Source organism: Mauremys mutica, chromosome 8 (assembly GCF_020497125.1).
Source record: "Mauremys mutica isolate MM-2020 ecotype Southern chromosome 8, ASM2049712v1, whole genome shotgun sequence".
NCBI classification, from domain to species: domain Eukaryota; kingdom Metazoa; phylum Chordata; order Testudines; family Geoemydidae; genus Mauremys; species Mauremys mutica.
The window spans coordinates 109,290,902-109,362,449 of NC_059079.1; the positions used below are offsets into that span (position 1 = coordinate 109,290,902).

General features: G+C 48.2%; 1 protein-coding gene and 1 long non-coding RNA gene across 2 annotated transcripts; one reads left to right on the forward strand and one right to left on the reverse strand.

Annotated features, from left to right (window-relative positions):
* Positions 1–11,641: 11,641 nt before the first annotated feature.
* LOC123376336 (serine protease inhibitor Kazal-type 5-like) lies at positions 11,642–39,645 on the reverse strand. The gene is made up of 11 exons (XM_045028256.1): positions 39,586–39,645; positions 26,889–27,019; positions 25,669–25,756; positions 23,587–23,678; positions 21,831–21,930; positions 18,489–18,616; positions 18,074–18,137; positions 17,068–17,189; positions 14,895–14,943; positions 13,129–13,180; positions 11,642–12,401 (listed from the first exon to the last, which is right to left on the reverse strand). Exons 1-10 carry the CDS (start codon positions 39,643–39,645, stop codon positions 13,175–13,177), a joined length of 840 nt encoding a protein of 279 aa, XP_044884191.1. The 3' UTR covers positions 11,642–12,401; positions 13,129–13,174.
* An 18,875-nt stretch (positions 39,646–58,520) lies between these two features.
* On the forward strand, positions 58,521–63,504 carry LOC123376527. Its single transcript, XR_006581823.1, has 3 exons — positions 58,521–58,746; positions 59,305–59,470; positions 63,362–63,504. It is a non-coding gene; the product is annotated as an uncharacterized LOC123376527 (long non-coding RNA).
* The last annotated feature ends 8,044 nt before the right edge of the window (positions 63,505–71,548 follow it).

A 71,548-nucleotide genomic window follows, 5' to 3' on the forward strand; every position in this document is an offset into this window, starting at 1 on the left:
GCTCGACAGCGTGTCTCTCTCACCAGCACAAGTGGGTCCAGTAAGATATTACCTGCCCCACTTTGTACTCAGCTGCTCAGCGGTTGGCTTTGGAGAGCCAATGTACAAACTGAGACTCTAATGGCATGGAGTGCAGGTAGAATCACAGAGTTTAGGCTGGAAGGGACACCAGCTCGCTTGTCTGACTCCTGTACAGCACAGGCCACCGAGCCCCCGCACACTAAACCCAACAGCCGACATGAGCCCAAGGCATTATGGCCAACAGGAGACTCGACTGCTGCAGAGAACAGGAGGGACGGAGGTGCCCCAGTGCCCGAGGCCCCGCAAAGGCCAGGCAATGATGAAGCGAGAAGGGAGAAATAGCAGTGGTGGGTGGCAGTGGAGGGGCTTAGGTTGGGCCCACACGGGCAGGCAGCTTGGGCTGGCCCTGTGTAGGCGGGTGGCAGGAGTGGCTCAGGCTGGTCCCGCATGGGTGGGCAGCAGGGGGTCTCGGGCTGCCCCTGTGTGGGTTAATTAAGATTAATTCTAGGTCAGGTAGGAATTTACTGAAATGCTCAGATTATTTAAAGACATTTTTCCACTGCATAATTCCCTCCACTTTCTTTGCAATGAGAAGGCTGCTGGAAAAGTCCAACATGCAGCAGTTTGGGAGTGAAGGGTCCCAGCTCCTCCAGCCCCTCAAAGCAGAAAAAGACAGAAAGCAAAGCTGAGAGGAAGGGGAAATTTGCAGAATAAAGACCAGGGAAGGGACCAGAAAATAGGGATTAGGTCAGCTGGATTTTTTTTTTTTTTGGTCCCATGACAAATGGCTTTTTGAGCAAAATGAAACATTTTCAGACATCGGTTTCATTGTAACTTTCCAGTTTTTCAGCAAAGACCAAAAATCTGGAACTGAACATTTTTACTAAAAACTAAAATATTTGACCAGCAATGGGTTTCAGCTTTGGTTTTACATCGAAAAACTGAGAAAAATGCAGGAAATATTTTTTTAAAGAATTGGCATTTTTCAATCAACTCGAGTAGAGCTCAGCCCTTGCTCTCTTATCTTTGGCAACGCCGATAAATGCGCACAATTCCTCTCCTTCAGAAGGGAGGTTCTCTATCATTTCACCCTCCCCTGCTTTCCTTTCTCCATCCTGTTCCTTCTTCTCTCAGTCTCTCCTCCTTGTTCTCTTTCACATTCTGTCCCTTTCCTCCCCCACCTGACCAGGCCATAGTTTGTCCCCTCTGCATGCTCTAGCTTGCACCTTGCTGTTAAGCACATGGGCAGGAGGCCGGCAGTAGGATGTGTGGAGGCTCTGGCTGCGCTGGTGCTCCCGTGAGAGTGCACAGACCATGCCAGCGAGTATCAGGAAAGCTGTCTCTTACTGTGATTGTCTGGCGAGCTGCATTTTCCTGGGCTGTTGGGTTGTAGAGTGACGGGACATTTTCATGCTGGTCCTGCTTTCATGCATATGGCTCTGATTATAAAGTGGATGTGTGAGAGGAAAGCAGGATAAAAGAGCAGGGGTGCCTTTAAAGGGATGGTTTTCCAGGGGTTTCAGCTGTGTAGGGTGAAATGTGCCTAGCACAACGGGATCCTGGCATATGTCATGGGCTGCTAGGGACTATGGTAGAAGAAATAATCATAATTCCTTGCCAAGCCAAAGGGTGCTCTGTACTGCACAGGGAATGCTCGGTCCCTAGCAGGATCAGGCCCTCAGCACTATTAAAACTTGATGCAAACTTGTTCCTGGGGCATGGAGCCCCAAACGGAGCAATCCGGCTGTCACAGCAAAGTCCAAGAGGAGGAGTCAGCACAATGTCAGGGTCCTCATTCGAGAGACGGCCCTTTGTGCGTCTCCTGCCGCACAAGCTCTTGTCATTGTGAAAGCAAACGTCCCAATTCAGCGCAGCGGGGCATTTCGGGGGCTCCCTCTGTGGCTTGCGTCTATGGGCTATGAGTCGCAAAGGAGCTACAAGCCAAGCTCCCATTTCATAAGAAGAACATAAGAACATAAGAAAGGCCGTACCGGGTCATACCAAAGGTCCATCTAGCCCAGTATCTGTCTACCGACAGTGGCCAGTGCCAGGTGCCCCAGATGGACTGAACCTAACAGGCAATGATCAAGTGATCTCTCTCCTGCCATCCATCTCCACCCTCTGATGAACAGAGGCTAGGGACACCATTCTTACCCATCCTGGCTAATAGCCATTTATGGACTTAGCCACCATGAATTGATCCAGTCCCCTTTTAAACATTATTATAGTCCAGCCTTCACAACCTCCTCAGGTAAGGAGTTCCACAAGTTGACTGTGCGCTGCGTGAAGAAGAACTTCCTTTTATTTGTTTTAAACCTGCTGCCTATTAATTTCATTTGGTGACCCCTAGTTCTTGTATTATGGGAATAAGTAAATAACTTTTCCTTATCCACTTTCTCGACATCACTCATGATTTTATAGACCTCTATCATGTCCCCCCTTAGTCTCCTCTTTTCCAAGCTGAAGAGTCCTAGCCTCTTTAATCTCTCCTCGTATGGGACCCTCTCCATTTCAATGGTACGCAGGGGTCTAACATAACCCAGCCATAGGGATTCCTCCTGTAGCCCCAACACGCCCAAAGGGGTTCTCTAAACATGTTCAATAGTCAAAGCAATGACCTCCATGGTGTAAGAGGTTTGGTAGGGGAGGTCATTTCTTTTATACCCTACCTTGTCCCTCTCATACCCTGCGACCAGCATGGTTAGACCGACGCTGCAAACACCGATAGCGTACACAGCGTGAGTAGGGATGGAAAGTAGTGCACGGCACATACCCAAGCTTCAGCCCAGGATGTAGTTCTGTGGCTGGGGAAATAACCTCTGAAAAATAAGTGCTGCTTACAGAATTCAATGGTTCATCCTCTGGCTGCCCCTCACCTTTAACATGGAGACGCAGCCCACAGAGACTACAAGTCCCAGCATGCAATATTATATCTTGATCCAAGCCGTCAAGCCACTCAACTCCGGCTGGATCTCTTCATGCTGGGACACGTGGTCTCAGTAGGCTGCGCCCTCCATATTTAAAGATGAGGTGGCTACAACTCATTCCATCTGTTTAATGCAAATTAATAGAAGCTCTCCAACTCCTGGCCAGTGGACACTCAGGCTGTCCGTTGGGCATGGAATAACGGGAGGAGGTCACAGACCCACTGCTTGAGTCAATGAAGCTTGAATTGGACAAAGTACAGGCTCGTGCACCACAGGGATAAATCCTGCATTGGTCGGGGATGGGAAATGAGGTCTGACACCGTAGATGTTTTCTTTCTCTCTGATCTTTGTAAAATCATGTAGTGACTTGATATAACCTTAGCTAAGCCACGGTGAAAGTGATGCTGTCAGAGGGGAACACAGTCTGTTTATCTGCACACACTGGAGACTGTCTGCCCCTAGAAATATCAGCCTTCAGCGAGATTGCAGAGACGTCACTGAGGATGTAGGATTAGACCCTGGTCTCCGAGTGAATTCTTTGAAAACAGAGCCGTGTTATTAGAATTAGGTGTATTGCAGTAGCCCCCGTGAGCCCCATTCATGGAGCAGGACCCTGTACAAACAGAGAACAAAACGCCAGTCCCTGTAATGTCTGGAACACCAGGGGGCTAGAGACTGACTGATGGGGAAGCACAAGGAAACAATGAATCAGCTCTGGTCAGCGTCATTGGCAGTGGTCACTGTGTACTAGCAGCCTACCCGATGCCAAGATTTTCATAAGGGATTTGAAGGTGGATAGTGAGGTTGCTTTGCAGATAGTTACCGGGAGCTCCTCTCAAGTAGGAGAACCAAGGAACTTGGTTGAAAATGTAACACCCTACATGGAGCCTGGGTTGCATCCAGGAAGTTTGCACACTAGAGGCTAAGGTCTGCCCTCGTCGATGTTCTGACTTAGTCTGTTTCCTGCCATATGCCTACCTAGGTCATTCGGATTCTAGGCTCATGGGTCTCTAGGAGGGGGCAGCTGGCACCGCAGTGTAGCCCTTCCTGATCGTGTTAGGATATATGACAGTGTGTCAGAGAGTGACTCAGGCTCCTGTGCTAGTTTAACTTGGTGTGTCTTAAAGGCCCCAGGCCTACTGGCAGTCACCTTGGGAACTCCACCCTGTGCGCCTCTCTGGACAGTCTGTAGGGGGCGCCCACCCACTGTGCTTTCCCTGATAGTGGTGTCCTAAAGCTAATATCCCCCTTTGTTTATAGAACTTCATTGCAATTCATCTCCAGAACACCTGGCAGAGCACCACTGGACACGGTGTGACTGTGCCTGGTGAATAACCTCTCCCCTCTGATAAGGTTCACGTGACGTCGCTGTAGACCTTGACTGAATTTCACAATTTTCATAGAATCATAGAATCATAGAATCTCAGGGTTGGAAGGGACCTCAGGAGGTCATCTAGTCCAACCCCCTGCTCAAAGCAGGACCAAACCCAACTAAGTCATCCCAGCCAGGGCTTTGTCAAGCCTGACCTTAAAAACCTCTAAGGAAGGAGATTCCATTACCTCCCTAGGTAACCCATTCCAGTTCTTCACCACCCTACTAGTGAAAAAGTTTTTCCTAATATCCACCTAAACCTCCCCCTCTGCAACTTGAGACCATTACTCCTTGTTCTGTCATCTTCTACCACTGAGAACAGTCTAGATCCATCCTCTTTGGAACCCCCTTTCAGGTAGTTGAAAGCAGCTATCAAATCCCCCCTCATTCTTCTCTTCTGCAGACTAAACAATCCCAGTTCCCTCAGCCTCTCCTCATAAGTCATGTGCTCCAGCCACCTAATCATTTTTGTTGCCCTCCGCTGGACTCTCTCCAATTTATCCACATCCTTCTTGTAGTGTGGGGCCCAAAACTGGACACAGTACTCCAAATGAGGCCTCACCAGTGCTGAGTAGAGGGGAATGATCACATCCCTTGATCTGCTGGAAATGCCCCTACTTATACAACCCAAAATGCCATTAGCCTTCTTGGCAACAAGGGCACACTGTTGACTCATATTCAGCTTTTCGTCCACCGTAACCCCTAGGTCCTTTTCTGCAGAACTGCTGCCCAGCCATTCGGTCCCTAGTCTGTAGCAGTGCATGGGATTCTTCCGTCCTAAGTGCAGGACTCTGCACTTGTCCTTGTTGAACCTCATCATATTTCTTTTGGCCCAATCCTCTAATTTGTCTAGGTCCCTCTGTATCCTATCTCTACCCTCCAGCGTATCAACCACTCCTCCCAGTTTAGTGTCATCTGCAAACTTGCTAAGGGTGCAGTCCACACCATCCTCCAGATCGTTAATGAAGATATTTAATAAAACCGGCCCCAGCACCGACCCTTGGGGCACTCCACTTGATACCGGCTGCCAACTAGACATGGAACCATTGATCACTACCCGTTGAGCCCGACCATCTAGCCAGTTTTCTATCCACCTTACCGTCCATTCATCCAGCCCATACTTCTTTAACTTGCTGGCAAGAATACTGTGGGAGACTGTATCAAAAGCTTTGCTAAAGTCCAGAAATAGCACATCCACTGCTTTCCCCTCTTCCACAGAGCCGGTTATCTCGTCATAGAAGGCAATTAGGTTAGTCAGGCATGACTTGCCCTTGGTGAATCCATGCTGACTGTTCCTGATCACTTTCCCCTCCTTTAAGTGGTTCAGGATTGATTCCTTGAGGACCTGTTCCATGATTTTTCCAGGGACTGAGGTGAGGCTGACTGGCCTGTAGTTCCCTGGATCTTCCTTCTTCCCTTTTTTAAAGATGGGCACTACATTAGCTTTTTTCCAGTCATCCGGGACCTCCCCCGATCGCCATGATTTTTCAAAGATAAAGGCCAATGGCTCTGCAATCTCATTGGCCAACTCCTTTAGCACCCTCGGATGCAGCGCATCCGGCCCCATGGACTTGTGCTCGTCCAGCTTTCCTAAATAGCCCCGAACTACTTCTTTCCCCACAGAGAGCTGGTCACCTCCTCCCCATACCGTGCTGCAGAGTGCAGCTGTCTGGGAGCTGACCTTGTCTGTGAAGACAGAGGCAAAAAAAAGCATTGAGTACACTAGCTTTCTCCACATCCTCTGTCACTAGGTTCCCTCCCTCATTCAGCAAGGGGCCCACACTTTCCTTGACTTTCTTCCTGTTGCTAACATACCTAAAGAAACCCTTCTTGTTACTCCTAACATCTCCGGCTAGTTGCAACTCCAAGTGTGATTTGGCCTTCCTGATTTCACTCCTGCATGCCTGAGCAATACTTTTATACTCCTCCCTGGTTATTTGTCCAATCTTCCACTTCTTGTAAGCTGTTCTTTTGTGTTTAAGACGAGCAAGGATTTCACTGTTAAGCCAAGCTGGTCGCCTGCCATATTTACTTTTCTTCCTACACATCGGGATGGTTTGTTCCTGCAACCTCAATAAGGTTTCTTTGAAATACAGCCAGCTTTCCTCGACTCCTTTCCCTGTCATGTTATTCTCCCAGGGGACCTTGCCCATCAGTTCCCTGAGGGAGTCTGACCCCAATTCCTTTAGGTGGCTCCATTGCTCTTTACAGACCTTAGCAATCAAGTTTCAGGAGCCTCTTTCTTCTAGTATATCTGCACTAAATGCCAGTGGAGTCTGGGTTGGGCCATTGGGCCTGGCACAAAGTAATTGCTAGCACTGCATCCTGCTACTTGTGAAGGGAGCAAAGACTCCCACTTCTGACTTAAAAATTCACGATCTTGATTGCCCCCGATGGTCATACAGGGTGAAAGCCACCCAGCTCAGAGGGGCAGCAGAAGGACTCTGTGTCTATCCTACTTCGCTCTTTCACCTGGGATGCATACACAAAAGGAGGCAGGTATGGCTGGAGCAGATTCATTTATGTATTTGAGCTAATACAAGAGGAAGATGCTCATTATCATAGTGAGTGTGGAAAACCAGTCTTTGCACTCATTTTCCACTAGCAATTTCCTGTGTAGATCCTCATGTTGGTACACATTCTCCTCTCTTCTTGTGCTCCAAAGGCCCTTTATTGCTTTGGTAACTCTTTGCTTTGACAATACAGTAAATTCAACAGAATTCTTTATCTTGGATTATAGCTCCAAGGAAGAGAGAACAATCTGGGCTCTTTGCAGTTCATTGAGAAGAATGATGGCACCTTGGTTCCAGAGAACAGAGCGTGTAATACCAGTGTCATGCATGGGATGGTTGTAGTTATTATAATTCTGCTCGATTAAATAAATTCAAGGGATTCTGTGTCTTAATTCCATGTGGTTCCTGGGGATTGCAGGTAGAGAGACATGCAAAGAACATATGCAGCCGCTTGAAAGGTGAGATGACTTTAATCTATGCAAGGTGAATGAGTTGTATTATTTTTGTAACTTATTGTACCATCTATTTTCCATAGAAGATACTTGAGCAAACAAAACACCCACATAGCAGCGATAACAGCCCAAGAAATACTGAATGATTAACACCAATCGCAGTATCTCTGGCAAACGTATCTCTCCCTTACTCTAGGCTGCAAGTTCCTTCAGGCAGGGATTCCGTTTTCTTCTGAAATCAGTACAGTGTTGATTGTGCCTAATAAAAAATGCCGACCCTCAAGCCCTTTGGCCTTTAGAGCAAAGGGAATAACCCACTTCTACTTCCATCAACCCTCCCCCAGGCCCTGCTCTCTGGAGAGAAAGAGAGATGAACACATATTGCTAGGTGCATACTTCATGCATCTGGGAGATGCTCAGATCCCACAGGGACTGGGGACATGCAGGAACCACGGATGAGAGAAAGAAGTAAGAGGAGCTGGACTGTAACCTTACAATATCACAGTTCTGCTGAGTCCTTTCCTTTCAACTATAATGATACTGGAGTTACTGCATCACATGCCACCGATCTCCTATCGGCTGCTGGCCTGTCTCCCAGCCCAGGAGGGATTGGTACCATGCCCAGAGTCTGGTACAGGCCCTGTTTCTCAGGGCTTCAGCTTTATTTCCTCCAAATAATACAAATTCAGCACAACAATCGTCCCTTCCCATAAGCCAGGGTCTTCTGCAGGGGCCAACCTTTCCCTGAAGGTTTCCTCTGTACAGGCTTCTTGCCTAAGAGTCAGCTCTTTGCCCATGGTGGTATATGGGGCTGTGCCTTTAAGGGCTGAGCTTCCCCGGCACAGCATCTGGGCGGGGCTCTGTGGCTCACAGTGGTGTTATCACCATCAGCAGGAAGTGGACACAGAGTGAAGTGCAGCCCTTGCGGGCACCTTAAGCACTGAGGGATCACTGATCCCCACACACCTGCTGACCCAGGGCCTTCCTGGCAGCTCTTCTCCCAGGCCTGGGAGTTGGCCTGCCACAGGAGCCAGCCCTCCCCACCCCATCCGGGCCACTTGCTGGATTTTATCACCCCTGATCCCTCGCTGCTCAGTCTCAGCTGGGAGGTCGCTAAGCCCAGCTCCCCTTAATGAGCCAGCCACCCTGTGACACCCTGAAGCTCTCGGCATGGCAGTAACCATTGTGTGGGGGTATGGCCTGCGGGGAGGATGGAGGAGGGAGCCCATCCATCAATCCACTGGAAGAGAAGCGCTACCTCTTCTCAACAAGCTCTAGGGTGCAACTGACCTGTTTAGGGATGAAGGGATTTCTCCGAGACCCTTCCCTTCTGCTCTCCACAGTGAGTTTACCAGAGAGTGACCCAAATCACTCGGGGTAGTTTAGCACGGTGACTGTTCCAACTTCTCAGGCTCCTTTGGCACGGGGTGTGTTACATGGGCCAGGCCTCTAGGCATGGTGGGGATCAAGGAATAAGACCTTGATAACTCACGTCTATTGCTGGTGAGCCATGTTCTGAGTTATCTGTACTGGCCAGGTGCCCGCTGGACTTTCCCATATAGCTGCCTCCTAATGCAAATATTCCCTTTGTTTATACAACTTCATTGCAATTCACTCTCGAGCTATCTTGGCAGAATGTGCTGACTTGCTATATTTTAACTCTGCCTTGGTCTGTAAATAATCTCACCTGACTGATACGGAGCACGGGACATTTCTGTAGCCTTTGGCTGACTTTCACTAGAGCACAGCGTCTCTAGTTGGTTTCTACAGACCTCAGCAATAAAGTTTTCAAGACCCCCTTTCTTCTAGCAGATCAACAATCCAAAAACGATTTGAAATTTGCAACCCAGGCAAGGGGGAAAAAACATGCAGGGAAAGGCTCCAGACCCAGCTGGATGAATCACTGCCTCAAAAAGGTTACTGGGGTAAGCAGAGAGCGTAGAGGGAATGGAGCTTAGCAAGCATAGGAATAAAGGGAGAATTGCTAAAAGTCAAGCTGGATTAGCTCTTGCCAGGGAAATTACAATAAATAATAAGGGGTTTTTTTAGTTATATAAATAAAAAGAGAATAATGAAGGTTGAGGTTGGGCTGCTCTGCAGTGTGGATGGGAAGGAGATTGAAGATAATCTGGGTCTGGCCCCAAAGCTAAATGAATATTTTGCCTTGGTTTTCAATGAGGATGATAATCTGGAACCTGTGCATGGAGGCAGGACGGCTGATGGAAATGAGTGTCTGGAAATGGAAATTACCACATCTGAGGTAGAAGGAAAACGTAAAGAGCTTAATGCGCTCAGATCACAGGAACCAGATAACGTCCGTCCCAGAATGCTGAAAGAACTGGCACATAGATTTGTAATAAATCTGCCTATTCAGGGCTAATACCATATGACGGGAGAATCACTAACATTGTTCCTATATTTAAGAAAAAGGAAAAAATGATCCAGGCAATTACAGACAGGTTACTCTGACCTCAGTCATATGCAAAGTCAAAGAGCAAATTGTAGAGGAAAGAATAATGAAGCGTGTAGAGGCAGATGGTAAAAGAGATGTAATACAACATGGGTTTACCAAAGCTCATGCCAGACTAACCTGATTTCCTTCTTTGAGAAGGAAACTGATTTTTTTTAGATAAGGGAAATGCAGTATTTCTAATGTACTTGGACTTCAGTAAACCATTTTACATGGTACAACATGGGAAATTATTAGTTCAGTTAAGGAAAATGGAGATTAGTACAAGCAATATAAAGTGGATAAGGAACTGGCTAAAGGCCAGAAGACAACGGGTTGTGCTGAAAGGTGAATTATCAGACTGAAGGGAGGTTACTAGTAGAGTTCCTCAAGGATCAGTTTGGGACCAATCTTATTCAATATTTTTATTAATGACCGTGGCGCACACAGTAGGTGTGTGCTAATGAAACTGGCTGATGATACAAAGTTGGCAGGCATTGTCAATACAGAGAGGTATCAGAACATTACACAGGAAGATCTGGATGACCTTGAAGACTGGAGTAACAGAAATGGGATGGAATTCAATAGTACAAAGTGCAAGATCATACACTTAGGATCTAACGGTAAGAATTTCTGTTTCAAGCTGGGGATTTATCAGTTGGAAACAACAGAGGAGGAGAAAGACCTGGGTGTACTGGCCAATCACAGGATGACTATACACCACCAATGTAATGTGGCTGGGAAAAAGGAAAATGTGATCCTAGTATGTATCAGGCAAGACATTTCCAAAAGAGCCAGTGAAGTATGAATGCCATTGTACAAGACATAGGTGAGACCTCATCTGTAATACTGTGTGCAGTTCTGGTCACCCATATTTAAGATGAATTTAAACAGGAACAGGTGCAGAGAAGAGCTACTAGGGTGATCAGGGAACTCGAGGGCCTGTCTTCTGAGAGGAGACTGGAAGAGCTTGGCTTGTTTGGTCTAGCAAAGAGAAGGCTGAGAGGGGATCTGATTGCTCCCGATAAATACAGCAGGCGTGTAAACACCAGGGAGGGTGAAGCGCGATGTAAGCTAAAGGACAATGCTGGCACCAGAACAAATGGACATGAACTGGCCCTGAACAAATTCAGGTTGGAAATTAGAAGAAGGTTTGTAATCATCAGAGAGGTGAGGTTCTGGAGCAGCTGAGAGCTGTGGGGACAAACAAGCTAATTAGTTTTAAGAGAACTGGACAAATTGATGAGTGCATATGTATGCCTGGGTTGCTTGTAAACATGGGGGGCAGAGCTCGACAGGCCCAGGGCTCACTTCCGCTTTATAGCTTATGTTCTTAAAAGCTCACGCGTCACAGCTTCAGCCAGCCCAGCTACCGGGTCAGGAAGGGATTTCCCAAAGGGAAAACAGGACACCGTACTGGGCCAGCCTGAGGGGTCGTCCCGCCCCTCTTCAAACGTCATTTCAAGCCTCCCCTTCCCTGGCCTGCACCTCTTCATTTCTCTGTTACTGGTCTTAGGATGAAGTGCTTGAAATCATTCCCCATGTGCCTTCGCATCACTTCTTCCCTTTACACCTTCACCACAGCCAGAAACGTCGGCTGGTTGCAATGGCCCTACCTAGTGCAACACATTTCAGCCTGGCTGCCCCAGAAGAGGAGAGCCAAAGGCACCCTGGGCCAGCCTGCAACACTGCAGCGAAGCCAGCAGCTGTCCGCTCGCTAGTGCTCTTCATGCTTCTGAATTCCATCCAAAATCAGGGCCTCTCAAACCCTGGATGAGAATGGAAGCTCCCACAATGGCCGGAGGACAGACTGCAGGGAGGAGTCGGGGAGCAGTCCGGACTGAGTCAGACAAAAGATTGCTACGGCAAAAATAAAAGAATCATCCTCACCCTAAGATTAACACAGGCAGATCTCAAAGTGTTTTATAGTGGCCAGTCACCGGCAGATCTCAAAGTGCTTTACAAACACAAGCCAGGGAAGCCTCACAACAGCCCTGTGAGGTAGGGAACTATTTTATTAATCTCCTTTTTGCAGATGTTGGAAACAGGGTCACAGAGGAGCAAAGTCACTTACCAAAGGCTGCGCAACGAATCTGTGCAGAGCCCGGAGCCCCTGACTCCCAGGGCCACGCTGTAACCACTAGAGCTGCTTCCTCCCTTTTGGCGTGGCATCATCATAGGTGACTTACAGGAACTGGGAGTCCCAGGTGCGTATTTATTCTCACCTGGACTCTTCATGTGAACCACCAGAGTAACATCTAGGGGCAAAGCTAGGGCCAGCTACCCATCCCGAGAGGGGTCTATCCACTAACCTAATCTGCTACTTCTGCGGAGGGTGCGGCTCAAGTGCTGATTAAACAAGTCCCTCAGAGGAGGCCTGGTGGAGAAAAGTAACAGGTTTCTGCTGAGTTTACTTTATTGAAGCAGCACAGTGAGATATAGTGACGTGAGGAGAGCGGAGAATGGGACTCCCCGGAGGGACCACAGAATCATAGGAGCTAGAGCTGGGAAAAGACTGACTGGGCCATCTAATGCCATCTCCCTACACCTGAGCCAGTGCAGGACTGTCCCCTCGAGAGTGTAGGAGAAGGACGAAGGCAGGCTTGGCAGCACTGAGGATTAGAGCAACTTCCTTCATGCTTAACATCGATTCTTCCATGACTTGCCCTGGAGAGAGAGGGAGACAGAGCGCTTAGTGTCATTGTTCAGGAGGACAAAACCTCTCTAAAGAGACCTCGGAAAACCAAACAGTGCCCAACTCGCTGCACTCCTCGGGGAATCTAGCCCCAAAGGCACGGCCCTGCCTTGCGAGGGGCCAGGGAGCAGCACACGCTCCACAAAGCAGGCAGCCTGTGGCTCCCTTCCCCAGGGCAGCTGGCCTGAGAAGACTTGCACTGTGGCTGCAGGTGCTGGGATGGTTCGCTTGGGGGGGTTCACTTCTCCCCAGTACCCATGCACACCTGGGCACTCTCACAGGCCCAGCCTCAAGCTGCCCTGGTTACCTGTACTGGGGAGGGATTCCCTCCGTCCCCATTTAAATCCCATCACCACCCCCAAAGAAACATCACAGGGCCCCTCTCTTTGGGTGCAGAGGGGAGGGCAAGGCTCCCTGCAGAGTCTATCAGCCAAGCTCCAGAGACCATGCAGGATTTGGACTGCAAACCCTTGTTCTGGTGCTGTGCTCTGACCATAATGAACAAAGCAAAGATCTGGGCTTTCTGCAGAATCCCTGGGTGAAATGCGGTGGTTTGTGTTCTGCAGGAGGCCAGCCTAGATCATTGCCAAGGTCCCTTCTGGCTTAAAAATGTACGAGTCTATGAATCTGGACATATCTATCTAGGTGCTTTTATGGCTCCTCGTCACAGCAGCAGGAGATGAGCATCTTTGTCTGTACCTTTGTCACGCTTCTGCTTTGATACTTGCTGGTGGTCTGAACTCCTTTACTTCTGGGAAGAGAGACACAGAGCAAGAGGTGAGTCTAACTGACCATCTGAACGCATGAGCCCTGTTATGTTAGCCATGTAGGCTTATGATTTATGCATTCGTTTGTGGTGTGTTAACAATGTGCACTCGGTGTTGTACATTGAAACAACATTGTGGGTTACAAAAACAGGGTCAAGAAAAGTGGGAACCTGCCAGCTAGAGGAAGTACCCACAACTTCAGCCTGAAGCTAACAATCATTGTTACTCACTTACAACTGGAGCACCTAGTCTTCTTTTCACTTCTGTCTTCCCGTTTTTCCTACACTGTCTGTCTGTCTTTGGTTGGGAAAATTGACTCGACAAAGCTAACAGCTTTGTACGAGAGCTGAGAATATCTGGGTGCTGCCCTGTAAACACTTCCATCATGTAAGAAAAGGGTTAAAAAAGAAAACCTGGGAATGTGGAGCATCATGAGTGTGGTTTTTAAGCAGTGAATGCCTTACGACAAGAGAAAGAATCCTGGAGTTTTCAGTAGTAGGAGTGAGATGCGCTGTAACAATTTATTAATCCATGTGGGATTACAGCACCATTGACTCCAAGAACCCAGAGATGTGCTCGTCTGGGACAAGGCAGAGCACAAAACCCAGCGTGAAGCATGTGAGAGCTAGGCACAAAGCAGTCTCCATTTGGCGTATCTGGCTGTGCAACAATCTTCAGAAGAGATCAGGTGAATCCAGGGTCTGGCCATTTAGAAATGTTGCAAAGCCTTGCTCTCTCAGAAAGCCTTTCCACAATAAGTGACACTCACAATCTGAACCCCCTTTTATTCCCAAATCCCTGCCACCCCCTTCCCTTCAAAACACCCTAATCCAAGCAGAGTTTTGACATCGAAAAGGGAGATGTTCCAGAGACTCCTTGAAGTCCACTAGGGTCTTCTCCATCGCTATTGATTTTACGTGGAAAACACCCAGATACTATGGTGATGAGTGGTAGTATAAAACCCTAAAACAGTCTGAACCCCAGCCTAAATTTAATCCAGATCTAAACCCCATTTCTTTGCTCTGTCTCTAATTCTTTCCTGTCTCTCTCCCCGTAGTTTTAGGGCTGTAGCAGCAGATAGACACCACATTTGCCAACTTTCACGTGGTAAATTAATACACTGCTGTCAATCCCAATGACCCGAATCATTCTTATTTGTTGGCTCCCAGTTAGGAAATAAGAGAGGCCATCAGAGGGTTTCACAATAAGCCAAAAATCCAGCTAATCCCCTTTCAAAACAAGCCAGTCCCTAAGAACCCCAACTCTCTATGTGACTAGATCCCCCGGCGTGCAGTCTGGGACTGTGGTGGGCCCGCCGTGCACCCCTGACTCTCTCCCCCACTTACCCCTGTTGCCCCTGCTTGCCCGGAGCTGATCAAAAAAAAGAAGCAACAAGCTACAAGCTAAAACCTAGCCAACAAGCAACTCACAAGCCACTTACGCCAAAAACAAGCTCAATTTCTGCATTTTTTCCGCAGGTTTGGCATGTCTGGCAGACACGCGCCTTATCATTGGTACGTTGCCAATGTGAATTATCTGCACAGCGATAGTGCCTACGGGCCCTAGTCATGCACTAGGTTGGAATCGTGCCAGGTGCTGTACAAACACAGAACAAAACGATGGCCCTTGACCCAGAGAACCTGCACTGTTCTTGCATCTGGCCTCACTTTAATTAATAAGTAAAAGAGCTGGACAAACCTGAGCGCACGCTCCTATGTGCTTTATACCAATCTCAGATCTCGTTTTCCTGGGGAAATAAAAGTCAGAGGAAGAGATTAGACAAGATGAATGCTCACTTTCCTCTAGGGAGTCACATCTCTCCACCACATTAGCTAATTTCAGACTACAGCAGATGGGATTTATTACAATTTCCTTGGGACAATGTCTGATCTCTCCCCAACCTGAGGAGGATTCATTCTCTCTATCTGTATGTCTCTGTACTTCCATTGGGCCCTTCACCGTGGCTTCTGACACCTTCTCTGATACTGGAAGGTACCATTAGCAACTTTCCCCTACATTTTAGTAGCAAATGTTAAATCCCTATTTTTGCTTCCGAAGAAGGAAGGGTTCCTTACGCTGCAATTGCAGTAGCTGTCATGCACTGCTGTCAATCCCAATGACCCGAATCATTCTTATTTGTTGGCTCCCAGTTAGGAAATAAGAGAGGCCATCAGAGGGTTTCCAAGAAGCTGAGGTTATATAAAGGCGCTAGTCATGTGCCACAGAGCACAGTGAATAGCACCAAGGTGAGCAAAGAGAACCAAGCGCTCACTGTGCCAACTTTTCCTGTGGTTGCAAAAGCTAATGTACTTTTCCCATGGGTTCATTTTAACTCTCCGAGGTACGTTTGTAGCAAGACAAGGTCATAGGAGGCTGATCTGATTTTCAATACACGGGAGATTCCTCTATTTGGGGACATTTGTTTGCTGTGAGGAGTCAGTTAAAATAAACTAAGCCAGCCACAACGCGCCATGATTCACCGAAGGGCTCTGCTCTCTTCCCTTCAGCTGCTCCTGGTCAATCTAATCTCACTTCTGGTCTCTCCTGCCCTGGAGACTCTGCGCATACGACTGAGAGGAGATTTTAAGATGTCCCCCTTTTCCTACAGGTGTTGCGCCCCTTGGCATAACATGCTCCTGACTCTGCTGAGTCCACAGCTCTTTGCTCCTGAGGAGCGCTTGTCGGAACGTTCCACTTTCAAGGAGTTAAAAAGAAAGGGAACCCAGTCGTGTGATTAAAACACAAGACTGGTGCCTGGATCCTCAAAGGCATTTAGGTGCCTAACTCCCATTAACATGTGGACGTGGGAGTCTGTTCCCTGCTCAGCTGCAGCCCCCGGAATGACCGTGGCCACGGTGCTGCTCTGTCTGTGCAAACAGAGGAATAATCACAGGGGCGTGTTGTGCAGTGTAACTCATTCCCATTTGGGGATCTGGCACTGGAGGGGTGAGGGAAAAGGAGAGCCAGGGTATTTGTATTGTCAGTAAATCCGGCACAGGTCCCTAGGAGAGGCGCTCTCAGACTGAGCGGTCAGGACAGTGCCTATGTAGGGCCTGCAGCATGGCCTGCCCAAGCATTCAAAGAGTGCCGTTCCCACTGGAAACGTCCCAGAATTTCTCATTTGGGGAACTGTTTCAATAGCTGCTCCGAGTCAGAGCAGAAACTAAAACATCAGCATGTCCCATGGGATGAAAAATCCACTTTCCATAGGGTTCAAGACCATACACGTGCCAAGGTCTCCAGTGGGGAAAGCGCTCAAGCCAACCAACTTCTACTCAGGGCAGCTGCCACTGGATGGCATCAATCCCACATGCTTCGCTGGTGCATCACCGAATACAGAAGTAGCGAGTTTGGCAGTGAGGGAAAACGGAGATCACCTGCACTGAACCAATCTACGAAACAAGTCGGGAAAATTAACTCTTCTCCTGCCACCAGGCAGCTTGAGGGATTACCTGACTCATTAGAGCTCCCTTTCTAGAGCAGCTCTGAAGAACATTTGATGAGTCGCTTATTCAACAATCTTCACATGAATTACCCAAGGAATCGTTTTTTCATTATTTACCCAGCTGGCTTCCTCTCAACTCAAATGCCTCTACTAAAGTCACAAGGGAGGTACGGGTCATCCAGCTGTCCAGGAGTCAGGGGAGCAGGATTCTATTCCTGGATCTGCCACTTATCTCCTGTGTGACCTTGGAGAAGTCATTTAGCCTCACTGTTCCTCATTTTACCAATCTGTGAAATGGGGAGACTATCACTTTGAGATCCACCTATGAGAAGAGCACTATATAAGAGCTATATTATTATAAAAAGGCAGGGAGAGCAGCCTTGCCCAGAGGAGTAAATGCTTCAAAGAGGATATTCGTGTACTCACAGGATTCGGTCGCACAGCATACACTCGCTGCTGTGTGTCACACCATCTGTTCCACACACCATCTGGGAGGTCCGGGTGCACAGTACTCTCCCTTTGGTTTGGGGGTACTGACTGCAGTTGGCCTGTTGATATGACACAACAGGATACTGGGGTGAGCGGCCACCCTGGGAGAACGCCCCTGCCCTGCTATCTTTGTGGGTTTGAGAATGGAAGGAAAGTCAGCAGGTGTCAGGTCTGGGAGATGTCCATGTAAATATTCAGCTTGAAGAAGAATATGTCTGGTTTTCTCTCTTGGGGTGGAAGACTGGGCTTCTCTACACTTACCGGGGCATTGATGCGCGGAGATCGGTGCATCGGCGGAGACCCGCTAAATCGACTGCAGATCACTCTCCCATCGACTCCTGTACCCCACTGGATCGAGAAGAGTCAGGGGAGTCGACGGGAGAGCGACACTGTGTAGTGTGGACCCCGCAGTAAGTAGCTCTAAGCTACGTCGACTTGAGTTACACTATTCACGTAACTCAAATTGCGTAGCTTAGATCGAATTTCCCCTGTAGTGTAGACCAGGCCTTAGACAGTATAGGAAGGAGGGGTCTGCAGTCCAGTTCTAAACGTGAGTCACAACTGGGCCCTTTGTGGATAAAACGGCCTGAAGGGAATCCAGCTAGTCAAAGCCATTCTGGGCCTGTTGGACGAAGAGTCAGCAGCCGCGGGACAAGTTCTGAGCTACCCAGGATGGGGCAGAGATGGAGATTGTGTTTGCAGTCTCAGTGGGGCAGCGGTGACTACCCGTTACCGTCCACACACTGTTGTTTTATGTTACCTCTCCTTTCAGGGGCAGGGACAACCCTCCGTCTTCATGTCTGAACAGCCCCTCGTACAGCTGGGCCCTGATCCCTGCTTGGGGCCGTGAGGCTCCACCGCAACCCAAATAATACTACCTTCTGTCAGTGACAACGAGAAGCACTGAGCAGTCCCTGGCGTTGTATATGAACTGCAGCCTCACCTTTGCTGGAGCAGCGTTGGCACATTCCCCCTCAGACCGTACTGTAATGCCGTTTCCAGTTCTCCTGCAGAAGGGAAAAAGGGTATGCAATGACATGCAGTTACAGTGCCACCGCCCTCTCCCGGGAGCATAGCCGGGGTGAGTCCTTGGCACGTTCACCGCACTGGGCTGGGGCCTCCAAGTCTACGAGGACTTTTAAAATCACAATTTGCTGGGGCAGGAGGGGCCATGAACCCTTGTTGCATCTTAATTGACTGTCATTGTTTTAATCTTCCGCTCTTGCCTCTTCTGCTCTGTTTGTTTCATGGCAAGGCACCAAGGACCACGCACCACTAGCCAGGAGAGAAATAGGACAACTCCGTTACACTTGTAACAGGAGAAAGGCAAGGTATTGGAAGCCATTGCTCATACTCACGTCATCTCCGAACACAAGACACATCTGTTGCTGTATGTTTTTCCGTCAGTGCCACAAACGGGTTCCCAGGAATTTCTGCAGATAATTGCTTCACCCTTTACTCCATGCAGAATTCGCCTGCAGTCCATCTAAAAAGAGGGTGAAATAATATCTGATGTTTCTTGCACCCTTATCCAGTTAGATGTTTTTTGCAATTTAACAGAACTTGAGACCTATCCTCCCAGAAGGATTAAAAACATAGCATCTTCATTTACAACTACACTCCTCAGTAGCATAGAACAACTAGGGTACAATGTTGCATACAACAAAAACACACTCCACAGCTTCTCTGATCTTTATTGAGACCACGTTTCAGCGTGTTAGCTCTCTCTCAGGGTCCAATTCACATAAGAACATAACAGCCTACTTCTGCTACCTGCTAACAAAGTTATTCCCTTATTAGAGTAGCAAAAGCCTGTACAATTACTGCTGAATGTATCAGGTTTCATCTTTGCTGACATCCCATGTCGGGATTGTTTTGCATATCATTTACTGTAGAAGAAACTGCTGGGTGTTTTCAATACTGACCTCTGATGATGATTGCTGGCCTCTACCTACAAGGGATCAGGACTTTGATATCTGTCTCATCTGAGACAGCACCCACCAGATGGCAAAAAAGAAAAACTGATGAGAGCTTGTCAAATAACACTAAAAACGATTGAAAAATAGGTATTGTGAGTTCACATTGCCGTTATTCGTGGGGCCATATTGGCCATTGTGTGTGAGTATTCAAATCAATGCTGGTTAATTTGTAAAAACATCCAGGAATCCTGAAAGTTTCAGGGACTGTAGCCTGAATATTGACTGGTCAGGAATTCGCTGAGAGTCATTCTTATTTTGTTATTCTCCTATTTAAAAAATGTCAGACATCCATTCAGAGAGCAGGAACAAGGTCATGTGACCAGGCAACCAAACAAAATAAAGACTATTAAGTGGACCAACTTGGCTTGCAAACAAGGCTGAAATTTGTTCAGATCAGCTGCTTACAACTCAAATATACTTTGGTTTAATTTCGTTTTGTGAATGATTTGTGAGCACTAAGATGGGCCAAGCTCATCACATCTTTTATTCCAAGAGCTCTAAAACTGGCACAACGTGAGCTGATTCTAAGCCGCAGGCAGCAATGTTGCAGGCAGATACCCACACAGCCTTTGACCCTTACCAAGCTGAGCTTGTGAACATGCACTAGTAATTGTGAGTGATTAACAGGAGCAGTTACGGGTGTCCCTCTTCTTTCCTTGCATCCACAAAACCAGGAGCATTTAGGTAAAGTTAACCCTGCCATCAGGTTACCATGTACATTCATCATGCTGAGGGGAAACACTCATGGCAAAACAAAACAAAAAAAGCCATTTCTCAAAAGTCTTTTCACATCCTTAGGCCCCAATCCTGCAAACACATTTCGGCCAGGAGAGGGCACTGGGGCTCATTGTCTCTCTCCTAACAAAGGGGTGGGAGAAAGAATAGAGTCTCTCTCCCAATAGCTCACTTCAAAGCCAGAGGTGTGCGAAGAGGCAGCAACTGCACATGGTGCAACCTGGCCAGGCTTGCAATGAGCAGGAGAGTTACATCCGGAAGAGAGGGGATTTTTAGCCTCTACGCTATAATAACTGTGCAGAGCTCCACATATTTTAAACCCTCTGCAACTTGCCGCTATTAATACGGTTGCTGGGAAAGGGATTCTCATTTTCTGATTTTATCGTTGACTGCTCTGGGGAACACAAAGAACCAGGGATGTTGCTCTGAAGAATGTTATTACAAGACTTCCCCGTTCAGCATCATCTGCTAATTCCATTAATGGGCTGTTTGCTCCCGCTTCCATGCAAATAATGAAGTTAAACCAGACAATTGTGACCTTTGCAGGTCCCCGCTAGACTCCTTCCTGCACTCAACACATTGTGTAGATCATCTGCCTTATGTGACAGTGTTCATATCCAAGGCAATTTGAGTCCTATCAAAGAAGATCCCTTGGAGTCTCAAATTTCCCTCTAGTGGCTGGACCTCATAAGTGCATATTAGCCTGCTACTGCTGCCCCCAATGGAATTTGCTCCTTTTGCTCATGAGGCAGGGCCCATGCTTCTGGATCTGGACTTCCTGGGTTCTAACCCTGCTGATGACCCATGAAAAACTAGGTGGTTGCTTTTACTCTCCAAACCAATTCCAGTTATTCAATAAAGTCCTGTTTTATCACAAGCCACTCCATGTCCTTCACACTTCCATTCTGTAATTCTGTTAGAAAATATAACCAAGCTGTCGCTAACATGGTTTGTTCGTCATAACCCAGAGCTTGTCATAGAACATAGGAGCATAGGAACTGCCAGATTTGAACAGACTCCAGGTCCATATACTCCAGTATTCGGTCTCTGACAGTGGCTAGCACCAGATGCTTCAGAGGAAGATCTATGAATCCAACAGCAGGCAGATAGGGGCAGTCTGTCCCCCACATTAGCCCTCATCCTAGTCCCTCATAGCTAAAGATTAGTGTAACCATGAAGTTTTACATCTCTTCCAAAATTTTTGTTAGAATTAGTGATAACGCTGGATAGTCGTATAATCCACCTAAAGGACCAAGCTCTTTGAATCTTGCTAGATTCTTGGCCTCAATGACTTCCTGTGGCAATGAGTTCCACTGTCTAATTATGCATTGTGTGAAAAAGTGTTTCCTTTTTGAATTTGCCACCTTTTCATTTCAATGAATGTGTCTTTGTTCCAGGACCGGTTCTACAGTTTTCGCCGCCCCAAGCAGCGCGCTGAATTGCCGCCGCAGACGGCGGGGGCAGTCCGTGTGCCCTTAGGGCGGCAGGCGCGTTTCCGCGGCAGCGGCCATTTCTGCGGCAGCTTCTATTTTAGCTGAAGCCACCGCGGACAGCTAAATATAGAAGCTGCTGCCGAATTGCCGCCACCGCGGAAATGCATGTGCCGCCCTAAGGGCACACGGACTGCACCCACCGTCCGCGGCGGCAATTCGGTGCGCTGCTGGGGGCAAAACAACAGGGACTGCCGCCCCTTGAAAATTGCCGCCCCAAGCACCAGCTTAGAATGCTGGTGCCTGGAGCCGGCCCTGCTTTGTTCTTGTGTGGAGGACAGGGAAAACAGAAGCTCTAATCTACCTTCTCTAAACCATTCATTAGTTTAGAGACTTTTCTCATGTCCCCTGTTCTCCATCTCCATTCTAAGGTAACAATCCCAATCCTTTCAATCCCAGGCCCCTCATCAGCCCGGCAGCCCAGCTCCGAACCAGGGTTGATGGCTCGCGACTCCAGCGCTAGCTAGACACGTAGAGATTGTCCAGTTAGATTTACCGGAACGATAATGCCGTTGCCAACACTTTGGTTCTCCCTTTCGTTGCTGCCAGACTGTGTTCCACAGTTTCCACCGTTCTGAGCTGTGCCTTGCTGCGTGCTGGAAGGAAGGGAGAGGCAGAGCGTGAGCTTCTTGTAGTGTAGCCCTGGCACGTAAAGCCGCTAACAAGGGTGAACGCACACACGTCAGCTTCCTGCCTGTTCTTATTACATGAGATTTCTCTCAGACACCTTCAGGATTCAATTTCCAGGTCACCTACCCGCTTGGCACTAAAACGAAGCTTTCTCTGGAGCTGCTCCCATCCATTCTCACTGTGTTTTCCTCCCTCTGTCTGGTCTGTTTAAGGGGTAGGGGACTGGGCAAATGACTTTGGTCCCTCATTGGAAAAGAAAGCCTAATATGGATTCGCTCCATTAAGGTCACGTTGAAACAGGAGAATGGCTGCCATCAGGCAGAGGTGACTCATGGGCGGAGGGCAGGAGGGGAGAGACATGCTGGGTCACATGCTTCCCCACCCCTCAGATTTGCTGCTTGGCTTGTACTGAGCATGGTCAGTAACACTGTGGAAGCTGGCTGCCCTCCCTTTGCCCCTCCCCACCCCCACTATCAGCAGGCATGGGTCATTTCTTCCATCAGGGGAATCTTTGATCCAAAGACAATCACAGACCGAGTGGAAGTCAGTGGGTGTGCCCAGTATTCTTTCAGACTCAATGGAAGGAGCAATTAAACTTGTTTACAGAGTAGAGATAGGTACAAACAATGAAGGGACTGCCCAAGGCACATGTCAGGTTAGAGCTAAAACATGTGTGTGGAGGGGTTTCCCGGATTACAAATACAGTGGCTCGCAGATTGGTTGCAGGCTTTGTGTGCTGAAGGCAGAAAGCCAGGAGGAGGAGGAGGAGGGAGTTGTGAACATGACCCTGAAAAGAGAAGGCAGAAAGACAAAGCTTCTTGGGCACAGAGCCCCTTGAACTGGCAGACTAGGGGATTTTGGAGTGAGGAAACAGCCTGCTACAGTATTCTCTTGTGGTCAGGGCAACAGGACAGCGGGGACATGTCTGCAAGAAACAAGACTGCACCACGAGTAAACCTGACTCTTATCGTCAATGTCTTCTCCAGATGGAAACAGCCCTGCAAGGCCTCGCATACTGGCTAAGTTCTCAGGCCAAAGGCAATAGTGACAATATTCTCGGATGTCACTCAGTGCAATGAGCACACCTGTCAGAACGCCCAGCACCCACCCAGATAGGAACTCAGCGACCCTGTGTTCTACATGCTGCTGTTTGATGGGGCGATTCCAGAACAGCATGAGCCTGGCTCTCGGAAGGAAGAGACCATTGCAGGGGATAGCTGGCATCAGTGAAATTGGAGCCCAGTTCTGTCTGCCTTTCCCAATGCGCGGTGGTGACACGGCTCCTTGGCATAGGGTGGGCATGGCGGGGGACAGAGACTGAGCATTTAAAAGTTGCTACAATATTCGACAGAGCGCAAAGCACTGTAGCTTAGGTTAGTATTATTCCATTGTTGTTTGGGGATTGTTGCTGTCGGCTAACGCCAGAAATATTTCTCTGGGAGGACAGACAGAGAAGATCTGGGGGGTCAGAAGCTGGAACTATTCTCCCCACTAAGGGTTAGTGCCATAACTTGTAACTTCGCCTGATTTCAGGTTGTCACCGTAGGTGGGGACTCGAGTGGGACAGCAGCTCGAGCCATTGCTTTGGTCATTCAGAAGGAGCTGTGTGTTTCCATACTCACCCTCCACACCCACCGCTTGGTCCGCTATTGCCCTGAGCAGCCTGGCCATTGGCAGAGCAGGGAAAGGTCCCACCAGACTGGCTGCAGCTGTTCTGTGAAAGGGACAGAAGCACATTGGATAGGGGGTTTCCTCTGGGCTCTTCTATAATCTTTGAGATCTTTCTGCCACTCCAACCACCCTCTCCTGGCTGGGTCTAGGAGCAGCACCTCTGATATTCTGTTCCGGCCAGGCTCTGATACGCACCAGAACCTGTGGCGTGACCAGACGTAAGACTTCTGTGAGCCCTGATCCACCATTGCCTTGCTCCTTGTGTCATTGTGGAGGCAGGCCCACTGGATTGACCTCCACCCAGAACTACCGGCTACAGTTCCTCCAGGAGGAAGTATGGAGGCCAACACCAAGACTTGTGCAACCTTCAGGCTGCACAAAACTTTCGTTGTAAAAACACAGCAGATGGCTCAGCAGCCTGGCCTGAGAAGCAGTTTGTTTCTGTTCTCTGCATTCTGAAAACCACATAACCAGAATATAAGGGAGGTGGGGAGGAAAACTGGCTGAATCCACAGACAACACTAAATTATTACAAGGATATCTCAAGAAAGAAATCCAAGCTGAAGGGCCATTTTCATGCCCCAGAGTGTGTCAGCACAAGACTGCACTGAACGAGGAGTTTCTCTCATCCTGAACACAGCAACAGCCTTGTTTGTTTCCAGGCCGGTCCCCCTGCTCAAACCACAGAAACCACTTTCCTCGGTGAGACAGGGCGCGGTGCTGCACCCTGTGTAGCCAGCAGGAATTGTGCCGTTGCCTTCAATGGAGGCGGAATCAGGCTCAGAGTGAGTAACCGCCTTCTTTCATTTGATTAAAACTCTTTTCTCCTTCCACTTCCCCTTTCCCGTCACCTCTGTGCAGCTTTAAAGGTGCAGGTCACTCCATCGTCAGGAACCACCTCCATAGCTACGCAGGCCCAGAGCCGCCCAGAGGATTCCGGGGGCCCGGGGTCTTCGGCGGCGGGAGGCCCTTCCGTTCCGGGACCCGCCGCCAAAGTGCCCCGAAGACCCGCGGCGGGAGCCCCCCGCCGCCAAATTACCGCCGAAGCGGGACCCGCCGCCGAAGCGCAGCCCGGTCTTCGGCAGTAATTCGGTGGCGGGGGGGGGTCCCCGCCGTGGGTCTTCGGGGCACTTCGGCGGCGGGTCCCGGAACAGAAGGGGCCCCCTGCCGCCGAAGACCGGGCTGCGCTTTGGCGGCGGCGGCGGCGGCGGGTCCCACTTCCCCCCCCCCGCCCCCAGCCCCCAGCCCCAGCCCCAGCCCCAGCCTCTTACCCGAGCGCGTCTCCGGCGGGGCCTGAGCTCCGTCCCGCTCAGAGCCGCGTGGTGAGGGGGCGGGGCTGTGAGCTCCACGCCGAGCGGAGGCAGCTGCCCCGCCCCCTCCCCATGCCGCTCTGAGCGGGGCGGGGCTCAGGCCCCGTTGGAGCTCCCAGCCCCGCCCCCTCACCACGCGGCTCGGATCGGGGCGGGGCTCAGGGGCTCGGCTGGAGGCTCGGCGCTTGATGCGCTGAGGCTCCAGGAGAGGGGCAGAGGCGGGAGCCTCCGCTCTTCTCTTGGGGGCCCCTGCGGAGCCCGGGGCCCGGGGCAAATTGCCCCCTTTGCCCCCCCCCTCTGGGCGGCCCTGCGCAGGCCTGTCCGATCCCCTCCCTCCCGGCTTTGCTCCGATGCTGCCTATCATGCCATTCACAAGACAGAAACTACGACCGGCATCAGGAAGCTATATGAATGTTGCTCTCCCCAATATTGTGAAGGGCATTATGTCTTATGTCCTCCTGCTGAACTCCCAGCCTGGTGAGAACTACATTCCATGGCTACAACCTGCACTTTGATCTCCTACCAAAGCAGCAAGAAAATAAATAATAAAATTAAATACCAGGCCACTGGGCATTCGAAGGAGAACCTGGGTTTCCTTCCATACGGTAGTGAAGTACACAAGGACTGCGCCACTGTCCAGAGATCATCAATAAATGTCCTTTATCTCAGTGTAAAGGGAAAACGCTCCTGGGCAGGTAGCAATGTGCAAAAGCTGAGCCTCACCTGATACATGCTGTTCCCATCAAGGCTGTTCACAGTTGGTTGCTGGGTATTTCTACCAAACTGGATGCCTCTTTGAGCTTCTTGTTTGCTGGAAGAACGGGACAGGGAGAGAAGGTGAGCCCAGGACTGGCTGACTCCCACTTGCAACTGAATCCTGTTTGTTCCAAAGCTTGACTGAAGCTTGAACAAAAATTCATTCGAAAAAACAGGGCAGAAAACAGCAGAACAGAGTGAAATACCCAACCAAACAAGTCAATTGAAAAACAGGAGTGGGGGGAGGAAGGGGATAAAATTGGAATGGAAACTAGATAGCCTGTATGCTGTGCACTGCCCGCTTTGGGGGGTTTGGTTCTAACCTTCATACATGACATAGGCTGCGTGAACAACATGTGGATGATTGAATTGAATGACCCTACAAAAAAACACAGATTCCAGCTATGGCATTACAGGGATATGGTTCATACCAAGTCAAAGGAGCTTTGAGACCCCTCTGCCACATCAAAGCAGGCTGAGAATTTCCCAAATCTGCAACTTCCCTCACCCAGGAGATCTGCCCACCCTGAGTGAGCACGGCGGGCGTGTGCTGGGGGAACACCTCTGTTGAGCTACATGTAGAAACATTGCTTTGGGGCATAACAGAATTCAGATAGTGCCCCTAATACAATTTTGAACCCCCCTCCATATTCCCTGTACACCCACCAAAATGTCCATGCTACCACACACCACCGTCTCCTACTTAAACCCACCAGTTCCTGGTGGCTCTGTGCTACTCTCTGAATTTCTTTCCCCGTTCCCACTGCATGCTAGATCCCAGCTGAGATGGTGCCTTCATATCAGTGCTGCAACTGCAGATGCACCAAGGAAGCTGAGTGGGGGTCATCTGGACGGTACAGGAGATGTGTGGAAGACTACACAGGAGCTGCCAATAGCAGAGAACTTCCCCTCTAGCAGGGGTGGTGACTTTCGATCTTTACCCACATCTCCTAGGCTTTTGCTTCTGCTCTGCTGCTTCTGACCTGGCCCCAGGGCCTTGACACCAAACAGGAGGAAGAGGGGCAGGTGCTGGAGACTTACACAGTAGCACCTCATGTGGACCACTTGGATTCAGGGATTTCAAAAGCACAGCATGGATGGGACTTTATACCCATGAGTTGCTCCGACTTGGAGCACATGGTTCCACCTTTTGCTTGAGTTCCTTGGAGGAAAGTTTCTGTACTCACAACTTCTCTGCACACATAAGACACTTGTTGCTGTGCTGCCGGCCAGAAGAGTCACGCACAGGGTCATTCTCTTTTGTGCAGGTGAGTTCTCCGTTAGCGTCGACTTGTGATCGATATTCACTGCAATCATTCTGCAGAAGGGAGTAGAATATTTTATGCAAAGTGTCTCCCGTGTTCTACTGGCTGAGTTTTTGGAAATGTTGGCTTTCTTGCCAGGAAAGTATTACAGCACAACAAATGCAAGTATTCTAGCACTTTCCCCAAAACTCTTAACATACAGAGGGAGCAGTGATAATAATTTAACTTACAAACATCTCCAAAGCAGCCCTGATTCTGTACATATCATTAAAATAGATTAAGAAGCAGTTAAATCTAAAAGCACAATGCAACACACCAAACAAAACATGTAAAAGCCCAACAGCAGAAGTGGAAGGTGGCTTGGAGGAGGGTAGGTAAATCTGGTCACTGGTCTGAAACACTTATTTTGTTGACATATCCAATAAATCCTAGTAGATTAGCAAGGCACGATTTTTCCTCTACAGAAGCCACGCTGATTGGTCCCTGTCATATCACACTTATGTGTTGTATAATTCTATTTTTAATTATCATTCCAGACATTGTAGCTGGTACTGAACTAAGGTTCGCTGGTCTGTAATTCCCAGGATCTCCTCCCCTGCCTTTTAAAAAGATGTGTAAGATTTGCTACCCTCCAACCATCTGATATATTTTTAACAGTTCAGTCATTTCATCCTTAGGTTCCTTCACAACTCTTGGATGTATTCCTTTGGCTCCTGGTGACTTGCTGTTCTTTATCAATTTGTTCCTGCATCTCTATTCTATCAGCTATCATTTATAAACTTGGTTTCAAACAGGGGTGCGGGCAAGACCCTCTGTCCTAACCATAAAACCCAAAAATTTTAATGGGTTCTAAATTAGGAAAATAGTTCTCTCGACCTTCATGAGTGAACACACTGATAAAGAGCTGAAACTGCAGGTAACAAAAACATCATTACAGGCTCACATGACTGAGGGGCAGTCATTTTACCTCCCGTATCATGTGACTTTATGAATGAAAGCAAAAAACCGCTCTCGCGTTCTCTCCAGCAACTTCTGCAGTACAATCTGCTTGAACACTTTCAGTCTGGGTTTTGCTCACCTCTGGTTTATTAATGATCTCCATATATAATTCACAGCACTCCAGTAGGGTTACACTACAGACTGTTCACAACTTTCCAGGATCTATCTAGCCCCCTTTATTGTAACCTCTGCATGCCTCATGATTGTTGATGTATTTATCCCCCCAACACTGCTGTGAAGTAGGGAACAGATGGGGAACTCAGGCACAGAGAGACTAAGTGACTTGCCCAAGATGACACAGGAAGCCTGTGGCAGAGCAGGGATTTGATCCTGGGTCTGCTGAGCCTCAGGCTAGCACCACTGAACCATCCTTCCTCTCTCTGGATCGCACTTGACTAAGCTTGGGGGAGTTTAGATTAGATTTCTCATGGAACAGCTTTCCCCATCTCCCTTGTGGATTTTTAAAGTAGCCTGGACTCTCTAGGGTTAAAGGTTTTCACCATTTATTCAGAGAAGGAGTGAAGTGGGGACAGTTCCCATCTGATCTGACACCCTTTGACCCAAACCACTCCACTTATGGACATAAAAAAAGCAAAGGAGGAAAAAGGCCAAAAGACGCCCTGCCTAGCAAACCAGCCACGTGAGAAAAGGGCTGGCCGTGGAAGTCACCAAGATAAACGAGGCACAATAAGGGCTGACTTGCTCCCACGCCCTGCCCTAGTCAGAGCTTCCACGCAGCGTGATTGCTATTAATTGTTTCTCAAGTGCCAGCAGCGTGCTCGGAGCGTTACGAACGAGGCACCATCCCTGCACCGAGAGCTGACGCTCTAGACCAGACGCAGGCTGTACATTGCAGGCTGGCAAGTATCTGACAGTTACGTATCGCTTTGAATTCTGGTTTGCCAAACGCTGCTCAGACCTGGTGCTCTGCCTGCATGGTAACAACAGCCGCCTTTGGCCTTCATCCTGTTACTCACAGATTAACTGAGCCTGGGTTTCCCATCATAGCGGTGAAGGTAACCAACACAAGGCCACTGGGCCAGAGACATTCATCTAACCTCTTCCTTTGGGTGCACACAGAAACCCTTCATGCTTTGGTAGCAACCAGGCTAACCTTTAGCCTCACCGTTATTGTTGGGCTTCTGTTCACATTTCGTCCTTCACCCGTTAGTCCATTATTTACTTGACTTGCCCTGAAAGAAGGGGAGGCAGTGAGTGACCAGGAGTTGCACAAACCTCAGCTGGAAAACCAAAATTGCTAACGACTACGGGCCTCATCCTGCAAACCTGTCCTAACTCCCGCAGCGCCAGGCAACGGGACACAACTCGGGCTCTGAGCTAGCTACACCTGCACAAATTGCTTGGCCTCTCTCCATTCTCTCTTTTCCCCCCAGATATTTCTGCCATGTGTGTTCCATATCAAATTTCCCTTAAATGGCACATTTACAAAACCAGAAGCTAAGAACATGCACTGATTTTTTTCTGGACATGTCCACTGTAATTTCCTGCCATTGCATTGTTGGTTTCAAAAGGTAATGGGATTCCTGGGGGGAAAGTGAAGGTTTTGGGGCGTCAGAAACTAACCTCTCTGAACTGGGGGTCAGAGGTTGCAGTATTATCCCTCAGCCAAGGGGTTATGCCATATAGATGGAATTAAGTCCCACAAGAGTAGGACTGAATCTGGAGGAGGAGAGGAGATATGGAAAACAACCAGTCTAGCAGCATGAGCTGTTGCTTTAGCTACACTGACACAATTGTTTATTTCTCATACTCACATCATCTTTCTACACATGACACATTTGTTGGTGTGTGTTTCGCCATCAGGGCCGCGGACGGGGTTGTTATCTCTATTGCAATAAAAATTCCCACTGCGTAAGAGTGGCCAAAATTCCATGCACTCATCCTGCAAAAGCTAAAAGAGAGCATTCCATGGAGGGTTTCCTCCCTTACTGGGGGGGGGGGGGGGAGTTTAAGAACTGTTATCAGAGCTTGACATTTTCCTGAACGGAGTGGTTAAAATTTCAGGACCTTTGCCCTTTAGAGGCAATAACCCATTCTTGTTGTGTCTTAGCACCCAGTCCTCATTGCCCATTATCCTGTCTTTAGAGCTTTCCACAACTTATTTAATATGGAGAACCACACAGTGGGGTCCAAAGAACAGGGTATACCTATGCAACATGCATAGCCGAACTACATACATACACTGCTGCTCCGCCAGGGCTGTGCTGGCTTCTGAAACGTAGTGAGGGCTTCTAGAAGGCTGGCTCACCAACTATTTAAAGGCATACTACCCAATTCCTATATGCTACAACTTTGGAGAGAAGAGTGTACATGGTTATAACCCAAACGACTCACCCTCCTGGAAATTCTCATGCCTGGCAGTGGAATGAACTAAAAGCAGCTAGTGGAGAGGAGGGACAGCAACCCTAAAAGGGAGAGCCCAGTGCAGACGTGGTGATTCTAGCAGAGCACAGCAACCAGCATGTGATTCAGTTACAAGAGATGAACTTCAGCAAAGCATTAAACTCTCAGCAAGCCGAATATTACGCTCTCTACCAGAACATCAGCCAATGCCCTCACAGGCAGACGGCTGGAAATGTATACTGCGCAGCTAGTCATTGTTTGGATTGTTCCTTAAGGAAGTGGGCTTTTACTGTGGATAAGCAAACAGGTCTGCATAAAATAAGAACTGAGCTGACTCAGCTCAAATATTGAATCAAATCATTTTTTGGGAGAGTCAAAAAAGTGGGTTTAAATTGCATGGGTTTTAATTGTCACCAGCGTGGGATGCCAGTTGGATCAGAAACAAAAGCTGTAAAATACCAACAGAAAAGCATCTCTCACACTATCTCTCACCTGCATCTCATGAGATCTCTGGGCCAAATATATTCAGATAAGCATCCCAAAGCCTGGCTGTGAGCTACACCCATTATCAATGATGGAAGTTACGTCTCTGAGAGATTTACAGTCTCAGTTCCACACCCCGGGGGGGAATACTCTGATCTTCTTTTAAAGTCTACCAGCCCTCTCATGTTATTTTTAGGTGCGTTAACAAGCTAATTTTGGAAACGTATCTAGCAGAAAGAGGTGGACTAACCTTATTTATATCTTTGCTGGCAACACCTGTGGAAAAAACAAACACAGACACAAACCATGAAATGTTATGAAGCCTGAGGAAAATTTAAGATAAAAGTATTCCCTTCATAAACTCAAATTATGGAAAAGATTGGATGAAGGCTAATCTAATGCACTAATGGGCCCAACAGATGTAACTTGTTAGCTAGTAATATATCAGATTTTTCATGGCATGTAGAATTTGCCATTCCAGACCCATATTTCTGTACATTCCCCCTGTTTTCTCTCTTTCCTTTGCTGTGTTATTTTTCATGTTCTTAAAACCAAAGACTTGAAGACACTTCAGTTACTGCTTATCCACGCTAGACTCTAGATGCTTCGCTCCACCACCTTGCTGGGGTGCCAACCTCTATCAGATTTGGCAGTTTCTCCCACAAACCACTTTGTCTTTTCTTCCACAAATAATAATATACCTATCTCATAGAGGTGGAAGGAACCCTGAAAAGTCATTGAGTCCAGCCCCCTGCCTTCACTAGCAGGACCAACTACTGATTTTGCCTCAGATCCCTCAGTGGCCTCCTCAAGGATTGAACTCACAACTGTGGGTTTAGCAGGCCAGTGCTCAAACCACTGAGCTATCCCTCCCCACCTCCACTTACCCCTGGAACACCTGAGCTAACCCATAAGGCCACACTACTTCTCCCTCTAAATTCCTCATCAAGGCCCACTTTGACTGCAATGCCTGAAAGAAATTAGGCAACTGATAAAGGCTCCGCAGAGGGGCAATTAGGGAGAGCGGATAGAAATATCCCTCTGCTAAATCATTACTATCTGTAGATAGTTTTATCTTTCTCTCTGGTGTCACAGTGAACCCCCAAGGAACTCGCCCTTTCACAATGTAATGAGTACCTGGTAGAAAAGGTAACCCCACAGCATCAGCCTTTCACTTAACATTCCAGTGTCCCCAGCAGGTTCCTGGGAAAATACATTCAGTGCTAACAGAGCTGGTGAAAAATTCCCATTTTGAGGAATTCACAAAACCAGTTTACATTTTTGGTTCTGGCCTTGACTTCCATGTGCAAAAATTCAACTACTGTTTTTTTCTTTTCTTTTTTGTAATCTGGACAGCAAAGTGTCCAGTCTCCACAAACAAAGAATTACATTTTTTCCCATCACAATGAGTGAAAGTGGATGCTCTCACACCGCTGGGGAATTCCATCCTTTTCACTTACCGGAGAAAAGACCAGTCACCAATGGCAAAGTCATCCATAGTGCCAATTTCACAAATACTCATCAAAAAGCCAGTTTTGTTACAAATGCTAAGAATGCAAAAATGATGGAGCTTTTTCCTAATACTGCTCTGGTTCTCTTTAGAACCAGCCACTTCTCCAGCTCGATGACATTTTAATCTCTATCCTTCGTCAAAGCTTCCTGTGATTTGAAGTGTCACTTATACGATCCTGAGCAGATTACAGCAAAAGTTACTCACCTGAGAAGCAGCAGAAAGATGCCAGAGCAAGGAACACAAAGGTACCTGCTGTCTTCATGGTAAGGTCAGTGGCTGTTGGCCTGTGTCTAGTCTGTTACTGTATTGCTTGGTAAAATCCCAGTGAGAGAGTTGGGATCATATATTTATAGGTGGCCAGATACTCCGCCTTGATTGTGACATAACTTTCCCAAGAACCATCATTAGCTGTGAAACCAGTTTGCTGAGGGGAGTTTCAAATTCTAATGATTCCATCAACACCAGTAATTTCCATAGGGACAGAACATGCTTGAGTCACGCCCTGGATCTTGTCAAAATAAGGAATTTACAGATGGATCAGGTCAATTTTGAACACAACCAGAGGAGTCTCACCATGGGACACTCTGCAGGGTGGCTAGTGAAATCAAAGTGCTTATCTAGGCGCCTCATTATTTTGCATCCTATATTTGCAGGCAATAGCTGCTAGAGGTTCTATTTTAATGACCTGGTTTCAGTGATGTCGGCAGGAGCTGGGGGCTTCTCAGAGCCTCTGAAAATCAGGCCGCTTTGATTCTGGGGCCTAGGAATGAATGTAAGTGCCTAGCTAGCTCTAGGCATCCAAGTTTGAAAATCTCTGGACTTGGTGCCCGGTTGAACACGGTCAAGCCCTTTCAGACAGTTCCTAGAGTTCACACAACAGCAACACTACGGAAAACGCTCTGCAGTTCACAGGGATCCAGGATCCTTAACTCCTTCCAGCCATTCCACGGCTTTGGACATGCTTCAAAGGACAGGACATTAGCACTGCTCATGGCACTCGTTAGATCCCACACGGGCACTGCTCCTCAGAAAGAAGAGTAGCGTCTTTGTAAGAGTGATGTTGTCATTGTATGAGGCAGGAGAGGCGAAACCTCATCAGGCTCCTAAGGACCCTTATGTGCCAAGCTGGGACCTGTCTAGCAGAAAGAAGGTCCTAGAGAGGGCACAGAAAATAGCATGAAAGACAATGCCTAAGCTCAAGAATATGAGTCCTGCAGAAAGGAACAGGGAGCTGGTCTTGTTCTCAGTGGAAGAAAAGAATTTGTGGTGACAATGTCATTTCCCCAAATCAGGAAAGAGATGGCTCAAACTAAGAAACAAATAGACCACAGTAATTAAAGGCTCAACGGTTGAAGGGCAGAGAAGTCCTGAGTGCAAGGAGAAGAAGCACGTTAGGTGCAATTTTGGTGACCGTGACCTGTTCCAAGCAAAGATGAGGAATCGCCTTCTCTGGAAGGGTCCCACTTTGTGCGTGGCAGGGAAGGGGGCAAAGGAACAGCCAGTTATTTCTGGCCTGGAGACCCTCTGGATGAAATGCCACTTACAGGTAAGGAATTATCTATGACCTGTGTCCAGGCACAACTAACCACCACAGCTCAATTGCAATATGAATATTGAAAATAAATTGCTGTGGAACAATCTGTAGACTGAAGACTCAATTGTCAGAAACATTTGTTGATGTTCTTTCTGGCTGGATCCAAAGCCCCATTGAAAGACTTCCCTGGGCTTTGAGCCAGGTCCCTTTAGCACTTTTCATGTGTAGCCTCAAAGTGAAGGTGAGTAACATCTCCCATCCCTTTTTTCAGGTGGAGAATTTGAGACACAGAGAAGCAAAGTGACTTTCCTAAGGTCACACTAAAGGTTATTGGCTGAGCAGGAGAACCAGTCCCCTCTTCCCATTCCAGGGTCCTATCCAGTACACCAGTCTGCTTCCGAATCACTTCAAGCAACATATAAATGTGAGACAGTCATATGCTGTTCACGCATATTTTGTTATTAGAAATAAAGGAATATGTAATGCCAAGTTTCAGAAAAGGAAAGAAAAGTGACCTCAGCAATCATCATCCCATAATTCTAACTGCCAAATAAAATCATGGAAGAGAAGAAAAATCCTAAACATCTGTTGGGGGTAAAGGTCTGGCCCGCTTCACCACTAATTCCAATGGGAGCAAGATCAGCCCCTGGCAGAACAATGAGGAATAGATAGCATGAGTTTATACAATGTAAATATTGCCCGAAACACTTGATTGCTTTTATAGACCACTTCACCAGATTCAGTCACAGTCCTGCAATGAGATGCAATGTAGCCCCATTGACTTCAGTGGGGCTCTGCCCAATTAGAGCTGATTGCTGGAGCAGAGCCCAAGTGCACAAGGGGTACACTGGATTTTAGTAACGGATTTGGCAGTATCTTGTGAAGTATGTATTAAATGATGTCATACAGATGTGTGGGCTGAACACTGGCATGAGGATTAAAAACTGGCTAAAAGACTATGAAAGCAAAGGACGAGGATAAACGGCTATGTATCAACTCAAGGGAGGTGTCGAATGAGAAATGCAAGGAATGGTGTTAGAAATTCCAGTCGTATTCAACATCACCATTCATGGCCTGGAAGACAAAGTAAACAGCACACGACCGATGCTAAACAGGGTGGAGCCGCACACCCCAATGAGGCCTGGTGCCAAGAGAACTCGAGGGATTAGAAAAGGAGGTTGAAATCAATAAGTGAGAATCAGGATGGAGACATGCAGGCTCCTACTTGTGTGGGAAGTAATCTGAATGCACACGTGCTGGGTGGGAGAGAGACCTAGGTGAGGCAGGGCGATGTAGCTGTTGATAAAAACACCAGTGTACTTTTGGGCTGTATATGAAAAGCATCAAGTCTCAGAGCCAGAAGCTAACAGTGCCTTCTCTAGTGAGCTCTGTCTGGTGCACGCACACCTGGAAGAATACTCTTTCTTCTGGACACCACATTGCCAGAGAGATAGCATCAACCTGAGGGAAGTTCAGGGAACAAAAAAACAGACAGTGACCAAACTAGCTATAAACTCTCAACAACACCATCATCCTCTCTTTCCTCTCAGTCCTTCCGTCACCTCATCTCCACCCTCCCCCACTACTCTCTTTCATCCTTTCACAGATTTTAAGGCCAGAATGGTCCACCATGATAATCTAGCCTGACCTCCTGCCAGAGCCGGCACATCAGTGGCAGCTCAAAAAGGAAGAGAGGGACTGAGGGACCCGCCGCCGAATTGCCGCCGAAGACCTGGACATGTCGCCCCTTTCCATTGGCCGCCCCAAGCACCTGCTTCCTGCACTGGTGCCTGGAGCCGGCCCTGCCTCCTGCGTAACACAGGCCAGAGAATTTCTACCCAACAATTCTTGCAGGAAGCCCATTATTGCCTCATTGTTTCCTTGCTCCTCACATCTGTCTCTGTCCACCAGTTGTCTCTGGGGGCAGGGATCATGTTTGGTTCTGGGTTTCTACAGAGCCAATCACAAGGGGGTCCTGGTCCATGACTGGGGCTCTTAGGGGCTCTGATACTCCAGTTAAATAATAATAATGGGAACAACAATGATCAGTGTCTTGTGCCTGAACTAGAGCATGGACCTTCTTGTCATAGCTGTGTCCTTTGTAATACATGCCCCTTCCGTCAGGCACCGCGGCATGCTGCAGCCTGCGCTCTGAACAGGGCTTTCTGCAGGGTTGATCTGAGCACCAGTGATAGGGGTATTTCGCAAGGCCGGGTTCAGATTCATTTGGGATGATAATAGTTATAAAGCTTCACGCGTCCCATCTTCAAAGCACTAATAAATCCCTGCAAATCCCTTAAGTATTGTTCTCCGCATTTTACAGATGGATCAGATAGCCAGAGCTGGGTTACGCCTATCTTGGCCTATTCATCCAGGTTGTTATGTTGGTGTCCATCACCATGGTGTCCGAGATCCTCCCAAGTGTCAAACCAGCAACGCTCTGTCTCCCTTCAAGGTTGGGTGACTCTTTCTAGAAGAGATTATCTAGCTCAGCCAGAAGCTACAGGGTTGATGCAGGAATCACTGGCTGGAATTCTCTGGCCTGTGCTCTGCAGGAGATCAGACTGCACGTCCCCAATGCTCCCTACTGGCCTTAAAAATCTATGAATCTCTAAGACGTCCTTCCCTGACCCCAGGCTTGAATACAAAGTCCGAGGAGGAGGGTACTAATGAGGGCAAGGGTGAGTTGCATTTAGCTGTGGCTGCAGACTGGTTAGGGGTCATTCCCGTTCCACCAGGCACATAATCTTGGACCTGCTCATACTCCCAGGCATGAGTGTCCCATGTTGGGCAAGAACTTTTGCTCCAGAAGAATGTAGCTGGTGTAGGAGGCTGTGGTTAGAGAGAGTGAGAGACACTCACGAAGCTGCAGCCAGAGCCCTGTGGGGCTTTGAAAATCAGAACATAGCCCTTGACCTGGACAACGGGGAGCCAGAGTAGAGCGCGTGGTACCAGAGCAACGGTGTTCTCCATGAGTTCTGTGGGAAATTTCCTACCGCTCTAATGGCCACACCCACACAGGCATGATCTGCCCCCTTAAAACCTGTCACACTGGAGCAAGGGGCTTGGGTTTGCACATGTCCCTGCAGGAAAAGTGATCACGTGGGGCAAAATCAGCACAGCCCCTCGCTGAATCACAGGACTCTCTGACCAAGGGGGTGACCAAGTCCAATGCTCTGACTGTGTTTGCAAAAGCTGGTTTGCAGGTTGGAGAGGAGTCATCAAAACCTCATAATTCAGGGCATAAACTGATCACCTGCAAGGCTTAGAAAATAATTTTATCTTCATGTGCAGCATTACACAACCAGACAGCTGCATTGGGGTATTTTATGCCTTCCACCAAGCAGCAGGCATAGGCCACTGCTGGAAGCTAAATATTGCATGCTAGTGCACCTGAAGCTGTATGCAAACCCTGCGTCCCAACGTAAAATCCCATTTTGACTGGTTCAGGACAAAGCAGAAAGTTTCTCACTGTGGCTTTGAATTTCCCATGGAAATAAAAGGCAGGCGTTCCCTCCCCCATCCCAGGGAGAAAACTGTCTCTGTGCTGCCAACATGGCCGATTTCAATCCACCCAGAGGGAGGATATTGCTTGGAAACATTTGCATTGGCCAACGGGAACAGTAACATTTCACTCTGGATCCAATCTGCAGTGGCGTGCAAGTAAATCCATTTTCATGCACAAAGGTTTGTTGTGGAGCAGAAATTGGTCAGTTTAAACTGAGCAGCTTTTTTTGCTCCTATTCCCAGACAGTGCCCCCAAAATCAAGCCCTGACTAGGTCCCCAAAGCAAGAAGTGGCTTGTTGTCCCCAGACATTCCAAACCTAAGTGATGCCAGGTGGGACCCCTCCAGCCCTGCAGGATGAAGGGAAATTACCTGCACTAACAGGAGGAGGCCAAGAGATGCAGAGTCTGGCTGTCTATGGCTCTTGGCGTTAGTACCACCGTGCCTGGCCTGTGGGATTGCTTAATTGCACTGTCAGAACTTTAGAATATCCCACTGCAAACTAGAGAGCAATCACCTTTCAAGTGTGCGCCTGATGGACCCTCAACAGTCGGTGGCCATTCATCTTGGGGAATTTGGGGAAGAGACTCACCATCTGTGATAAATGAGGCAGGGGTCACCCCCTTTTATGGACACCCAGCCAGCCAGTAGCTATAAAATCCCTCTTAGCAGCTGTTCTCTAATTGCTCTACCTGCAAAGGGTTAAAGAGTCTCACTGCTATGCATAGGTAAAAGGAAGTGGGTGGGCACCTGGCCAAAAGAGCCAATGGGAAGGCCAGAACTTATTAAAATTGAAATAAGACTCCCCTTTTGTCTGGCTGTTGTTGTTCTCCGGGGAGAGGCAGACACACCAACTGCTATGTTGTGAGAAGCTTGGGCCACATATGAAAAATCATCAGTCTCATACCTAGAAACTATTCATTTGAGACCCCAGATGTGTAAGTAGATCAGGAAATGTCTAGGAAGATGCGATTAGGTTTGTCCCTTTTATTTCTTTATGGCTTGTGGACTCCTCTGTGCTAAACCCAGGTGCTTTTGTTTTGCTTGTAACCTTTAAGATGGACCTCAAGGAGCTATTCTTGATGCTTAATCCTTGGAGGAGTTGTTTTTTTAAATCTAGCAAAAGCCTAAATTCCCAGACTTATTTTCTTCTCTTTCTTTTTTTTAAATAAAATTTACCTTTTTTAAGACCAGGATTGGATTTTTGTGTCAAGAGGTTTCTGCACATGTTGTTTAATTAGCTGGTGGCAACAGCTGATTTCCCTTTTTTCCCCTTTCTCAGCTCTTCTCCGGGGTGTGTGTGTGAAAGGGCTTGAGGGTACCCACAGGAAGGAATTCCCAAGTGCACCTTCCTGGGCTCTCAAAGAGATTCTGCACTTGGGTGGTGGCAGCATCTACCAATCCAAGGTCAGAGAAAAGCCGTAACCTTGGGAGTTTAATACAAGCCTGGAGTGGCCAGTATTAATTTTTAGAGTCCTTGAGGCCCCCACCTTCTGCGCTCAAAGTGCCAGAGTCGGGAAACAACCCTGACACCATCCAATGAGGGCAAGGGATGCTGGGGGATTTCTGTGCAGAAGGGGTGAAGAGCTGGAGGAAAGAGGAGGATATAGGAATTATGGGAAGGGAAGTGTGCGCTCGAAAGTAGCTTTTCTAGAACTGGTCAGAAATGGGTGGTTTTGTTTCCATGGAAAATTTCGATATCTGGGAGGGGAAAAAAAAGAATACTGCAACTTTTTTGGTTTTCGGCAACTGAAAAACAAAAATTTCAAGCCAAAAACTGCTGCAAATTGAAAACTCCAGTTTTCCAACGAGAACCTGAACATTTTCAAGGCAAGCAGGTACATTCCACAGAACTGTTCATTTAGTAGAAAGCCCAATTTGGCCTTAATAAAGGTTTTGATGGACATTTTCAATCAGCCCTAATCTTTACATTTAACCTCCTGTGCTCCTGAAAGCCTCCCTGTGCCAGTCTTCCCACAATGTGATGCTTACGTCTTGGTGTCCCCGGCATGGCAGGGTTATAGTGGTGTGACATGGACACCTGAGACACTGAAGACATTAAACTTCTATTAGAAGGGGAATGGAAAATCTGGTGGATTAAGTATCATTCTAATCCCTATTAGCCACTGTCAGCTCAGTTATTGGGTCTAGGAAACTAGGATTCGCCTCACCAGATCAGTCCGTTGGTGTTGCACTTTCCTGACACTCGATGAAACCTACCTCAGTGCACTTAGCCAGTCGTGCAAAGAGGAAGTCCGTCTTGACTCTTGCAAGGATCATCTTGTGCCCTGGAGCAGGAGGTTTGGTTATCCAGCAGAACATGCTCAAAGGGTTTATCCAGTGCAGTTGGATGAAGGTGGGGCATTGATAGGCAACGTCTGTTTCCCGGAAGTGGTGAATCTCCCCATGCCCTGGGTCCCTTAATGGTCAGACTAGTAGTTAGCACAGATCCACTGTCCCAGTGTCTGAGTCACTGAGGGTTTGCCTAAAGTGCCGTTAGACTCCCTCGCCTCTCCCGGGCCAGCTGACCCGGCTCATGGGGCTTGGGCAAACGGGCTGTTTAATTGCAGTGTAGACGTTTGGGCTTGGGTTGGAGCCTGGGCTCTGATACATTCCCACATCAGGGTCCCCAAATCACAGATGCGTACACCACAATCAAACAGCCCCTCAGCCTGAGCCCCGCCAGCTTGAGTCAGCTGGCCCGGGCCAGGCGCGGGTTTTTAACTGGCGTGTAGACATACTCTGGAATGCAATACTCCAGATGGAATCCCAAAAGTCAGCTCCAAGCTTGCATTTGTCGATGTTCCTCTCTCTCTCTGTCTGCCTGTGAGCAGGCCTGGGATTCACAGCTCTGATAGCCCGAGTCCTACGTACCCACCACACAGGCACAGCACCGGGACGGGGAAGGAGTCTCCATGGCCCACCCAGCCCTGTCACTTGCCTCTTTGTCAGGTTTGCCAAGGAGGGGGCCAAGTGTGATTGTCAATATGGTGATGTGGACATTTGTGTAACCTTCTCTCCCCCCTTCCGCTGCCACTGCTTGGATCCGCCGGCTTTGCCTGGAGCTCCGGGTGGGGCGGACCCCCCATCCCCATCCCCAGAGCACAGGCCGGGCCCATTAGCCCCAGCCCCATCCTGGGGCCCCAGCCATGGAGGGAAGAGCCCCCCACAGCACAGCACCGGGAAGCAGGAAGGGGGCTGGGGGCGGAGCGTGGGCAGGGCCACGCAAGGCTGTTTGGGGAGGCTCAGCCTTCCCCAGCCTTCAATACCCGCTGCCCATGCAGACAGGCCCCCACCCCCGGAAGGGCCGTTCCCTGGAGTCTGGCTGTAGATTCGGTCAGGGCTGGAGTCAGTGTTGCTGTGTTCCAGTGCCACCTTGGCATCTCATGCCCTGGCATGCCTGTTCCTCGGCTATTTGCCTTTCGTGCCGGCTTCAGGGACCAAGCTTTGCCATACTAATAGCGTTGGCTGGTGACATCATGGCATCTGCTGTCGGAGATGCAGGGCAGACATACGCTTATGATGTGGTAGCATTAATTAGTACTGGATTAAATATGAATCAGGGACATTTAATTGGGCTGTCAAACACGCAGCTGGATTCAGTCCCCAATTCATTTCATGTAGGCTACAGGGTGGGGTGAATTAAGGCCCTTCCGTCCCTAGAAAGAGATCCACTGATGATTTGGAAGGTTAAGTCCCAATTGCCCCTCACTACTTATGCAACAGGGTCTCTCCACACATCCTCTGCATTCCCACTCTGCTAAAGACCCTGCCACCGGCTGTTCTCACCACAGCTCCAGGCTGTTTTCCACACCTACCCATGGAACACCCTTCCTGCGCTCCTCAGCAAGGCCATTATTACGCATTCCAGTCCCGCCCTGGGAACCCGTCTCTGCCAGCGCACTTGTCAACGGAAGGACTTGAATGTATTGATTTATTTTTAGTGTGTGTCATTTAAAAAACCCTTTGCTGCACTATGATGTGCATTAGGTCTTGCTGAGTAAGCAGCCACCCCACCTTACTGTTGTGTGATCCCTACATCGCGTTATCAGACTGCAAATTCCCCGGGGCCAGGACCACACCTGCAAGGTGCCTCGGATGCTTTTGGGTTTGGAAATTTAACAAGCAATAGTCATAAACCTGAGCTATTTGCTGGAAGGCCTGGGAAGCATTCTGCTTCCTTAATTCCACTATGTGAAATAGGAAAAGCATTCTGTGCTGATTGTCACCCGGTTTGCATGACTCTGCGGCTGCTGTGACATGAATTCTCCTGCCTCCTAGAGAGTGGCTGAATCCACTCCATGATGATGAGATTTGCTGAAGGAACAGAAAGTGTTCACACGGTTCCACTGAGGCAGTTTATAGAACCCAAAGAATCAACAGCCCTATGAAAAGAGCCAAACGCTCATGAAAACAAGATAAATGAGGCCAGGATATTTACACTGGAACAAGCCAGCACCCAAATGGATTAAGTGTCCAGCCAAGACACTCAAACAATTTGCAGTGACAATTTTTAAACAAACACATGGTGTGCCAAAGGACCCTAATAAAATTACAGAGCAATACAAAGGATCCTTTGTTCCTTATCAGCAGCACATCTGTTGGGAACCATTTTCCAACCTTTACTGGGATAGCTGCTTCCTTCGGATCTTTATCTAATGGGATGGTAAGTGTCTCACAACACAACACAGCCCCAGCTCAGGTTGGCATCCCTATTCAGAATGAGTGCTTAAGTGTTTACCTGAATTGGGATGGATTTAAGCACGTACTTATGTGCATTCTTGAACTGGGTCCAATATGAGTAATGGGTGTGGATTAAGTTCTCTCAGAGGCTAATTGCTGAGATGCTTAATAATTTATTAGACTATCCCTTGGATTTTTCTAGAGTATTTTTATTATGTCACTGAATGATGTTTTAATCTGGGTAATACCTGCACAAATGTTAACAAGCTTCTGTATGGGTATCGTGGGTTCCTGGTACTTCTAAAATTAGCACCTCTACTGTCCAGACTTTTTTATTTGAAAACTTCATTACAGACCTTCGTTTCTCAGTTGTGTTTGTTGCAGGGACTAGTCACTTTTTGGTATCTATGTCTGTGGTATCATTTGATTGTGTTGTACAACCAGATCCTGACTGAGGTACGATACTTTCTATTTTTTGTGAACTTTAAAGAAATACTTACACATCAAAAGGAAAAAAGATGAAAGTGTGTTGCATACACAGAACAGCGCTGAAAAATAAACATTCTAGTGTATAATTTACTGAAGGCTGAAACTGAAACAGGCGATTCAGAACAGAAGTTAGGACTGCTAGTCGATAAAGCACTGGGGTGGTATTCAGGAGATTTGGGCTTAATTCCCAGCTTTGCCATAGACTTCCCATGTGACCTTGGCCAATTTCTCATCTGTAAACTGGGATACGATGCTTCTCTTCCTGCCACCATTATCTTGTCAATATAGACTGGCAGGGAATGTCTCTTGCTCTGTGGTTGTACCACATCTGATGCAGGCTAGGGTCTCCAGCATGATTGGAATGCAACTCCTGAATACTAGCAGACACAAGAGATATTAGGGTTACACAGGACACAGTAAAGAGGTGCAATGGTTTAAAATGAAACTATGGTGTGGCTTTAATTTAGGAACCTGCACTTTTCCTACAAAGATGGCTTCAACTTAAAAGGGGGGGGTTCAGTCTCACTTGATAAATTTAGAGGCATTAACATTCTGAAAAACCTTCTCCAACACGGACAGAACTGATGCTGAGTGCAGACGGGTGGAATGTAATTATAGTCAGCCAACTAAAAAGGAAGGAATTCGTCATTAGTAACTATGAATAATGTGACTTAATGGGGTGAATTGGAATATGTCAAGCTGATTTTGCAAGTCAGTAGGGTCTGGGAATGGGTGACAGATACACTGAATGGTTTGAACAGGAACATGAAAGGAGCAGCTTTTCTTATGTCATTTCAGATTGACGTCAGACAGAAGGCACATGGTAACAGCGCCAGTGGGTGTATGGTACTAAAGTTCATCCCGTGGAGAGATCCTCATGTATAAGCACAAAGCAATACTATTCCAGGAGCAGAGACAGAGGCTTTGGGGGGGAATTGTTGGAGGTGGGCTGCGGAGAATACGGTCTGGTTTACATTTGTATTTGAAGCTGCATTAGAGCTAATGTTTGGGGGTGAGTTTGGTTGTCAAGCCATGGATAGCTCATGAGCTGTTCTCACAAGATGTCAGCCCAAGGAAATAAATCTGGTTTCACAAGATTTGGGCCAGATCAGGAGCAGAACTAGAAATAGGCCAGGGTTTCCATAGGGGGACATGGCAAGATGCCTCTGGATCCAGTGATTTGAATCAGACCCGCTGCATTCAAAGGCCCAAGTCCTGGGCTAGTCGGGTCTCTAGTTAGACTGGGTTTGCTGCTGGGTTTTAGGAGCTTTTCAAAACAGGAGCAAGATGGGAGGTGGGAGGAATTAGCAGCATGAATGACTCCTGGGATTATCTGCCCATTAAGGGAAACAGAAGAACGTCTTTGTTTGGATGTCACAACTTATGCACTGGGCAGCATTCCCCCTTCTATATCCTGAACAATGCTAACCCCAACAAAAGCCGAAAGCATCTCCTGGCTCCAGTTGTTGTGCTGTCCTTATTGGGAGCAGCTTTGCTAATGATCACTCCTTAGTTTCAGGGATACAAACCAATGACTGAGGAGGCGTTGATGGGTTTCCCCCTTTGGTAGCTGTCAGGTGGCCAGGACAGGACACTCCTGCCCTAGTCACTGCAACAACAAGCATGGGGTGGAATGGTACATGGAAGAACTTGTGCAGCCTAATGACAAAGATTGCTCCACATAAACCACTTTAATAGGCCTCACTCAATCCCTTTGAACTCCACACCACGTAGCACCAGCCCTGCCTTCTGGCAGCTTGGCAGGGAAACAGAAGCCTCCTCTCTGGAATGAACGTCTCCCCCAGCAGGCATTGGAGGTGCTTTGCCCATTTACCCAGGTGGATTCCTAGAAATATCGGTTTCTCACTCGCTGTCCTGCTGGTATAAATTGTGCATCCACGAGACGGGGGAGCTCTTTATGCCCTAGAACAGGCAGTTAAAGGTTTTCTCCTTCCTCCCTAAATCCCATGTCAACATTCCTGCAGGATCTGCTGTCACGACACAGGCTGCAGGGCCAGCTGCACTTCCAATCATTGTTCTCTTTGCTAAACCTGCCAACAGAGGTGTTCAAGTCAGGGCTGAAGGAGCTGGGGGTTGTTTTGTGTGTGTGTCTGAGTGATAAGAAAACTCCCATCCCTGGAACTTGGCTGGGAACTGCCTTCCAGACTCCAGAGCTTGCAGTCGATAGACTCATACTTTGGAGTCAAATTGGAACCCGTGATCCCAAGATGAAAGGCTCCTTCTCCTGCTCCGTCTCCAGAGCCAGGCAGTGCCACACAGCTGTCCGCATTCCTGATCTTTTCTGCAGAGCCTCACCCGGATCATGTGCCACCCGCTGCAGCTCTGTGCCAGATGACAGAGGCAGATAAACAAATCCTGATTTGGAATCCTGACAAATAGCTCCTGGCCAGGTCCTTGGCAAGGCGGAGACTATTGTTGGGTTTGTCAAATTCATCCAGAAGCTGCTGCTCCCTCCTCCCTGAGGGATCCTGTTCTCCCTCCATTTCTGCCTGTCTTATAAACTGACACAGAAACGAGAGGCCCAAATGGACCCTGAGCAGTGGCTAATGCAAACACACCACACAAGGCAGCCGATGCTGACTGAGAACGTGGGCTGAGTACATGGATTCTTCTCTCTGCCTGGCAGCCCTGCAGTTATGAGCCGGTACCGCACCAGTTATAAAGCCTAGGCCAAACCATAAATAATAGGAATAGGCCTAATCTGAAACAGCCTGAGCTGCAAGGGTGGGGAGTGGGCTGCTACAGAACGGGAAGGAGAGAATAAAGCAAGCGAAAGTGTCTGGGGAACTTCACCAGCAGCTTTTTGGGTGGTTGGTTAATTTTGGTCAGCGAGGGACGAAGTGGAATTTGACTGAAGAGGAAGTGATTGAAACTCAGTGCTGGGAGGCCTGATTCTTCTCACAGGTGCTGGGCAGGGGACTTGGAGACATCAGTGAAGGTTGCTTTAAAAAGCGTCACATCACAGAGTAACAGATTCTTTAAAAAAAAAATCACTAGAAGATGAATCAAAAGTCCCCAGGCCCAACCTTTTTCCCCACAGGTTTTTCCGTGCCCTGCACTGAAAGGCAGCTGGTAGGATCCATCCTCCTTGCCTGTCACTCTGGCCACGTCACTCCCTCTATGAATCCTTCCACTGGCTCCCTTTTCCGCCTCCTCAAACTCAAGTGTCTTGTCCTCGCTGCCAAGACCCCTGCACAGCTCTGCCCCTCCTGACTCATCTGCTCTCCTCTCCCATCACGCCGCCACCTCCAGTCCACCCTCTCCGCTCCAACAGTCCTGCCAGTCTGGGACACCCATTTTGCCCACAAACATCTCTGTAAAAAGAACAGGAGGCTAAGGTGCCACAAGTACTCCTGTTCTTTTTGCGGATACAGACTAACACAGCTGCTGCTCTGAAACATCTCTGTGCTGCCCTGGATGCATCAGGACCTGTCTCTGAACTAACCTGTCAGGCCTCTGCCCTCCTTCCCTTCAGATCCTCCATTAAAACCCACCCCTGAGTGATGCCTGCCAGACCCAGAAGCAAACACAATCACCGATAACGTTTGCTGATGACACGAGGATTGGGGGAGTGGTAAATAACGAGGAGGATGGGTCACTGATACAAAGCGAGCTGGGTGGCTGGGAAGCTGGGTGCAAGGAAACAATCTGCATTTTGATATGACTAAATTTCTCCCTCCGTCCCCACTCCCACTCTGAGAAAAGGTCTCGCTTTGGGCCTATCTGTCCTGGTAACCAAAAAGGACCTGGTTTGGCTCCCTGCCGCACTACTGTGCAGGCCTGAAGAGTGACTCCTTGTGGCCCATCCCCAAACGGCGTTGGGCACCATTTCCATAGCATAGCTGGCCTCAAAACCAAAGGCCAGTCCTGCCTGGGCCTCCATCTTGGATCTCTCGAGTTGGCTGCTTTGTCCTGCCAGTCTGCTTCGCCAAGCTAGGCCCAGAATAGACATTTTTCTCTCGTCCAGGAGCCTTTCAAAGAGCTGGCCAGGAAGAGACACTGGAGCAGAGACACAAGGCGGGAGACACAAGACTCCCCGGCTGCACAGGCTGCCTCCAGAAAGGAAGCGCGGGAGTAAGATGGTAACAGAGCCTCAGCCAAAGCTCCCTGGAGTCCAAGGGAGTCCATTGCCCCAGCGGGGTTTTGGATCACAGCTTTGGAACTGACGTCTCTGTAGGCGTGAGACACTTGTGCCCCAGGGGTCATGGAGCTCTGTGCATGGACCTGGAACCCGAGCGCTTCGGACAATCAGAGGTGACCACTCCGATGGCAGTTGGGATTCACAATAATGAGTCTGTTTGACCCTCCTAAAAGTACTTCCTGGGGGTTGTTCCCCCCACCCCGCCCCCGCTCCGACATTCTGCAGCTGTGATCCAGGGATGGGCGGAGGGAGGTTGTTTGCATTGGACTGCCTGCAAACAAAGACAGCTGCTGCCACCCGCTGCCAGGGAAAAGGTCACTGGCTGAAGACAGCAGGCTCCACGCAGGCAGCTGGCATTGCCCTGTCCAGGGCCAGCTTTTGGGGCTTTTCAGACATGCGTTCACAGGAGCAAATGAAAGTGGAAGACTTGAGAACCTTCCTCCTCCAGACTCTTCCTCTCTGCCTCGCCTTCCCCCTCGCCCAGACAGAGACACCTCCTCCTCCTCCTGCCAGAGCCCCAGGACGGATGCTCGTCTTCCTCCCACTCACAGCTTCTTTGATCTTCTTGCCAAATGAAACAACCCAGCCCACTCCAGCAGGCAGCCGGGTGGCACCGTTCATCTGTGTCCAGGGGCTGCTGCCTGTTGCTGCACTCAACTCATGGCTGCAGCTGGGCACCTTGCCTTCATCTTCCCCGGCTCCCTTCCTCCCATCAGAATCCTCTCTCTTTGCTGGGGCCGGCACTGGCTTTGCTTTGCCTGCCCCTTCCTGGTGCGGAAGAGCAGGATCCCAGCAGGCTGGGGCTGCGGAGGCACGTGCAGAAGGGAATTGCAGTGAATCTGCTGCAGCGTCCGAGTCTGGGCCCGGTGGCAACTCTGAGCAACATGCTTCTGCCGTCGCTGGCTAGCGATGTGGAACAGCCGGCACAAGGGTTTCCAGCACGTACACACACACGCACAACAGAACATGTTCACCCCCCGCCGAAGCAGGTGCAGCTCTGATTGGCTCCAGGGGACATTGTGTCTGTTTGCTTCAGGTCTGAATGTTGCTTCGTGCTCTCTGGTGCACACATGGACCTGCTGCCCAATGCCATATTATCTCCTTCCTTCCACCCTTGGGTGGGTCCCCCCACACCAAAGGCTCTCAAGCAAAGTGAGCCATCATGGGATAAGAGGGACGGTCCTTTCAAGGGTTAGAAACTGGCTAAAAGATAGGAAACAAAGGGTAGGAATGGTCAGTTTTCAGAATGGAGAGAGAGAAATAACGGTGTCCCCCAAGAATCTGTATTGGGACCAATGCTATTCAACATAGTCATAAAGGATCTGAAAAAGGGGTAAACAGGACGGTGGTGAAGTTTGCAGAGGATACAAAATGAATCAAGACAGTTAAGTTTAAAGCAGACCGAGAAGAGGCACAACGGGATCTCACAAAACTGGGTGAGTGGGCAACAAAATGGCAGATGAAATTCAGGGTTGATAAGTGCCAAGTAATGCACATTGGAAAACATCATCCCAACTAGACATGCAAAATGACAGGGTCTAAATTAGCAGTTACCACAGAACGTTGGGACTCATTAGGAAAGGGATGTAGTAGGAAGAGCCCAAAACATAAGCCTGTTTATTAAAGACCTGGTATGAGGCAGGACCTGCTCACAGACTCTGGCAAGAACAGGGCTAATAATGCAAAAATACACATTCCTGAAAAGTGCTAAGTACAAAGTACTTACGCAAACACATACCAAAACATCCCAATATTAAAAATGGTACAAAAACATTCCCCCAGAATAACAAAAACACACTAACCCCTCCTAAAAGATAAGGTCAGGATGACAGTACGTAACTTGTTTATATCAGGGTATTAAAATGTATCTGAGAGGGAGTGTCTTTGGCCAGCCTAGGGGGGAGTAAAATGTCCCGCCACTGACTAAACTGCGTCCATTGTCACGGGCATACATGTCTTAGTATCCTCGTAAAGTCTGCCAGCTGCTAGTACCGTGCTTTGCCGACAATAAACCTGGCTGAATGCCTTCGTACCTTAACAAATCTTGTGGTCATTGAGCAGTTCACTCAAGATCTGCTGTGCCAACTGTCCACGCAAAGCTGGGACAGCACGCAGGATAAACACACACCCACAGCCAAACATCTAACCACAAGGGGTAGATAAGAAGATAGAAAATATCATAATGCTACTATAGAAAACCCACCAGCAGCTCTTACTGGAACCCTACCCAAGCAGGCTGTGGGCTGCTCTGCAGTCTAGAATTGTTGGAGTGCAGAGTTTTCTGGCCACTCTTCTAGCCACTGCTCTTGGGCCAGGGACTGCAAGGAAGGGGGTGGCATAGAGGTGTATGCTGGTCCTACAGAGCCCTTGCATTGGAGGGAATTCCCACAAGGGCTGGAGATGCAAAAAGGGGCTACAGGGATGAGAAACAGATGCTGACCACTGTCTCCACACTTGCACCATCTTGTGGAGGTGTCCTGAGACTTGTCTTGTGGCCTGATTCTGGAGGTGCTGGGTGCTCTCTCTTCTCATTGACTTCAGCTAGTGTTGAAAGCACAAAAACCGTCAAAAGCCCTGATTCTGAGAGGGGCCAGACAGCATGAACTGCAGTGCATCCCTAGCCCCGCGTACCAATCCCGGGCTGTGTATTTGTGTGTTCTTGGAATCACTAGGGAGTGATTCATGAAAACATCCCAGAGCTGGTTTTGTACTTAGCCAGCCTTTGGAGCCTGACCTCTGGGGCACAGTGGGAGGGACGGGTTCTACCCCTTTTCAGGAGTGTGGGGGACACAGCAAGACTTTGGGTATAAGAGGCTGTATTGAAACAGAATCAGCACTTTCCTATTGAGTGAGCAAACGGGCAGGATCTTCTGCTCGATGCCCAACAGCCTTAAGGGCTGGCAAGGAGGTTGCCTACCCGTCTCCTCTGGTGGGTGATGGGCAGTTCATGGTCTGTTCTTTCTGTGACACTTTGCCCTTAACACTAAAGGGCCTTTGCTTGGGGGGAGCTGGGGCTGGAGGGTCACTGGTGAAACCACTGGCCTTTGTCCTCGGAGAGAAAGCAAAGCACGGCTGCAGGCAGATTGGTCTGCTGGGGAGCGTAAGGCAGTGGGCTGGGCAGCCTTAAAACCCCCAGTCGGGTGGGGGAGTCTCCTCCACCCACGAGATGATGTCCGGGAGCCAGTAGCTTTCAGTGGGTGCCCTGGAAGGGTCACCGAGTGGGGATACAGCCAGGTGCAGTCTCTGTGATGCTCCAACAGCCTCCTCTGACCATAACGCAGTGCTCCCCCCGCCCCATAAGTCCCTGCAGCTGCAAGCCCCCCAGAGGCCAGCCCTGGTCTGCTGATGGGTGCACGGCTGTTCTGACAGCCTGGGATACATTGTTTTCTGCTTCAGTTTGTTGAGCAACCTCAAGTGGGTGGACACACACCCAACCTAACTACAGCCCTGGCTCTCACCACCCCCAGCTGCAATGGCTCCAGCAGAGCCCAGAACACACACTTGTTCTGGGTGCCCTGGTTCTCACACTCCTCCCGAGAGAGGTTCCCTCGTTGCGTAATGCCGCATTGCGTCTGCTTCTGAAATGGCCGTTTCATGCTCTTTCTCCCTGAACTTCCTTAACCTCACAACGTGCCCTCCCCACTTCTCCACAGAGACTCAGGGCTGCGTGCTGAGGCTGTGCGGTTCTGAGACCTGGGGCACCTCCCGTCGGCTGCTGAAGACTGGTTCAGCCAGGAGAAAGGTTCCATTCGCCCAGTCTCTGCTTGCTGAGCCTGCCAGACCCCTACATTTTAGCAACCCCTGAATACAAGCCAGCCAGTGAAGCAGCTGTTTTGTGACTGCCAGAGGAAATAGGGCTTACAAGCATTCTCGGTGTGGGCTTTACCTTCCCATGTCACACCACCCACCTGTCATAAGCACTAATGATGAGGCTTAGCACTTCTAGGGCGCTCTTAATCTTCAAAGCAATTTACAAACGTAATCCTCTCCCCATCCTTCATTGGTAGGTGAGGGTTGTTATTTCCAGCTCACTCCTGGAGAAACAAACAGAGAGAGGTTAAGTGACTTCCCAAGGCCACAGAGTGAGTCAGTGGCAGAGGCAGTAGTTTCTGACTCCTAGCCCTGTGTGCAATCCACTAGGCTAAGCTGGCTCTTGCAGGGGACTCCACCAGCATGAGGCCGACTGAGTTTCAGCCCAAGGTGTGGAACTTGTTCTGCTGCGACTTGCATCCACCTCAGCTCCTCCATCCCGTCTATTAAGCTCCCACTGAAATCAATGTTAAAGCTCCCCCAGACTGAACTGGTGCAGAGTCAGACCCTTAAAACAGCCCCCTAACGTGCGCTTTCAGATAGATTTCTGTCTTACTTTCTGTTGCCCCTGTGATGATGTTATTTCACATGCTCCAAAAAATACATTTATTCTTCTCTTTTCATTGCATTTTGAACCATTTCATTCAGCCTCCTTTGTCTCCTCCCTTGCGTCCCAGCTTCTCAGTTTCTCTCTGCAGAGGGCTCTCATCAGCCCTTTCTATTTCTGCTGGGTCTTCCTCTGGGCCTGTTCAGTACTGCGCACGCTATCCCGGGGCAGGGCACCCACTGGTTTCTGGAAGCGCTTTAGAATGCTTTCCGCTTTATTCCCCAGCCCACCCTGACCTTTCAGGTTCTGCTGCACCGTGAACAGAGGTTGTCATTCACCTGACTCCTTTTCTTGAGTGGTTACAGCCATCTCCGAATACAGCAACATGTACAAGTGGTTCAGATGCCTCCTTCCAATGTGCATTATCCTTGCATTGGTCAGCACTGAATCTCATTTGCCATCATGCTGCCCATTCACCAAACTTGGCTAGCTTCCTCTGAACTTCCTCCAGTCATCTCCAGTCTTAACTAACTTCAATCATTTCGAGTCCTCTGCTCATTTTGCTCTCTCTGCTCGCTCCCTTTTCCAGATCTCTGAAATCCATGGCAGCTCTATGTTCTGACCCCATGACTGCTTCAGCTTCATGAGCCTCGAGTGGGACATTAGAACAACTTTCAGAAAGTCTTTGACAAATGAGGTCACCCACGTCTCCTTTGTCCACTGTTGCTTATCCTCCTCAGGGACACTTTTTGCACTATTTTGTGCAGCTTGACTTAGTTCAAAAGACAAACGTGCTCTTCAGAATTATAATTCTGAGCCTCGGGGATAGTTCACCTCTCTCAGCGATGGGGTAGCAGTATCCAGAGAGAGGATGAATTCCAATGGAAGCAGGGAACTCGCCCAATTTTGATGGCAAATTTTAACACGGGTCTCCTGCGAACCCCTTTCCAGCACACGAGTGAAAGTATCCCTGTTTGTGCAACATTGACAGAGACCTGGGATGAGACTGAAATTCCTTCTCCTCTCCCAGCTGTTCTGTTATACGGTGTCATTCATCCAACGATTCCAAATTGCTCAATAAAAGTCACAAAGCAATAGGGATCGCTTCACCCATCTCTGAAATGCAGGCGGCAGCCTTTGAACAGCGAAGAGCAACACGACACAGCAGGTCAGGACAGAAAGGAGCTGTAAAAGAATCCCATATCCAATTGCAAAAGCAGGAGAATTTCAGGCAAATTGTCCAGCTGGAATTTTCCAGGATAATGGGGGTAAAATCGATTAAATGAATTTCCTGTGCAGGTCTGAGTTCCATATTTGCCCCTCTAACGGTTAAGATTTGCACCCACAATCAGGGAGCTGTTGCCGAGTCTCATGTTGTCACATTTGCACCAGCAATGCAGTTGCAAATCCAGAATTGTAGGTGCAAACTTTGCGAGTGCCAGCTGGCCCCATGGAAAGGGGCTGCTCTTTAATGATCGTAAGTGATCAGGACTTCAGTTTTATGCCTCGTCTGCAAGACTGCAGCACAACCTCTTGTAACACCGCCCTGGGGAACAAGCTCAATACTGACTCAGGGCAAACAGTGTCACCTGCTGAATTACCAAGATCACATTCTCTGACCTCCTGGCTTTTTCATGAATTCTCCGAAGGGACCCCACCAGCCCAAATCAGCTGCCGATGCAGGATCCAAACAAAATGCCCTGAAAAGCCACTAGATTTCTTATATTACATGATGTTAGGAACCCTGAGTCTCTTCCATCCCCTGTGTAATTTCACCGACTTGGAATTGTGGGCTGAATGTGTCCAGCTGGGCTTTGGAAGATTCTTTGGAAGCTGTAACAAAAGAATCTTAATGTCGGCTGGATTCTACATTGTGTTTACTAGGCGTTCATTCTCTCACTTTCTCTTTCTTTTAGGCTAATGTGGACAGAAACTAATTTGCCAAATTGCAGGAAGTTCTTCTTTTCCTTCCGTCTCAGACAAGGCATGTCTCTGTTTCTCTGTTCGTGGAGCAGGCAGTTGGGTTCCTGGTGCTATGGCAGATACGGCCACTGCTTGGGCATTACACTACTGTAACTGCAGCATGCTGCTCTGCTGATTTTTTGGGTGATTTGCATCCCCATTGGTGCCCAGGAGCTCTACCCACAGGCCAGAAACCCATTGTCCTAGGCCCTGAGAAACCGAACACAATGCTCCCTGTTCCAAAGAGCTTACAGTTCTCTTCTGTAGTCAGCAAGGAGAAGGAAGGCTGAAGGGTTGGCTGGCAGAACTACTTTAACTAGCCGCTTCATAGTGCTCTGATTTCAGAAAAAATGATGTTTTGTCACTATTCATCTCAGCATTATTAATCAGGATTGGCATTCCAGTTGTCCCTGCAGGCCCCATCCAAGATCAGGGCCCCACTATGCGAGGCTATGCAGAGTCACACACCTGGGAAGAGACAGACCCTGACCTCCCTGGGGCGCTGAGGGTACAGACACAGACGAGAGACACAGGGCGGGAGAAAGGAAGTTCTATTAGTACCCATTTTACAGATGAGGCACAGAGATTAAGTGACTTGCCGAAGGCCGTATTATAAATGTCAATATTGAACGGATTGTTTTGTACAGCACCCAGCGCGGTATCTGAATAGCTCTCACAATGACGGATGTGCACATCAGGGCTCATTTCTCACTCTCTACTCTAGTCAGCAGGCACTAGGTTTTAATTTGAGATCTTCCCCCACAGTATGTCCGCACTGCAGCTAGTGCAGGTAGACAGGATTGCACGAGATCGGTAGCCTGCCCCACTTCCTGGGCCCGGACTTGGGTGGCTCGCCTGTGGGGCACTGTAGACATACCCTGACAAAGGAAGGTGAAAGCCCCAGCGAGGCTCACTACCAGAAGCAATGCAGTGGTAGCTAGTGGTAGGCCTGGCTCCCGTGTACACAGACCCCGTTGCCCCAACCTGTCAAAGCCCAAGCTTCTGATTCAGGCCTTTAGGTCCTTCAGCAGGGTCACCTGGTGATGCTCCTCAACAGGGCCAAAGTTCTACCTCAGCATCATCTCAGGGTCCTAATGCAGCATTCCTGAGGTCTGTTGTTTTAGACAATAAATAGCAAGAGAACACTAGATCTCTGTGGGAAGGAGATAGCAGGGTCCAGAATGAAGTCCCACTAGCAGCTGAGGAGGATGCATAGGCCCTTTCATAGAATCATAGAATATCAGGGTTGGAAGGGACCTCAGGAGGTTCTAGTCCAACCCCCTGCTCAAAGCAGGACCAACCCCAACTAAATCATCCCAGCCAGGGTTTTGTCAAGCCGGGCCTTAAAAACCTCTAAGGAAGGAGATTCCACCACCTCCCTAGGGAACCCATTCCAGTGCTTCACCAGCCTCCTAGTGAAATAGTGTTTCCTAATATCCAACCTAGACCTCCCCCACTGCAACTTGAGACCATTGCTCCTTGCTCTGTCATCTGCCACCACTGAGAACAGTCTAGATCCATCCTCTTTGGAACCCCCCTTCAGGTAGTTGAAAGCAGCTATCAAATCCCCCCTCATTCTTCTCTTCTGCAGACTAAACAATCCCAGTTCCCTCAGCCTCTCCTCATAAGTCATGTGCTCCAGCCTCCTAATCATTTTTGTTGCCCTCCTCTGGACTCTCTCCAATTTATCCACATCCTTCTTGTAGTGTGGGGCCCAAAACTGGACACAGTACTCCAGAGGAGGCCTCACCAATGTCGAATAGAGGAGAATGATCCCATCCCTTTGCTGTACCCTGGCATGCTGCAGCCAACCCAGCGACTGTAGCTGCGTGCTGTAGTGTGTATGCGTGTGACTGAGTAGATCAAATGAGCTGAATTCAAATCACTGATGCTGGGAAGGGTAATGCAGAAAGAGAATAAAATCACTGGTTTCTAGTGACCTGAAGAAGAGCTCTGTGTAAGGTCAAAAGCTTGTCTCTCACCCCAATAAAAGATATTACCTCGCCCACCTTGTCTTTCTAATAACCCTGGCATTCACGCTGGAACCAGAGCTTCCTCTGAGTCTCCTGGCTGACTAAGTTGTTGAAAATAATGGGCATGTGCATTAGTACCAGCACCGGAGACCTTGTCTGAGAACTAACACACTTCACCACCACAGCTGGACACACCTGCCTAGGAGCACTGGGGCATGCAGCACCTTTGAGATGTAACTTGCTCCTTTCTCCTCTCTGAAAGTACTCTTGGTGGGAAACGCTTCGTGTCCCCCATAACCCTTTCTGCACCAAAACTAAGGTTTTTAAATAAAAAAATGTTACTGCAGAGCAGCCTCTGTAGTGCTGAAGAATGAAAACCTTTGAGAGACAGGAAATGGGAGCCAAGTGCAGAGACTGCAACCAGGGAAGAAGTAAGACTATCATGGACAGGGATTGACATTTGGATGAACATTGAAATGGGGCAGAAAAATGCTGAGCTGGGGTCTCCTTCAGACTATAGACCCTAGGCACGTGGGTCCTTGTATGTACACTTAATACACCTGTCTTTGTTATACTTGGATCATTACCAGGAACATGTTACAATGCAAATGTCAGTGTGTGATGTGCATGAAAGTCCCACTGGAAATTATACTGCCATGTCCCTGAGAACAACCTTTCTATGCTGTACTACCAAGGAGCCTTCTAGTTAGTCTCTTGGCTATTTCACACACTAACCTACTCAGACACCAGCCTCTCAATAGGAACCACCCCAAACATACTGACTCCCAGCCCTCTATTTATAAGGTCTGTCTGGGTCACATGACACAGATCAGCTGACCTTTCCCATAAAAGGCAGCTTTCCAGCCACTGCAACCCCTCCCTCTCAGAGCAGAATATCTCAGAGTGTAGGTGAAACAAATGCACTTAACAACGAAGGGTGTTTTTCTGGTCTGCAGTTAAGTTTGTGACCTGTGGCTAGGGAAATGATTCTGATGTAAAAAACAGCTGAAGTCTTTTTAAAAAATTATAAACTGAAAAAACCAGTTCTTCTTCCTTCTCAAACTTCCTCCTCTCTGAAAAGTGAGCCACAGGTGGAGACCACAGCAAGCAAACTCACCCAGCCCTCTGACGAGCCACACCTCTCCCAAGGCAGAGGCTTGCAATGTAACCCTCAACTTCTTCCAGCTCCAGCCACAGGCTTTATCTCTTTCTTGTTTTGATGCCCCTCCTTATGGACACAAGGGAAGGGCAGAATCATAGAATTTTAGGGCTGAAAGCATTGAGATGTCCTCTGGGCCAGCCCCTGCTCTGAGGCAGGACCAAGTCAACCTACACCATCCCTGACAGGGGTTTGTCTAACCTGTGCTTAAAAACCTCCAATAAAAGGGATTTCACAGCCTCTCTAAGAAGCCTCTCCAAGTGCCTAACTAACAATTAGAAAGTTTTTCATATCTAAAATGACCTAAATCTCCCTGACTGCAGATTAAGCCCATTGCTTCATGTCCTACCTTCAGTTGATCCCTGAGCTCTTTAGAACAGCCCTAGACATGTTTGAAGACTGTTCTCACGCTTCAGTCTTCTTTTCTCAAGACTAATCATACCTCATTTTTTAACCTTTTGAACCTTTCCTCCTAGGTCAGGTTTTCTAAACCTTTGATCATTTTTGTTGCTGTCCTCTGGACTGTCTACGATTTGTCCACAACTTTCCTAAGCCTGGTGTCCACAACTGGACACAGGACTCCAGCTGAGGCCTCATCAGTGCTAAGTAGAGCAGGACAATTACCTACCATGTCTTACATACCACACTCGTGTTAATACACCCCGGAATGATATTAGCCCTTTTCACAACTGCGTCACACTGATGACTCATGTTCAATATGTGTTCCACTATAACCCCCAGATCCTCTTCTGCAGTACCACTGCCTAGCCAGTTATTCCCCATTTTGTAGCTGTGTGTAGTACTTTGTACTTGTCTTTACTGAATTTCAGCATGTTGCTTTCAGACCAATTCTCCAATTTGTCAAGGTGGTTTTGAATTCTGATCCTGTCCTCCAAGGTGCTAGCAACCTCTCTCAGCTTGGTGTCTTCCTCAGATTTCATAAGCATCCTCTCCACTCCCTTATCCAAGTCATTAATGAAAATACTGAACAGGACTGGACCCGGGACAGGCCCCTATGGGGCCCCACCTGATACAGCCTCCGAGGGTCACAGTGAACCATTGATAACTACTCTTTGAGTATGGTCTTTAATCCAGTTGAGCACCCACCTATAGTAACTTCATCTAGACCGCATTTCCGACTTTGCTTATGAGAATGTCATGTGGGACTGTATCAAAAACCTTAGTAATATCAAGATATATAACATCTACTGCTTTCTCCCATCCGCTAAGCCAGTAACCCTGTCAAAGAAGGAAATGAGGTTGGTTTGGCATGATTTGTTCATGACAAATCCAAGTTGGTTATCCATTATAGAGCCTTATTATCCTCTACATGCTTATAAACTAACTGTTTATACCAGTATCTTTCCAGATATCAAAGTGAGGCTGACTGTTCCCCTTTTTTAAAGATAGGTACTACGTGTTCCTTCTCCAGTCCCCTGGGACCTCACCCGTCCTCCAGGAGCTCTCAGAGATAATTGTTAATGGTTCTGAGATTGCTTCAGCTGGTTCCTTAAGTACTCTAAGGTGAATTTTGTCAGGCCCTGCTGCCTTGAATACATCTAACATATCTAAATATTTCATCGCCTGTTCCTTCTCTGTTTTCATTTGCTTTCCTTCCCCCTGGATGGCAATATTAATAGTGCTAAATATCTGGTCACAATTAACCTTTTCAACACCTCCGCCTTCTTGATGTCATCCATTATTAGCTCTCCTTCCCTCCCAAGTAGAGGACCTACATTTTCCTTCATTTTTAATCTTGCTTCTAATGTACTTATAGAAACTTTTCTTATTGCTTTTATTTCTGTTCCTTGGCCTTTCTGACTTCGTCCCTACAGGCTTGTGCTATTCTTTTGTTCTCCTCCGTAGCAATTCAGCCATGTTTCCACCTTTTGTAGGATTCCTTTCTGATTTTCAGGTAATTAAAGAGCTCCTGTTGGAGCCACATTGGCCTCTTACCGTTCTTTCTATCTTTCCTTTGCATTGGTATAGTTTGCTGTTGTACAGTTAATATTGTCTCATTAAGAAACTGCCAGCTTTCCTGAACACCTTTTTCCATTAGATTTTCTTTGGTGGGACCTTTACCTACCAGTTCTCTGAGTTTGGACTTTTCCACATTTGCTCTATTTATTTATTGTATCTAAACCCAGTTGGAAACACTAGAGTTATATGACACAATGCTGACTGTGACATTGCGGTCAATGAAAACCATGGCAAGTTGTGTTTAGTATCTTATTAGATAGTGGTGGTCAAAACAGAGTCGTAGAGAAAATTATCATGCCAAGGAGCCTTCTAATGCTGGAACTTTCATTGTGCATCATAACTGGCAGTATATTACAGACTGGAAAATCCAGATTTCTGGTGCCAAAGGTTCTGAACCGAAGCCCACTGAAGTCCTTGGGAGTCTTTCATTGGCTTCACTGGGCTATGGATCAGGAAAAAGAGAAGATCTGAGACTATTTCACTAGTGGCACCAGAAAGCAGCCAGTCAAACAGCAAACCAAAGGTCCCTTCTGGCTTTAAAATCTATGCATCTATGACCGCAAGAGGTGCCTGGGGATCAAGACCGCCCTGCCTTTCCCAGGCTGTTACATGGGAGGTAAGTACTGCCTCGATCCCAGCTAGACGGAAGTCCCAGTAGAGGACAAGGTGGTTGCTACATGAGGATGCCGTTGGGTTTTTCCCTGCGCATGCTGTCACATATGAACCTGTGTGCCCTAGGAAGCCAGGGCGTGGTAGCTAAACAAACAGGCGTTATATCAATAACCTCTCTGCCACTTATTGATAAGAATCCCGGATCTCTATTACCATGTCCTATACCAATAAAACATCCTGTTGGCCTGCCTTTCTTGGTGATACTGGGCCTCTCTGCAGCAGATGGACCATTGTGATCATCTAGTCCAGCGGCTTTTAAACTTATAAAAGTGATGCCTTTTTACACATGAAAAACAGACACTTAACAAAACTGGATTAAAAGCAAATCAGTTCCTGACACCTGTATTAGAACAGGGACGAACCGGCTGATTGTGGAAAACATCTCTGGTTCCCCAGGCTGAACCCTGGTGCCCTTCAGCCTCAGATAGACTCCCCATATTCCCACCCCAATATCCATCCTCTTTGTCAGCTTCCACGCTAGCCAGGAATTGCTCTTTCTCAGGTATTCCCTGTTTACCTGCATTACTGCACACTCTGTGCTACAGCCTGAGACCCAGCAGAGAAGATGGGAGACAAACTTGTCCTCGCAGACATTCAAAGTTGGGTGCTGCAGGGATGCATCAGTGAGATGAGGAAGAGGAGAGTCATAGATCAAACTGGAACAGCAGGTATAAACTGAAAAAAGCTGGAGAATTTGACTGGGCCTAGTGAGGACAGAGAGAGTGAGACATCAGGGGTAAGACTAGACAGAAGGAGGAGGAACGTAGCAACACAGACATGACCCCTCCAGTAGATTCTGGGTCAGTTCGTAGCCCTGAGTGATATTTTTGGAACAATTTTTTTAGTTGCAAAATTGCCTTTTTTTATCATGTGAATTTTTTCATGAACTATTGTACAGTTTTTCTAAATTTTTCATTGTCACTGGATTCTTGGTGACATTTTTCCTGGTAAATGTGACAGCCAGCATTATCGAAATCGCTGTTGAAAATTGTTTCATTTCTGGGAAGCCAGGGTTTTTGGTCAATGACTATTTTGATAAAAACGTTCAAAGATTTTGCTTGCTTGCTGTGTTGTGGAAGCCATGTTGGTCTCACTATATTATAGTGACAAGGCGGGTGAGGTCAGATCTTTTATTGGACCAACTTCTGTTGGTGAAAGAGACAAGCTGAGCTTTGAACTACACCGAGCATCTTTGGAGCTCAGGCTAGCTTGAAAGCTTGTCTCTTTCAGCAGCGGAAACTGGTCCAATAAAAGATATGACCTCACCCACCTTTCCTCACTAAAAGATTAGGGGGGAATTCCCCAAAAATGAAAATAGTCCATTCTGAACCCTGTGAAGCAAAATCAGCATCGGTATTTGGAAATTTTCTATGCAGTTGTTTTCCCAGGTTTCTGCTAGCTCTGCAAGCAGTTTGAGGAATGGACAGGGGTCAGATCAGTTCTTGTTTTCAGCAATCGGCTTTGCAGATTGTTGCGGTGGTGGTTGAATGCTTTTTGCACAGACTGTTCTCTCCTGAGGCTGCCCCCTACTGACTTGCTCTGCCATCTGCTGGTTGTAACAGCACTGGAGATGCTTCCCTAATTGTAAATGAGTAATAAAACGAATTCCTTTTTCTGCTGCGCCATCTGCAGCCCCATTCAGAACTGTTTGCATTGTGCTTAGATTTCCTGCTTAAGGGTTCAGAAACAAAATGGGGTAGCAGTCGGGCCCATGATGTTTGAGACCTTCAGATACAGTTTATTTCCACTACTTGAGCTCCCTCTACACCGCTGGCTACTTCCCTCTTGATTGTTTCCTGCCTCTTAAATTCACTAGGGTTATTTCATGGAGTCATAGATTTTAAAACCAGAATGGACCATTGTGATCATCTAGTCCAGCGGCTTTTAAACTTCTTTTCATTTGCGGACCCCTACAAAATTTCGAATGGAGGTGCGGACTCCTTTGGAAATCTTAGACATAGTCTGCAAACCCCCAGGAGTCCATGGACCACAGGCTGAAAACCATTTCTATGGTAATGAAAATCTTAGACATAGTTTGCAGACCCCCAGGGTTCCACGGACCACAGGTTTAAAACCACTGATCTCGCCTGACCTCCTGCATCATAAAGGCCATAAGTTCTGACAAGGGTGGGACTAAGTGGACTGTGCTGGTACCTGCTATGACTAGACCCAGCCAGAATGTAGACATCTCTTCCCACAAAAATTCATGTCTTTTAAATCATTTTCATCCTAAATTGGAACAGAATTTTTGGCTGGCCGGATGCCCACCTACAAGGCTCTGGTCAATTTCACTTTCAGTGATAAAAAAAGAGTACAACAGAGTGCATTGTCTAGAGCATCCTACAGCCGAGCGCTTTGCCGAGAGCCTATTGCCGACGGCCCTGCTAGAGAAGTTCAGTGGAAGTCACAAATTGCACGCGCTGAGCACATTGCCATCCCGGTTGTACTGGGTGGTGCTCTGCGGAGGGGAGTTCTTTTGAACAAGAAAAGAAGGTCCCATTGGAGTCTCAGCACATCCCAATGGATGGTTGGAGTCACTCTGACGAAGCTGACTGACTTGCTTTGTGCTGTCGACATGGCCATCAGTGAAACCAGCCCCGGGGATAGTGCTGTGACTTCCAGTGAACTCGAGGGTTGATTTAAACCTTGCTAGTGGAATTGCCAAGGGGCTTGAAGAGAGCAGTAGGTTGGTAATGTCAATCTCTGAGGTTTGAATGCAGAGTTTTCTCCAGCTCACAGTGAAGTCTTCACATCAAGGCTGGATGCTTTCCTGGAAGATAGGGTTCAATCAAGACATGTTATTGGGCTCAATGCAGAGGGGAACTGAGCTAAATTCTCTGGCCTGTGTAATACAGGCAACCCGACTCATAGATTCGTCATAGTTTTTAGGCCAGAAGGGACCATTATATTATCTAGTCTGAGTCACTGGCAAAACTTTTGGTGACTTTGATGGCCCAGGATCCAGCCCTAACTCCACAAGATGCCAATGGGGGAAGAGTTTCTTTTAAAATCATCGTGGATATAGAAATAAACGAAGGACTCCAATGACTCGGAAATGTGGGTGAGCAAAAGGGCAGTTTGAAGTTTCAGGTTCAGTCAATGTACCTCTCAGCCTAACTGCAATGCTAGCAGGGAAGGGAGATAATCTGTATGGGGACAGGTTTCAGAGTGGTAGCCGTGTTAGTCTGTGTTAACCCTAACCCTAACCCTAACTCTAAATTATAACATTCAAAAACCAGTCGGAGAACACTTCTACCTCCCTGGTCACTCAATTACAGACCTCGAAGTCACAATACTCCAACAAAAAAGCTTCAAAAACAGACTCCAATGAGAAACTGCTGAACTGGAATTAATTTGCAAACTGGACACCATTAAATTAGGCTTGAATTAAGACTGGGAGTGGATGGGTCATTACACAAAGTAAAACCTATTTCCCCATGTTAATTTCTTTTTCCCCCTACTGTTACTCACACCTTCTTGTCAGCTGTTGGAAATGGGCCATCCTGATTATCACTACAAAAGTTTTTTTTTCTCCTGCTGATAGTAGCCCACCTTAATTGATTACTCTTGTTAGAGTTGGTATGGCAACACCCATTGTTTCATGTTCTCTGTGTAGATATATCTTCCTACTGTATTTTCCACTGCATGCATCCAATGAAGTGGGTTTTAGCCCACGAAAGCTTATGCTCAAATAAATTTGTTAGTCTCTAAGGTGCCACAAGTGCTTCTGTTCTTTTAATCTGTATGGGATTATTCGTGTAGTAAGGTGCTGCTCAGAGGAGCAGGGTGACAAGGTCACACCCTAAATTAGCAGAGGGAAGGCGAATGGCAGCATGTGCCAGTGACTGTTCACATTAGGGGCGAAAGCCCGGCCCAGTGAAGTGCAGGGGAGTTTTACCGCTGATTTCTAATGGAGCTAGGGGGGTTCATCCTCCATGTCTAGTCCTCAAATTTCCATTAATAGGAATGGGAAAGAATTTTGGACCTGACAAATGGAGCCTGGGAAGCATCCCGCCTTTCCCTGGGGTGGTCCTTATTGAGTCACTCATTTTCCTTTCCTGAGCTGAGAGACTTTTAACAGAGGGCTTGTAAGGGTTCATGGTGGTCCCTCCCTGTCCGTCACGCCCCCTCACTACAGGGTTCTAATCATCTCCAAAAGCTCTGAACAACTGGCCGATATGCCCCCGTCTAGCACAAATGCAGTATCCAGAGCAAGGTACCCGATCCCCTTCGCCGTCCCGTGCAGCAGGGTTTTCTTGACAGCTGCTCATGTGGCAGAGCAGGATGGCAAATGCCTGAGGAAGAGTCTCGTGGCCAAGTCTGCTGCCAAGTCTAACTGAATCTGTCGCACGTGTAGATAGTCTGGAGGGAAGGGGGGAAGGTGCAGTTTCAGCTGGAGCCTGGGTGAGGTTTAAGTCAGACCATGTGGCTTTCCGTTACATTTGGTGTTAATATGTGCCGCAGGGGCTGTGGCAGCTGGACGAATGCTCAGTGTTTATGTTCTCGTATGCAAGTGATAACAATAATAGCTGATTGGGTGACAATTCTCTCCCTTTTAGAATAATGAGGCTTAAAGTCAGTGACCTGGGAAGTGCGGAGGGCGGACGTCTCGACTTATCCTTCAACTAGCTCAAGTGATAGACAAGGGAGATGCTTCGGATCTTAGCGCTACCCCTTACGCTGCTTGGCCAATAAATTAAACACTGGGGTGCACTCTGACTTCATTATTCGTATTTATTAATAGTAACAGGGCCCGTACCTAAGCTTTTAACTAGGAGTTTTAATCAGTAGTTGGACTTCGGTTTTTAATTCACTGTCCGTACAAGGAAGTAGTACCCTGAGTGAAAGCAATGGATACGCTAGGTAGCTTCCAGAGCCCTGAATACAGTAAGAAAGCTCGCTGCCAGTCAATGAGCTCCTACGGCTAAATGAGAGGGCTTGAGTATCGATGGAGCAGAAAAGGAGATCGCTGACTGTGGACCAGATTCTCCACTAGTCACTGGAAGTAGCTCCATGGAACTCAGCGGAGCTCTGCTGTTTCCCCAGCTGAGGATCTGTCCCTGTGTCTAACCGGCAGGAGGATGACTGGCTCTGAGGATGAGTGCAGAAGAATCTGAAACCATCAGCGTCATGGTGGTCACCAATGTCTGGAGATGAACAGAGGGTCCCGTGCAGAGCCTTGAGCAGCAGGGGTCATGCACACACTTCCCTGCCCTGCTTAGAACATTGGTAAGTTCACCGTGCACGAGCTAAAGGCCCCTCCGCCATCCTGGGCCAACGGCAGTCACCTATTCAGCATTTCAGCTTTTTAGGATGGGAGGGACCCCTGGCAAGTTTAAAGCAGACTGCAAGGACTCACTTGGCCACTGGATGTCACTGCTGTTCAGTTTGATGTTAATAGCAGCAGGGCATGAAGCTCAAACAGCAATTTATCAGCAAAATAGATGCACGCATACTGTACAGAATGATCAGCAGTACAAGCTGCCTGCACCCACCCCTGCTTGATGCATTTCCACCATAATGTAGCACAAAAAAGGAGGCCCACAATGAATCAAGTGTACTCTGTGCTTCCGGGGGTATTTTAATTTAGGGAGATTGTTCTCTCCGTTCTTCCATAAAGCACACAGACTGCGTATTCTGAAGGCAAATTCCCCCAATCAATACTTTCTCTCTCCTGTGTCCTCTCCCCCACAACTTCATACTGATTCTAATAAATTAATGATACTAATAACCCAGCTTGCATCGATTCCCCTTTGTAGATGGCACGCACTTTCAGCAGCTTCAGGGTCATTAATTCAGTGGAGCAGCATGTTGCGGTTACGTTTTTCTTCACCCACCAACACAGCTGAACAAAAGGAATTTGCTCGCCTGGGCTATTGTGAAGGAATTATTTTAATCTGTCGGTGATTCATTTGAGATGGAGAGTTGAAGTAATGGGAAAGTGGAGTTACAGAACGACTTGAAGCAAGCATGTCCCTCTAAAGGGCTATTTCAAGCCAACACCTTGAGTCCCGGACTATACCCAGTTGGAAGAGGGTCATGCCTTGTGGAAAAGCAAGTGCTCTGTAGGTCTAGGGCTACACACAGGTGTTTCACTTTACTCCCATGAGTGGCCCCACTGATGTAGCCCCATTGAAACCCTGGGGGCTATTCAAAGCAAGACCGTTAAGGATGTGTAGGTGTTTGCAGAATCAGGGCCCTAGAAGCCTTGTAAAACATTGTTTCTGACTGTAACTCTCCACTTTGGACAAATAATTCAGCGCTGAATTATTCGTTACACGTTCAGTGTCTTAAAGCCCCAGCTCCTGGAATCCCATGATTATGGGAGGCTCTCAGCTTTCATTTTAAACAAAAGTAAGTTTCTAGCCCTATGGTTGTGGAGAAAAGCTTTAAAGTGTGACCCAAATGCATCCAAAAGGCTCAAAACCAGGAGGTAAATAATTACTGTGACGAATGAGAGCTCGTTCCTCACTGAGATTATAATGTTTAGTGTGAGTGTGGAGAACTAGCTTAGAGGAGAGCAGCGATGAGACTGTGTGGAAAGGTTCCCATCTCATGGAACTGCAATGACCATCCTCTTGGTTGGTCAACACGCCATGTGTTGCCATAGCCTGAGCTAAAGAACCATAGCTCTGTAGGTAGGGGTTGTAACACCTCATATCCTCCGGGGATCAACACAGTGCAGGACCTGCAACACACACTCACCAGTGGCTTAGAGAACTTTCTCCCACCCGGGGATCACAACAGCTGCTTCACCAGCAGATCACTCTGCCTCCCACCCGTTTGTACAGTGTTCAGCTACATACAGAGAAAAAACAAGGTTTGACTGTCCCCCGAGTGAAAAGCGCCTGTTACAGCTGCCTCGTCCCCTGAGCCATGCAGGTCGGGTGCTCCATGTGGGAAGGCTAGACCCAGGGGATGAGGCAAGGCAAGCCAACTGTGTGATAGTTGGGGGCCAAACTACACTACCACCCTGAGGACAAGGGTTTCAAGGTGAGCACATGATGCTCTCCCTTCGTCTCCAAGGCAGGCAGAATGGCAGCTTGTCTGTCTCCTCTCCTGGGGCCCCTACTGGCACCAAATAGCCCCACTCATCCTGTGTGGAAGCATCGAGGGGTGACAGAGGGATGGGGAAAGAAGCACCACCCCTAGCACTTGCAATAGCCTTGCAGCCATCACATGATATACAAGTGTTTCCAGGCTCTTTCTTCCTGCCTGCAAGTGAATCTTTTCTGTGCCTGAGAAAGCACCACGTGGATCCGTTTCTGCATGACGAATGTGACATGCATCGGGAAGGGGCCTGAGGTGCATTTGCAGGAAGAGACGTGAGTGAGTGATTTGCCAGCTGAGTGCAAGGTGGCATCTACACACTAGGTACATTAAACCAGTGTGGTGTGTGTGGTCCGACACCCATGTGCGGGGGATTGTACCCTTTTGGCCCCAGCCTTCTCCATCAGCTGCTTTGGATTCACTTGTTTTATCTCAACCACATTTACTCTAAAGACATAAAAACACAAAGCGATGAACAAAGGGCGTGTGGCTGGAGTGGGAATTTATCGTAGGAGCTGGCACCATTCCCCAGAGGGGACGCATCAGGGAAGGGAGGATGTTTCCCTGGCTCATCCAAGTGCTAAAGACAGTGAAAAGGGGATTCTGGCTGCACCTGTTGGAACTTCAGGGAATCTCTACCCATCTGGAGCAAAACCCTGAGAAATGCCGGGGAACAAAACCCTGAATGCAGCGAGCACCGAGAGGGACCCTCGCAGACCCTGCCTGGGGCTCTCGTGAAAGATGATTCTCCTTTCCACCAGGAACCAGGCAGAGCATGGCAGTTAGGGCTTCACTATGTACATTCTGCGAGTGATGGGCAGGGAGCTGGAAGATGATGAGCTCCCAGAGACCCTTCCATGGTTCCTGTAGGTGTATTTAATGCTGGTTTCCCCTTCCATTTGTGGTCAAGGCCTTTCCCCTACCTCTGAGACGTTACTAATTTATCTGTGCCTAAAGAGAGTTATCTGCTGGATCTTGATCATACTGAGACTTTCAGTCGACAGGGAAGGGACCCGAGGGGGAGAATCTATCTGTCCCTCGGTGGGCACAATACATCAGGGAAGCCATCCCGGGTGGTTTGGCATATCAGGTGAGAGAGATTTCTTTCTGGGGTGGAAACTGTGGACAGAGATGGAGTAAAACCTCATTCCATCACCCTAAGTCCTGTAACACACACCGGCACACACATGTTATAGTCTAGTAACTAAAGGGTTAATTATTGACATGCATCATATTTCCATCATGGTGAGAACTTGAGTCAGTTGTCTGTGGGGAAATGGGGTTGGAGGAATGAATGTTACACCCATACCGGCCACTTCACAGTGAGATCACTGGGCATTTTATACCCACCTAACCCCGGGCACGCCAGGAACTCACAACAATGGCAAAAACTCCAGCTGTTCCCTATAATACACCTCTGACCCAAACCAGCCGCATGCTCTGTGCTACTCTGAGGAAAGCAGATGAAGCAGGAAGTGCATTGCAGTTAGTTTATTGAAACAAATGATTGGAGCGATTCTGAGCCCTCACTGGAGAGGGTGAGAGCACCAGGAGCTTGGGCTACATGCAGAGATAGGAGAAAAGCTGAATTTAACGAGAAAGATGAGGACGACGAATGAGGTGTCTGGTATTCATCCATCCATGATGTTTGCCCGGCTTTCTCCAGGGAAGATTTTTCTGGATCTTCAATATACCCTAAAAGACAGAGCAAGAGCAGTGACTGCAGAGCTGAGCTCCTGGCCAGGGGTTACATTGCACAAGACCAGGAAAGAAACAAACTTAGAGCTGCACTAAACGGCTGCCATATTGTGGGCAGCAGGGCCACTCGCACTGGCCGCACGCTGCTTCTCTGGGCTCCCTTGTGCTCTGGAGCTCCCCAGTTTGTGACGTTTCCACCTCAGTTTTACATTAGCCAGGAACGTGCAGTTAAGGGACTGAGTCTGCGGCTAGGCCAGGATTAAGGCACGATGGGTGGGAGATAAGAAGAGAGTTTGTCCTGTCGCAGGAGCTTGAATTCAATGTCTGTCAGGATCTGGGCCATGGGGCTATCGCAGGCTGACACAGGCCCCTTAACAGGGAGCAGGGCCAGGGCACCTGTGCTGCATCAGAGGACCCCAATTAGGGCTTATAAGGGCCAGGGAGACTGGTCAGTCAGAGTCAGGAGGCTGCAGGCAGCAGGACTGCCAGAGTCCCCAGGGGACTGAGAGGTGAGAGTCTGAAAGGTAAAGGGGGGAAATCCCCTGGTGACAGTCACCCAGGGGGGCTGAGGAGCTGTTCTGCTTTGGTTAGGTTACGTATGGGACAATCAAATACCCCAGAGACACTGTGGGCATGGCAGCGTGTCCTGTGCAGGCTGGGGAGAAGCAGTGCCCTGGTACAGGGGCCATGCGGATTGGTGGCACGTTGCTTCTCTGCGCTCGGTTGTTGTGTGGATCTCCCCAGTTTCTAATGTTTTCCCCCCAGCTGCACATTACCCAGGAAAATGCAAACGGGGAACGAGTCCGTGGGCCAGGCAGGGAGTGATGCGTGATGGGCTGTGAGCTCAGGAGAGGTTTGGACCTGTCCCAGCAGCACAGCTAGGAAAACGGGCAGAAATTGACAGCAATTTTTGTTCATTGAAATTTGTTGCTGAAAGGTACTGAAGAAAACCCTTGTTGGAGCTCAGCAATGAGGGTCTCTCCTAGCTCCTCTACCTGGCTTCTCCTGGAGCCCCCGTCAGTGACTGTCTGCCTGAACTGGAGATGCCATATACAGAGAAGAGACCCAGGGCTTTAGGGTGCTCAGATAGAGAAGCCATTTGGTCTAATTCTCATTTGTTTGCAAAAAAGAATCAAGCTATTAAGGAATGAGCAAGAAAATACAGGTCAGAAACCATCACATACAATATATTAGTGACCTGCAATCCATGCCTGGGGATAAAATACAGCTGTAATCTGCTAGCCATAGGAGGTAACGCACATATGGTCTGTATCAGCCATTTGAGTCAAGCTCCTGAGAAAGGACAAAGTCTCGTCTGTGTATTCTTTCTAATTACTTAGTGCAAATTAAACCTGGGCACCAGAATATTGGAAAAACCTTCTGAGTTTTGTGTTTCTTTTATGTGTCCTAACTTGTGGGCCCATTCACTTCTGATATTCAAACTGGTATTAGTTTGGGTCCTTTGTACTCTATTGAATTTTCATGTGATAATAATGATTAATTAATAATTAATAGAAAAGTCAGGTTAGTAGGAAGTTGACATAACGAACTTTGTGTTAGATTGGGAGAAAAAGAAGGTGGATTTACCTGCAGTTTCTTAAGAGCACATCGCGCTTTGGGGGTGAGCTTCTTCACACAGCCCCTCACCCCGTCAAGCAGGTCTTTCAGGATCTTGACAGGAACAGAAACAAGGTCTGGCCTAAGTGTTGGCACAACTCTTGTGCCAACGTCTGACACAACGTCTGGCACAAGAGTTGTCACAACGTCTGACACAACGTCTGGCACAAGAGTTGTCACAACATCTGACACAACGTCTGGCACAAGAGTTGTCACAACGTTTGACACAGGGTCTGGCCCAGGAGTTATCACAACGTCTGACACAGGGTGTGGCCCAAGAGTTATCACAACGTCTGACACAGGGTGTGGCCCAAGAATTGCCACAACGTCTGACACAGGGTCTGGCACAAGAGTTGTCACAACGTCTGACACAGGGTCCGGCACAAGAGTTGTCACAGTGTCTGGCAGAAGATTGCTACCCACGCCCAGGTCAGCAGAAGCTGCAAGACAAAATCATAAACAAACTCAACAGAGAATGAACAAACGTTTTGAATGTCCTTGTTGCTAAAGCGTTCGGGGTGTTTCTCAGTGTTAGGAGGGGGCAGAGCATTACATGGGCAATGGCCAAAGGTATAAAAGAACTTATTGACTAACATGGATGAAAGCAGCAAGCTGCTCCCAAGCCATGGACCTTTCCCTCGGGGTAAGGATACGTTGGACCATCACGGCCCGTTCACCAAGCAGATCACTCCACACTGTGATTTAAAATTCTAAAATGTTTTGAGAAATAAACAAAAAATGAAGGTTGAAATGATTCCCTTTTCAAAGTAAGCTTTTCCTCAAGTTTAAACTTTCAGTAGGAATTTTTGCAACTCTGTCAATCAGACACAAACTGCTCATTAAAATCTTTGGCCGAGTGTTTGATTTTGCAAACCTCTTAATATTTTGTATAGAGGCTTGAATAGTTCATAGGTAAACTATTTTACAAAACCGATTAATTTCCAGTCAACTAGCTCAGTGTAAACCATGATTGAATGATGGATGGTTATTCACTTTATATAATGCACCAGATCTGGCTTTTACTAACACCTGTGTAAATCTGGAGTAACCCCACCACATGTGTGAGCAGAATTGGGCCTGATCCATTTACATATGAAATAATGACTCAAGAAGAAGCTAGGCTGTTGATCTGTTGACATGGATCATGACAGGAAGGTCCAAGCTGCTCCCATAGACACAGACTGCAGCAGATTTACACAGTATTATTTAAGAAAGTTCTGCACTTTTGTTTGTTTAAGGTACAAACATTTAGGCTCAGGTTTGCTCTACACGACAGACCTATCTCGGTACAACTATGTCACTCAAGGGGGTGAAAAATCCAAGGTATTCATGCCAATCTAGCCCCTTGTGTAGACAGCGCTAGGTTGATGGGAGAGCTTCTCCTGCCAACACAGCTCCTGCCTCTTGGGGAGGTGACAGAAGAGCTCTCTCCCGTTGGCAAAGAGGGTCTTCACTAAAGCGCTACCCCAGCACAGCTGCGCCAATGCAGCATTTAAAGTGTAGACTTCCCCTGACGTGTTCAGAGGAGCCGAACCCCAATGGCATTTGGGTATTTAACTCCCTTATGCCATGTTCAAAAAAACCTCAGTCACTAGCTGCAGCTCTGATGTGACTGCGGCAATTCCCATAAAGGTGGAAGCCCACAGAGATTACGAGGCTGCCCTGTTCAGATCACTGATTATTTTGAAATATTTGCAAGTTATTTAAATGCTGCTTTATAACTAACATCCTTATTTATCGTACAGGTTCTGATTGAGGGACTGATCCACATCCCATTGGGTTCAGGAGTCTTTCCAGTCACATCAAAGGGAAAGGGATCAGGCACTGGGTGAATTTTTCCCTAGCAGGAAGAATTGCAGCTTTCAACCAAGGCATCATCAGTTGCAGAGGTTCCAGGCGCACGGTGTTCTGCAGCCAAGAGCTCACTTACCTGAGTAGCAGCAAAGCGCCAGGGTGACAAGCGTGAAGACGACTGTCAGCTTCATGGTGGAGATGGCTGTCTGTTCAGGGTCACGTCGGAAACTGGGTGAAGCTTAGTCAATTCTCCTGTAGAGCGGTACATGAACAGCGCCTGTATATATACTGGGGACCCTGCCTGTGCTCCTCCCAGGACCTCCTGTGGCAATTCCTCTGACACGTTTGCACAACTAACGGTCAGGTTAAAAAGCAAATACCCCTCCCCTTGTATCCTGCTTTGCAGGGCAATGGAAACCACTGAAGAGTGATACCTGCCAAGTTCTTCTAACGGCTGGGCACGTGTCCAGGAGATGTGGCTGGGGGAGAAGAGCGTTATGCCTTTTGGCTGTAGCACACGTCAGAACATTTCATAATGCAGTAGGGTTTCAGATCAGGTTTGTGGCAAACAAAAACTCCTCTTTGCC

Excerpts from the sequence above, each read along its gene's own strand:
- LOC123376336 (XM_045028256.1), bottom strand. The coding sequence starts at position 39,645 with ATGATCCTTGCAAGAGTCAAGACGGACTTCCTCTTTGCACGACTGGCT. Across the intron at positions 18,617-21,830 it reads GCAACGGCATTATCGTTCCG|ATGGACTGCAGGCGAATTCT; the intron begins GTAAATCTAACT and ends CCCTCTTTTTAG. Across the intron at positions 17,190-18,073 it reads CCAACGCTGCTCCAGCAAAG|GCCAACTGCAGTCAGTACCC; the intron begins GTGAGGCTGCAG and ends TCATATCAACAG.